The following is a 72,089-nucleotide window of genomic DNA, read 5'->3' on the forward strand; positions in this document are numbered from 1 at the left end:
AATGAATAATCATGGCAACTATATTTAATTATTCGTTCATGGGACATGGGCATTGCAGGCTGTGCCAGCATTTATTGCCCATCCCTAAGGGTAAACCACAGGGTTGAAGTCAGACCAGGTAAGGACAGTAGATTTCCTTCTCTGAAGGACATTAGTGAACCAGATGGGCTTTTATGACAATCGACAGTGGTCATCATTGGACTTTTGTAGTTCCAGATTTTTAGTGAATTCAAGCGGCAGTGGCAATTTGAACCAGGGTCCCCGGAGCATTACATGAGGTCTCCGGTTTACTAGTCCTGTGACAATACCATTACGCCACACCCTCCCCAATTGTTTCTTCAAAATATAAATGACAGCCAAGGAAGACTTGCTGAAAGACAAGACCTGGTTGACTAACCTGATTGAATTTTTAAATAAAATAATGAACCGTTTATTTTGGCTGATGTTGTGTTTATGGATTTTAAAAAGGTGTTGGATAAAGTACCAGAAAATTGACTTGTTGTTAAAATTGAAGTCCATTGGATTAAAGTGGGAATATAGATGCAAAACATTCTTAGAAATATAGGCCAGCATTATATGGAGCTTGGACTGGGGCGATCTCAACCCAACCTTGTGTGAAATCGGACGAGAAGATATCAGGCGTGTGCCCCGATGTCCTGGTGCCCTTGTACAATATTTCGGTTGGCAGGCACATGTGAGAGCTGGAAGCATGCCCACCGGCAGTTGAAAGGGCAATTAAGCTTATTAAGCATCTGATTGGTGCTAATTTTACATGGCCCGTGTGCTTCTGCCTGGCATGCGGGCTAATCGGCCAGGCGATGTTCACATCTTTTCACCATTCTTCATTCAGAGTGGGATAAAATGTCCAGGATGAAATAAAAGAAAATGTTTGAGGGTCGATTTGTTATGTGTTATGCTGCCAGTTTCCAGATTCTGCATGATCGGTAGAGGTTGCAATGGTGTTTTGGCACAAGTGTCATTGGAACAAGCCTGCAGCTCCCCGAGGCAGCTGTCAGCCTTCAGGGAGCTCATTGGAAACACTGTACCATCAGTTTGATCAGCTCCAGCCTTCTTCACGCCCTCCACTGCAGGGCTCAGCTTGTCAGAGCACGCATTTCACATTGGCTGACGGGTTGAGAAGTGGCCACCTGTGTGAAGGCCGATCCCTGCCGGAAACATGTTTCCCGCCCACTTCCGGGCCTGTAGAGTGCACGTGCAAACAATTCTGTCAAAAAATGACATGCAAAAAATTCAGGCCTCAGAAATGGCATCTGAGGAGGCCATTTGGCTCTTCATGTCTGTGCCAGCTGAAAATGGGCTATCTATCCAATTTCCACTCACCACCGCTTCGTCCAAATCCCCGCAGGTTATGGCACTTCATGCATACCCAAATATTTTTAAAAATACGATGAGGGTTTCTGCCTCTATCATGCTTTCAGGGCTTGAGTTCCAGACTTTCACATCACTCTGAGTGAAGAACACAGAAACCAGAAACGTGAATGTCTATTTTTCAGCTTGAAATTAAGTATGCAATAGTGTCCACTACAATGGGGTTGGAATTAGGACTACTTGTCTATTTTGAAACATATTAATGATCTGGGCCTGGATAGAACCGGCATCATTTCAAAGGTTCCAGATGGCTTAAATTAATGGCTTGTTTTCTGCTCTTTAATTATTCCAAAATATTTTTAATATGTCATACACCTTCTATCAACTTTCTGGATGACTCAAATTCCATGGCCTGGAATTGCTTTTTAATGATTATTTGCCCAAATTTTAAAAACTCTTTCATGGGATGTGGGCTTCGCTGGCTAGACCAGCATTTATTGCCCATTCCTAATTGCCCTTGAGGAGGTGGTGGTAAACTGCCTTCTTGAACCGTTGCAGTCCACATGGAGTAGGTACACCCACAGTGCTGTTAGGGAGGAATTTCAGGACTTTGACCCCGGGATAGATTGTCAGGTGTGTTAAAATTACGAAGGATTTTTGATAGAGTAAACAAGGAGAAATGGTTTGTGGTAGTAGAAGGGTCAGTAACCCAGACAGAGGTTGAAGGCAATTGATAAAACAACAACAGGCGACATGAAGAAAATCATATTACATGCTGACTGGTTGACATGACCTGGATTGCAAAGTCTTAAGGAGCGGTGGGAGTAAATTCAATAAAAATGAAAAAATATATGCAAAAGAGGGAATTGAAGACATTCTTGAATTGGGAACGTTTACCAGGTGACGAGAAAAGAACAGGGAAGGGGACTAATTGGGTGGCTATTCAATGAACTGGTGCAGAGACTGTGGGCTGAATGACCTCCTTCTGTGCTATATAATTCTATGATTCTACCAGTTTTTATTGTTAATGTAATTGTTGAAGGAATCTCCAACTCTCTTATTACTCTGCACAATTTTCAAGGAATCTCAGCATATTGGTTGCCAGGACCATTCTACTGGGCCTATACTTCTCTGTAAGAGAGTTATACTTTTCCCATAAGCCTATCATTTCCTTTCTGTCTAGTTTGTCCTTCATCAGCAGTCTGACACGTTGTATCATCTCCATTAATAGAGATTAATTATATTTCTGAGATTTCATTTTACATTTTATCATTGCTTACAACAGTGAGAAGTTTTGAGCGTTATCTTATTACAATCTTTCAGTATTGAAATGTCCTTACATAGTATTTATATAGAAGTATTTGTACAGCCAATAGGAGCTCTTGTGGCACTGTGGGTAGATGTCCCTGCCTCTGAGCCAGAAGTTCTTGGTTCGAATACCACCCCTGGACCTGATGGCCAAGGAAGGTGCATTCATAACGTGGCCAAACAGGTTGAGCGTCAACCTGCAAAATCCTGCCAACATGCCGATGGCAAGCGGGAAGAGTGGGAAAGACACCTGGCCATCCTTGCGTGATGCGGAGTGGCACCCTTCAAGCTCTAAGCCTCTGGCAACAGACTGGCCACCTGTTCCAGAAAACAAAAATCACTGAGGGAACAGATGAAAGTCTGCCTTGTGCACCATTAAATGCGGTAAGAAAAACAAGCAATTTATCCAGCAAAAACAAATTCAATAAAATAAATAAATAAAATCTTCACAGCATCCAAGGCTGCCAGATGCTTAGCAGAAATCAGAAGAAGATTTAAAGAATATAACATCAATGCTGTTAGTGCCAATTCAAAGCCTTTTTCTTAATCAATTTGGTAGAAATTACATTTTGATGTCTGCAGCTACTGTGTGTTACTTACAGATGGGATTGCTATTTTTGCTGTTAATTTTAATTTGCAATTCATATAGGGCACAATGTGTTTTCCACTGCGAATTCCCTTGTCTCTTTGTGTTTTGATCGAAAAAAGAAGTTGAATGATAAAGAAAGAATAGAAGAAGTAATAAAGCATTTTTAAAGTGCCCATTGCAACCTCGGATGTCCCAAGTTGCTTTGTGGTGAATAAAGAAAATCTTGGTTGGCCAGGCAGTGCCAGAGGTGCGCAGTCCAAACCCACACATCCTCCACAGCAAACTATACCGACAGAAGGAAGAGTGCAAGTGGAAGTATTACTTTACAAAACAGGTTATCACTGGGTTATGCCACATGTTGCAAATGCTCTGCAGTCTGTGTTGACCACAGGCACAACTCTGGCCTTTGCTCTTACTATTGCCCTTAACTTTTATTCTATGGGGCCTTCACTGAAGATATCACTAAATTATCTAATCAGTTGCCGTAGTTGCACTAAAGGTGTCAAATATATATTGCTCAGCGGAACAAGCAATTCGATCTCCTTCCTAATAGACAATCAATGGCAGTGTAATAGAGCACATTAACTTTACAGTGATAGATTCCCAAAGACCTAGGGAGTCACAGATTGCCCCACATTGTCCGACTTTCTCCTTTGCTTAACACCATTATTTAAAGCAAGAAGGAAGGATACCATTATCCTAATATAAGACTTGTTACTGAAGAAAGATGATTGAGGTAATAACAGAAAATGCTGAAAAAACACAGCAGGTCTAGCAGCATCTGTGGAGAGAGTGAATGTTTTGAGTCCGTATGACTCTTCTTCAGAGCCCTCTCTTTGGCTCAGCAGTATTTTGCTTTTAAGATGGATGAGGTTTTTGGAGGCCAATTATCCCAGCTGCAATAGTTCCTCGGTGTACTGTCCTAGGCCCAATCTAAGGCCCTTAGTCACTTATGTGGGTTAATTAGCCTCCACACGGGAGCGCTGGCTTCCAACACCCCCATCTTGGTGGCAGGAGGATAACGGATGCTTCTACTTGCTGCCTTCCCTCACCAGTTTAGACAAGCACCACCCCTACCCATTCCTCCGCCCTAACCCAGCCTGTCCCCAGTGGGATGATATGTAGATTTAGATTTATTGTCAATGTACCGAATGCAGTGAAAAGTATTGTTCTGCGTACAGTCCAGGCACATCGTCCATACATGAAAAACGTTTATCGTAGGCCTTATGATAAACACACAATGTAAATACATAAACATCAGGTGAAACATATGGGCCGGGATTCTCCGACCCCCGTCGGGTCGGAGAATCCCCGGGGGGGGAGGCGTGAATCCCGCCCCGATGCCGGCTGCCCTATTCTCCGGTGCCGTTTTTTGGGGGACGGCGGGATTTCCGTCACGCCGGTCGGGGGCCAGTGACAGCGTGTCCCCCCTGGCGATTCTCCGGGCCCCGATGGGCCAAGTGGCTGTCCAGATTTGGCCAGTCCTGCCGGCGTGAATTACTCACCTCACGCATGGTGGGACCTGGCAAGTAAGTGGGCGGGGGCGGTCCTCACGCGGTGGGGGGGGGGGGGCCCCACGGTGGCCTGACCCGCGATCATGGCCTACCGATCTGCGGACGGGCTTGTTCCGTGGGGGGACTTCTTTCCTCTGCGCCGGGCCCCTATAGGGCTCTGCCATATTGCCCGGGAGCCGGCGTGGAGAAGAGAAACCCCAGGCATGCGCGGAAATACGCTGGCTGGTCTGCGCATGCACGGAAATACGCTGGCCGGTCTGCGCATGCTCGGACCCGCGCCGGTCCTTCGCAGCCGGCTGGAGCGGCGCCAAACCCTCCAGCGTCAACCTAGCCCCCGAAAATTTGGAGAATTCCTCACTTTCGGGGGCTGTTGATGCCGGAGTGGTTGGTGCCGGTTTTCCCGTCGGCATGGGGACTTAGTGCCCTGAAGGGAGAATCCCGCCCTTGGAGTGTAGTACTACTCAGTAGAGAAGATGCATGTAGACATCAGCTCAGTCCATAAGAGGGTCATTCAGGAGTCTGGTAACAATGGGGAAGAAGCTGTTTTTGAATCTGTTAGTGCGTGTTCCCAGATTTTTGTAACTTCTGCCCGATGGAAGAGATTGGAAAAAAGAATAACCCGGGTGGGAGAGGTCTTTGATTATGCTGCCCGCTGAGTTAATACCGGAGTTACCTAATACTTATGTAACTATGATGTAATGACACATGACTAGAGAGATGTCAAACCTCGTGAAGAATTCCGAAGATGTACATAGAGCTGTAAGTAAATAATAGTAATTTTAACATGCTACAGTCTTGAGTAGCTTTATATGGAAAATAGACAAACCCTGAAGACGTCCAATCTAGGGCTCAAATACACAACAAAACATGGTGGCAATGGATAGCGAATAAAATACCCAGAAAAATGCCAAGAAAATATTACACACCTGACCATATGTACAGATCCTTAAAAGAAGGATGAATGGAGTGGACTGAACTGATTGTGGGTGCAGCAGATGTAAGCTGAGATGCAGATCCAGAGTCCAGAGAGCAGTGAATACAGATCAGAATCAATAAGGAACACCAGTGAAGCAGCAAAAAGTCCAGAGCTTTGTGCAAGCATGGAATCTGCCCTGCCACCTGGCTCAATCTTTCTGAAGCACTGAAGGCTTGCAATAAGCTCAGCACTGAGACAACTGGAAAAATACATGTTCCAGGTATAGAATTGCTTCTGCTTTGCACAAAAAGGAATGAAAAGTCAGTACTTTACTCTCTGCGGTTGGAGCTATTGCCGATGGCGCCATAGCGAGACGGGCAGTAGCGCTTCAAGCTATTATTACAAGGTCCTTCAGGCCTTTGCTTCATATTTCAGCATACACAAAATATTAATAATAGAACAGGCAAAATTTAATAAATGGAAGCAAAGGCCAGGTGATAGAATGGATTTCACCATCTACTATATTTGTGGAGGAGAGGGAGGATCCCTGATAATCTTCTCGTGGGGGAGGCATAACTGAGTCTTTGGACTGCTGCTCTCTCATCAACTGGTTGGAAGACATATTAAAGTAAGCAGCTGTTTGGAAGAAAGGCGAAGTAATATTAAAAGGGGAAGAGAGAAAATTAATTTCTGAAAATTCTCCAGAAGGCGTCAGAGTGAATTTTTTCTAATTGTGGTTGGATGATATTCATACAATTTACTGATCTCCCCAGAGACCTAAAATCTTTCTATTCTATTCTGCTTTGGTAATTAATTTTCGGCTGCAGAGATTCTCGTGATTACAAAGACGACATTATACTGTTTGAAATACAAGCTACATTAACATCCTAAAAACATGATTAATTTACTCCAAAAGGCCAATTTTATTTATTTTTTAAAGAGGTGGCAGTAAAATGTGAACTGAATAGGTTATATTTCGCACGTGAAAATCACTTTGAAGTGAAAACTAAAACTGACAGTTGCAATGTATATATTTAATTAAAAGAACCAATTCAAAATAAAGTTGGTGAACTGAATCATATTTTTAATGTAATTAGTATCTGAAGTAATTAGCAAGGGAAAAGTGACAAAAAATAATTGAGAACTGCATTCTAATTAAATTAACTATAAGGAGATCTTTTTGATGAGAACATGAGAGAGCCCAGAATGACAAAATGGGGGAGAACTGCAGCTACTGATCAAAAAATGCCCGTTTTTCATTTAGGAACAGGATCAGGAGAAAACCAATCAGCCCCTTGAGCTTCTCCCACTATTCAATTTGATCAAGTTTGATCTGTATCCTCCCGTGTCGGTTCTGCAACACTTGCCGAAACGAAACCACTGAAATTTTCCATTCACCTAATGACAAATTCCTTTTTATGGGGGAGAGTTCCAGATGTCCACAATACTTTTTGTGAAGAAGTACTTTTGACATCATCCTTGAACAGCCTAACTCTCAATGTAATTCTCCTTTATCTAGATTTCCACATGCGAGGTGTGGCACCCTGGACCACATGGAAATTATTTTTCTCTATTCTATCCTATTAATTCACTTGTTTCTCTGCAACACCTAAATTAGATCACTCCTGAATCTTCTGCATTAAGAGAATACAGTAAGAAGTCTTACAACACCAGGTTAAAGTCCAACAGGTTTGTTTGGAAGTACTAGCTTTCGGAGCACTGCTCCTTCATCAAGTGAGTGAAGAGGTGGGTTCCACAAGCACATATATAGACAAAGTCAATGATGCAAGATGATACTTTGAATGCGAGTCTTTGCAGGTAATTAAATCGTTACAGGTCCAGAGGGTGCGACTGGAGAGAGGGATAATCACAGGTTAAAAAGGTGTGAATTGTCTCAAGCCAGGACAGTTGGTAGGATTTTGCAAGCCCAGGCCAAATGGTGGGGGTGAATGTAATGAGACATGTGTACGGCCTCAACCGCGACCTTGGATTCATGTCTCGGATTTAATGGTACTTAGTGCTGGAAATGAGCCCCTACGAGCTTCTGGTCATTACTGGCTATCTTGACATCTGATTCGCTGGACTCGGGCCCCAGCATCTCACCGCTAACAAGGGGGAGCTGCTTTTAAATGCTCCCTCACCACTCACTCCCAGGCAACGCACAAGAATGGCAGCACGCAAACCTGCTCCATGCATTGGGGAAGTCGACATTGTCAAGCTTCTGGATGCAGTAGATGTGAGGTGGGACATCCTGTACCCCCAAGGAGGTAGGAGGACCAGCAGCAGGTTCACCAATACCACCTGCGAGGCAGTGGCAGTGGCTTCAGCATTAGCTGCATAACCAGGGAGGGCACCGTTTAATGTTGGAAGAAGGCCATTGACCTCCACTGAGCTGCAAGGGTAAGTTATCACCTCTGTCCTGGCATTGGTTCCATCTGCCACTCTTCAAATTCCCAAATCACTGGCTGACACCTAGTACCCTCCACACATCTGGTCTTCATGGCTGATCCTCAGCACCCCCTAGCACGCATTAACACAACCCCTCCATGTCAAGCTGCTGTGCCCACACATGCCACGTGCCGTAGAACCGTCCCCAATCTATTAAGCGTGCGGCTCACAAAGCGCACTCTTTGTCCCCGAAGATAAGTTGGCCCATAATAGGTGAGAAAGGGCCAAGTCTGACGGCAGAGTACCAGAGATTCGAGTTCTCGCCCCATATGAGGCATGGTCCCTGGAAATCGAGGGGTTGTCCGAGGAGAGAGCAGTCACTGACTGTGAGATTTGTCTGGCCGCAGAGGTGAGGATCCATTGCCCCTTCACCCAGATGACCTGTTTCAAGTGAGGTGGTCATGCCAGACAAAATGATTCTTCCCTCTCACTGTCCACATATCCATTCTCTTGCAGGATCTCCATCTGATGGGGTCGGGTCATTCAGAATAGTTCTCCCCCTTGCCACCCAGTCCTCAAACTATGACTCCTGGTGCTGGTCTCCCCCACCATCAGGAACATTCTTTCTGAATCTACCCTGTCTAATCCTATTAGGATTTTGTAAGTTTCTATGAGAAACCCCTCTCGCTCTTCTAAACTCCAATGAATATAATCCTAACCGACTTAATCTCGCCTCATATGGCAGTCCTGCCATCCCAGGAATCAGCCTGGTAAACCTTCGCTGCACTCCCTCCATAGCAACAACATCCTTCCTCAGATAAGGGCACCAAAGCTGCACACAATGCTCCAGCCGTGGCCTCACCAATGCACTGTACAATTGCAGTAAAACATCTCTATTCCTATACTGAAATCCTCTCGCTATGAAGGCCACCATACCATTCATCTTCTTTACAGCCTGCTGCACCTGTGGTGTTCTTTGTGTTGCTTATTTAGGATGGTTGGCGTAGTGTTCCACAAAGACCACAGTATAGCTTTTACTTAAACAAAGCTATGATTTTATTTGCACTACTAAACTGGGTTTCGACACTTAGTCCTTTTAGAATACAGAATTGATCAATAACATCTAACCACGCTCATCTACTGCTAATCTCACTAACTGGTGTAAACTATAATCTAACCTTCTCACACTAACTGCTCTTATGATCTTCACTAGTTGTCTCCTGCATACACTCCTCCCCTAAGGTCTAGCATCACTGCCTTATATAGTAGTATATGCAGCTCCCTCTACAGGCTATTCATGGTACGACAGTAACGTTTGTCATGCTGAAAGTTATGATAATACCACAGTGCCTGCGCGCTTACTTTCAGCGACTGATGCACAAGTACATCAAGGTCTCGCTGAGTATCTACCTCTCTCATTTTACACCCATTCAAATAATAATCTGCCTTCCTATTTTTCCTACCAAAGCAGATAACCTCACATTTATCCACATTATACTGCATCTGCCATGCATCTGCCCACTCACTCAGCCTACACAAAGCCTACTGAAGCACCTCTGCATCCTCCTCACAGCTCACCCTCCCACACAACTTTTATATTCTGCAAATTAGGAGCGGGTGTCATCCTGCTCCATGGGGTGCCAAGTCCACGAGTACATAGCAAAGGTGCCACACTGTCTCTTTGTTGAGACAGAGTCCCCTGCGGCAAGGACAATGTGTCCTTCCTGAGTGGCAATACACAGAAGTGAATGCAGTATTCTAAATGGAGTCTGTCGTGATACACTTGCACAGACTTCATTAGAAACACTAAAGGAGGGCAGCACGGTGATGCAGTGGATAGAACTGCTACCTCACGGTGCTGAGGTCCCAGGTTCGATCCAGGCTCTGGGTCACTGTCCGTGTGGAGTTTGCACATTCTCCCCATGTTTGCGTGGGTTTCACCCCCACAACCCAAAGACATGCAGGCGAGGCGGATTGGCTATGCTAAATTGCCCCTTAATTGGAAAAAATGAATTGGATACTCTAAATTTATTTAACAAAAGAACCACTAAAGGTATTTATTAATAAGAAAAACCGTTAAGAGGCCAGCAGCCACACACAGCCCTAGAGCAGCTCACCGGCTGCCCCAGTCCCTATATGACCTCTACATGTCTTCTGCCAATAGATAGACTCCACCTGAGGGGTAATTCCCACTCCCAGTCCTAATTGGTCTCCCAAGCCAGGTGGCCCTCTTCTGCTGTGTTGCCCTTAAAGGGAAAATCACAACAAATCACCCAAGGGTCCGAGCTTTATACAACAAAATGGATGGTTACTTTAAAGGGTAAATGGTCCACAATGTTAATATTAATTGTTGGCAGCAAGTAAAGGCTATCACATCATCCACTTTCCCCCTCCTATTAAATCCCCTCAGGGAAAACTGTGTAAATGTTCCTTGATACTGTCTCTGTTGGATACAGATTTGGTTCGGAATTCTTTAAAAACTCCTGAGTGCTGCCTTCAATTCCGATAGTTCATCAGCGTCGGCAATCCCTTGTGTCGAGGATGATTCTTCCTTTTGAAAGATTGGGTTAAAGTGAGGTGACATCAATGGATGTGGGTTAACAGAAGATTTTTGAGCTCTTTCTTAGCTTTACTGACTTTTCCACAGTGAGGACATTGGTTCTTGCTTGAGGTGGTGGCTGATTATTGACTCGAGCAGTTGTCCTCTGTTCCCCTTTTTCTTGTTGTGCTCTCTTAGTGGCTGCTCCTGTAATTGGAATGTCTTGCAACTGCTGATGACAATGTAATGCCATTTTGGTCGCAATTGGGCATCTGCTTTCCAGGGACTAGTTTTTCTAGATTGGTATCATCTGTGAGCTTGACAACTTTAATCAAGTTCCAAAGTACAAGACATTGGGTGTTGATCGGAAACAGTGAGGTTATTGCACCCAATGCACTACTTCCCTCCACCCCGAGCTCAAAAGTTCCTGTCATTTCTACCCTTCAGCCAATTTCGTATCCTTATCCGAGATTTAGTTTAGAGCCCCACAATTTTTAGCATACTGAATTACCTTTCATGTGAAACTTGATTAAAAACCTTTTGGAATTCAAGGTCTAGCAGCACTTTGAGCTAACCACGGTAATTAATTCTTGTATGCAAAGGTTTTCATGATTACAATGATGACATTATCCCATTTGAAATATGTGCTACATTAGCAACCCCAAAACATAATTAATTTACTCGGAAAGGTCAATTTCATTTTTAAATTAAGAGGTTGAGAGTGAAAGTGGTCTTTGATGGTCATATAAAATGGGTGACAATAAAAAGGAAGCCCCATTTATACCCTCCCCAATTATGAAAACTACTTTATGTTCCATCATACAATCAATCTCATCCGATGGCCAATTTAAGCCCTGCCAACTTTATCAACTGGCTTTGAAAGTCAAAATATGGCAGCTAATTCATCATACCTGTGTTACCACATGTTCATCTTTGGCCTGTTGCAATATTCTAGTAATGCCCAGTCCAAACTAAAAGAACAGCACCTCATCTTCTGAATGGGTACGTTACAGTCTTCCGGACTTAACATTGAGTTCAACAATTTCAGGCTGTGTACTCTCTCTTCCACCTTCACAGCATTTTTATTTCTATCAATTTATTTTCATTTCTCCCATTGATCTGTATTTCCCTCACCATTGTCCCCCTACTCTCTACCCCAACCCACTTGGGCCATCTGTTCCCTGTTTCTAATAAATATAGACATAGAACATACAGTGCAGAAGGAGGCCATTCGGCCCATCGAGTCTGCACTGATCCACTTAAGCCCTCACTTCCACCCTATCCCCATAACCCAATTACCCCATCTAACCTTTTTGGTCACTAAGGGCAATTTATCATGGCCAATCCATCTAACCTGCACATCTTTGGACTGTGGGAGGAAACCGGAGCACCCAGAGGAAACCACGCAGACACGGGGAGAGCGTGCAGACTCCGCACAGGTAGTGATCCAGCGGGGAATCGAACCTGGGCCCTGGCACTGTGAAGCCACAGTGCTATGAACTTGTGCTACCGTGCTGCCCAAGTTGCGCTTTGATACACTGCTTACCTTTGTTTTTCCATTAATACATTCTAATCTCTTTATGTGCCACCATCAGCACCCTTCTTAGCCTTAATCATCCCAATTTACATTCTCTTTGTCTTCCTGTCCACAACATCTTTGACTATCTCCATCTAACGCTGGCCCCCTATCCAGCCCCAATGCTTCCCCCCCCACTACAGTGTAAATCTGACCCTATTTCCAGTTCTCTCCAGCTTTGACAAAGAGTCATCAAGACTCACATTAGCTCCCTTCTCTCTCAACAGATGCTGCCAGACCTGCTGAGATTGTCTAGTATTTTCTGTTTTTCTTACCTATGTTATTACCTCCTCAAAAGCATTGACCAATTTGACAGGGCAGGAATTCCCCCATCTGAATCCATGCTGACTGCTGCTTATTGTGTTATTCTTGGACAGATAATCTTCAAGTTTACTTTGGACAACTGGTTGTGATATTTTAAGAGTACACAAAAAGCAGGACAAATCCAAGCTGGCTAATTACCTCCCCATCACTCTCTCGATCATCAGTAAAGTGATGGAAAGGGGTCATCAACAATGATAAAAAGTGTCACTTACTGAGCAATAACCTGCTCACGGACACTCAGTTTGGGTTCCATCAGGGCCGTTCAGCTCCTGATCTCATTACAACCTTGGTTCAAACATGGACAAAATAGTGGAACTCCAGAGGTGGGGTGAGAGTGACTGCCCTTGACATCAAGGCAGCATTTGAACGAGTGTTATAATAATAATCTTTATTGTCACAAGTAGGCTTACATTAACACTGCTATGAAGTTACAGTGAAAAGCCCCACGTCGCCAGATTCTGGCGCCTGTTCGGGTACACAGAGGGAGATTTCAGAATGTCCAAATTACCTACAGCACGTCTTTCGGATCTTGTGGGAGGAAACCGGAGCACCCGGAGAAAACAAATGCAGACACGGGGAGAACGTGCAGACTCCACACAGACAGTGACCCAAGCCGGGAATCAAACCTGGGACCCTGGAGCTGTGAAGCAACAGTCCGACCCATTCTGCTATCATGGTGCCTGTACCGTGTTGCATCAAAGAGCCCATCGAAACTGGAATCAATGGGAATCAGAGGAAAAACTCTCCACTGGAGCATGTACTTACACCTGATGGACCTAAATGGTTCAAGAAGACAGCCCATCACCACCTTCTCAAGGGCAATTAGGGATGGGCAATAAATGCTGGCCTACCCAGCGAAGCCCACACCCCTTGAATGAATTTTAAAAATTGAATTATGACTGCTGGGTCATTAGTTGCCTGTGTCTGTTGCGTCAGCATGTTGAAATCTAGGTCCTGCATTCGTCTGTTTTGAATGCACTGACAACTCGCAATATCTAGTCATCCCCTCACAATGACTGGCAACGACTGACAAATCCTCTCTTCCCTTTTTTATACCATCTATCCCTTGAGCTTTATTAGATTTGAGCAAGTTAAACCTGTCTAGAAATCACATTTCATTGTATCAATGCCATTAATTTTGCTTTTGTTAAGAACTACGTTTTTCTGGGTCTCCATGTAAATACTAATGTGGTGACTACCGAACAACACAGCTGCTGAGAAATCTGGCTATTCCTCTGGTCTCACCTCAAAAAGGGTATTTTTAAAAATAGCTCCGCCAATGTTCCTCACAAATCTCTTTATGCCGAAGCTCATTCATTCCCCAAACTAGGCACGGTTTCACCAGTTCGCATCTCCAGAACAAAAAGGCCTGGAAATTGAATGAAATTCATCCTCGGGTGCCACCATCATAATTCAGTGAAGCAGCGGGTAACAGCTACGCAGCCCGATGCAGCTTGCTTGTCAGGGCCTAATCATTTTCACTTCCAAGACTCAGAGGGTAAATCGAAAGTGTGAAGGGCCAAGGCGAGGTCGACAGCAAACTGCAGGTGCTCTTAACAACTGCACAAGTCAGAATAAATTTAAGAATCCATGTCCCAAATTGGTGCAGGAACTCTGTTTAAAATGAGGTCTGCTCTCATTCCGGTGACTCTCAGAATTGCTCAAGATTAAAACAATCCTGGCCAATTTAGCAGTGGACTGATCTCTCATGTGGACGGTGAGTGGACCTCTGCATTGCTGAATTCTCACACTTATTTTACACCCATTAAATTAGGCCTCATTATTCCTATTTGGTTTAAGTGCAGCCTGTCTCTCCTGGGTCAGCCTTGTTAATTCCTATAAGCTTTAATTCCACAGCCAACCAGATATCCATCCAACTTTTCATGAGGATATTAATTGACATAGTATTAGTTGCTTCCACAGGGAGTCTTTTTCACTTGTTCAGTTATACTCCTTTCTGATCTCACTGGAAGCTTTTAATTGTACACTTATATTCTCTTTTCGTGCATTCATTGTGGACATTCAGTAAACTCTGTCATATATGCACCCATGCACATCATGAGGTAAAAACAGGCAGTCACAGACACCCAGGTTAGCCAATCAACATACAGGAAAGAACACAACCAATCACCAGACAGAACACCAGAGGAGGGCTTCCAATTATAAAACACACGAGACATCAGCACTCCGCCTCTTTCCACTGGTGACAACTGTAGTAACAATCAGGGTGTATATATCAATCAGCACCTTCTACACGTGGATCAGAGCTAGCCTGGTCTAGTAAGTTAGAGTTAGTACACTTAGAGTAGTAGAATGTCAACCCACAGCCAGCTGTGTGCATTGTTACAGAAGTTCAATAAATCGTATTGAACCAATGTCTAAGTTTGGTGTATGCTTTACCGTTCATCTGCATCCTGTTGCAGTCCGTGTTACTCCAGGGTGAATAACACAACATGATACCAGGAGTCTACTTCATCGAAGTAATTTACCTTGAATAATTCAGTGATGACCAGCAAGTGCCTTCCAGCGGCATGGAAAAGATCCAGGCCCCTCCACAACTCCGGATCTCCGGAAATCTCGGTGCCAACTGGCGGGTCTTCAAGCAGAAATTCAGTCTATACATTGAGGCCTCTGGCCTCGAGGAAGCGTCCGTTGCCAGAAAAATCGCGCTGCTCCTATCGACTGCGGGGGACCAGGCCATCCAAATCTTCAATTCGCTCACTTTTGCCGACGGCGAGGACAAGACCAAGTTCCAGACCGTGATAGCCAAATTCGACAGTAACTGTGAAGTCGAAACGAACGAGAGCTTTAAGCGCGATGTCTCTAGCAACGCCTTCAGGGTAAGAATGAGCCTTTCCAATCCTTTTTAACTCATCTCCGCATATTAGCGCAATCCTGCAACTACGGTGATACCGCTGATTCCCTCGTCAGGGATCAGATCGTGTTTGGGGTCCACTCCGACACCCTGTGGGAGCAGCTCCTAAAAATAAAAAACATGACCCTGCCAGTAGCCATTGAGACGTGTAAAGTGCATGAACACGGGAAAAGTCGCTACACCCGCCTTAAATCGGCAGAACAGGACCAACTTGCCTCCCACGAGGCAGAGAGTGTACAGGCCATCGCTCGAATGCAGCGCCTTAGCATCGATGAAGGCAGCCATTTCACGTGCTTTTCCCGGGGGTCCCACGCATGCGCACCACGGATGGGAGAACGAAGCGGCCGAAGACCACACTGCGCAGGTGCGAGTAGCGGCTGACCACATTGCGCATGTGCGACGACGCACATAGCGTTACGACGTCAACGTCATGTCATGCCTGAACTGCGGCACCGCCCACTTAAAGTGGTAATGCCTGCAAGAGGCAGGCAATGTTTAAATTGTGGGAAGCCTGGCCATTACGCAGCCTTGTGCAGGTCTGCACCTCCGATCGTGGGCCAGCGATCCCAGTTCCAATGCAAACGAGTTTGAAGTGTGCAGCAAGGGCTGATGGATTTGGAACCTGGTAACAGCACGGATCCAGAGGACGACTGCCTGGAGTCCCCATATCTCGTTTTGCACTGAGTGCTGAATTTGGTGCATTTGAGTGCGATAGTGAGAGTTTGGGGACTGAGGGAGTGCTGAATTTGGTGCATTTGAGTGCGATAGTGAGAGTTTGGTGACTGAGGGAGTTAGGTGAGGAGGGAGTAAGGTGCTCCTTTCATTTTGTTTCCTACACTTTTCAAAGAGTGAGAAGCGAGCCAGGAGGTTACAGAGAGTGCAGCTGACTGGGAGCAGAGTCAGAGGGCGGAGATCCAGTTGGTCCACAGGGCAGCTATATTCTGTAAGGTAAGAGGGGAAGGAGGCTAGGACAGTTGCATGCTCCTCCTGTAGGATGTGGGTGGTGAGGGATACCACCGGTGTTCCCGCTGACTATACCTGCGGGAAGTGCACCCAACTCCAGCTCCTCAAAGACCGTGTTAGGGAACTGGAACTGAAGCTGGATGAATTTCGGATCATCCGGGAGGCAGAGGGGGTGATAGAGAAGCGTTACAGGGAGGTAACCGCGCCCAAGGTACAGGACAAGAATAGATGGGTTACAGTCAGGGGGAAAAAAACAAACAGGCAGACAGTGCAGGGAACCCTCGTGGCTGTTCACCTTCAAAACAAGTATACCATTTTGGATGCTGTTGGGGGGGATGACCTACCAGGGGAAGGCCCTAGCGGCCAGGTCTCTGGCACTGACTCTGGCTCTGGGGCTCAGAAGGGAAGGGGGGAGAATGGAAAAGCAATAGTTGTAGGGGATTCAATGGTTAGGGGAATCGATAGGAGATTCTGTGGTCGCGAGCGAGACTCCCGGAAGGTATGTTGCCTCCCGTGCAGGGCCAGGGATGTCTTCGATCGTGTCTTCAGGATCCTTAAGGGGGAGGGGGAGCAGCCAGAAGTCATGATGCACATTGGTACCAACGACGTAGGTAGGAAAAGGGGTGTGGAGGTAATAAATGTGTTTAGGGAGTTAGGCTGGAAGTTAAAAGCCAGGACAGACAGAGTTGTCATCTCTGGTTTGTTGCCGGTGCCACGTGATAGCGAGGCTAGGAATAGGGAGAGAGTGCAGCTGAACACGTGGCTGCAGGAATGGTGTAGGAGGGAGGGCTTCAGGTATTTGGATAATTGGAGCGCATTCTGGGGAAGGTGGGACCTGTAAAAGCAGGACGGGTTGCATCTGAACCAGAGGGGCACCAATATCCTGGGAGGGAGGTTTTCGAGTACTCTTCGGGAGGGTTTAAACTAATTTGGCAGGGGAATGGGAACCGGATTTGTAGTCCAGCAAGTAAGGTAGCCGATATTCAGGACGCCAAAGAGTGTAATGAGGCAGTGGGGAAGGGAACACTGACAAAGGAGAGTACTTGCAGACACGGAGATGGGTTGACGTGTGTATACTTCAACGCAAGAAGCATCAGGAATAAGGTGGGTGAACTTAAGGCATGGATCGGCACTTGGGACTACGATATGGTGGCCATCACAGAAACTTGGATATAAGAGGGGCAGAAATGGTTGTTGGAGGTCCCTGGTTATAGATGTTTCAATAAGTTTAGGGAGGGTGGTAAAAGAGGTGGGGGGGTGGCATTGTTAATTAGAGATAGTATAACAGCTGCAGAAAGGCAGTTCGAGGAGTATCAGCCTACTGAGGCAGTATGGGTTGAAGTCAGAAATAGGAAAGGAGCAGTCACCTTGTTAGGAGTTTTCTATAGGCCCCCCAATAGTAGCAGAGATGTGGAGGAACAGATTGGGAAACAGATTTTGGAAAGCGGCAGAAGTCACAGGGTAGTAGTCATGGGTGACTTTAACTTCCCAATCATTGAGTGGAAACTCTTTCGATCAAATAGTTTGGATGGGGTGGTGTTTGTGCAGTGTGTCCAGGAAGCTTTTCTAACACAGTATGTAGATTGTCCGACCAGAGGAGGGGCAATATTGGATTTAGTACTTGGTAATGAACCAGGGCAAGTGATAGATGTGTTAGTGGGGGAGCATTTTGGAGATAGTGACCACAATTCTGTGACTTTCACTTTAGTAATGGAGAGGGATAGGTGCGTGCAACAGGGCAAGGTTTACAATTGGGGGAAGGGTAAATACGATGTTGTCAGACAAGAATTGAAGTGCATAAGTTGGGAACATAGGCTGTCAGGGAAGGACACAAGTGAAATGTGGAACTTGTTCAAGGAACAGGTACTACATGTCCTTGATATGTATGTCCCTGTCAGGCAGGGAAGAGACGGTCGAGTGAGGGAACCATGGTTGACAAGAGAGGTTGAATGTCTTGTTAAGAGGAAAAAGGAGAGTTATGTAAGGCTGAGGAAACAAGGTTCAGACAGGGCGTTGGAGGGATACAAGATAACCAGGAGGGAGCTGAAGAAAGGGATTAGGAGAGCTAAGAGAGGGCATGAACAATCTTTGGCGGGGAGGATCAAGGAAAACCCCAAGGCCTTTTACACATATGTGAGAAATATGAGAATGACTAGAGCGAGGGTAGGTCCGATCAAGGACAGTCGCGAGAGATTGTGTATGGAGTCTGAAGAGATAGGAGAGGTCTTGAACGAGTACTTTTCTTCTGTATTTACAAATGAGAGGGGCCATATTGTTGGAGAGGACAGTGTGAAACAGACTGGTAAGCTCGAGGAAATACTTGTTAGGAAGGAAGATGTGTTGGGCATTTTGAAAAACGTGAGGATAGACAAGTCCCCCGGGCCTGACAGGATATATCCAAGGATTCTATGGGAAGCAAGAGATGAAATTGCAGAGCCGTTGGCAATGATCTTTTCGACCTCACTGTCAACAGGGGTGGTACCAGGGGATTGGAGAGTGGCGAATGTCGTGCCCGTGTTCAAAAAAGGGAATAGGGAAAACCCTGGGAATTACAGGCCAGTTAGTCTTACTTCGGTGGTAGGCAAAGTCATGGAAAGGGTACTGAAGGATAGGATTTCTGAGCAACTGGAAAGACACTGCTTGATTAGGGATAGTCAGCACGGATTTGTGAGGGGTAGGTCTTGCCTCACAAGTCTTATTGAATTCTTTGAGGAGGTGACCAAGCATGTGGCTGAAGGTAAAGCAGTGGATGTAGTGTACATGGATTTTAGTAAGGCAATTGATAAAGTTCCCCATTGTAGACTTCTGCAGAAAGTAAGGAGGCATGGGATAGTGGGAAATTTGGCCAGTTGGATAACGAACTGGCTAACCGATAGAAGTCAGAGAGTGGTGGTAGATGGCGAATATTCAGCCTGGATCCCAGTTACCAGTGGCGTACCGCAGGGATCAGTTCTGGGTCCTCTGCTGTTTGTGATTTTCATTAATGACTTGGATGAGGGAGTTGAAGGGTGGGTCAGTAAATTTGCAGATGATACGAAGATTGGTGGAGTTGTGGATAGTGAGGAGGGCTGTTGTCAGCTGCAAAGAGACATAGATAGGATGCAGAGCTGGGCTGAGAAGTGGCAGATGGGGTTTAACCCTGAAAAGTGTGAGGTTGTCCATTTTGGAAGGACAAATATGAATGTAGAATACAGGGTTAACAGTAGAGTTCTTGGCAATGTGGAGGAGCAGAGAGATCTTGGGGTCTATGTTCATACATCTTTGAAAGTTGCCACTCAAGTGGATAGAGCTGTGAAGAAGGCCTATGGTGTGCTCGCGTTCATTAACAGAGGGATTGAATTTAAGAGCCGAGAGGTGATGATGCAGATGTACAAAACTTTGGTAAGGGCACATTTGGAGTACTGTGTACAGTTCCTCATTTTAGGAAGGATGTGGAAGCTTTGGAAAAGGTGCAAAGGAGATTTACCAGGATGTTGCCTGGAATGGAGAGTAGGTCTTACGAGGAAAGGTTAAGGGTGCTCGGCCTTTTCTCATTAGAACGGAGAAGGATGAGGGGCGACTTGATAGAGGTGTATAAGATGATCAGGGGAATAGATAGAGTAGACAGTCAGAGACTTTTTCCCCGGGTGGAACAAACCATTACAAGGGGACATAAATTTAAGGTGAATGTTGGAAGATATAGGGGGGATGTCAGAGGTAGGTTCTTTACCCAGAGAGTAGTGGGGGCATGGAATGCACTGCCTGTGGAAGTAGTTGAGTCGGAAACATTAGGGACCTTCAAGCAGCTATTGGATAGGTACATGGATTATGGTAAAATGATATAGTGTAGATTTATTTGTCTTAAGGGCAGCACGGTAGCATTGTGGATAGCACAATTGCTTCACAGCTCCAGGGTCCCAGGTTCGATTCCGGCTTGGGTCACTGTCTGTGTGGAGTCTGCACATCCTCCCCGAGTCTGCGTGGGTTTCCTCCGGGTGCTCCGGTTTCCTCCCACAATACAAAGATGTGCAGGTTAGGTGGATTGGCCATGATAAATTGCCCTTCATGTCCAAAATTGCCCTTCGTGTTGGGTGGAGGTGTTGACTATGGGTAGGGTGCTCTTTCCAAGAGCTGGTGCAGACTCAATGGGCCAAATGGCCTCCTTCTGCACTGTAAATTCAATGATAATCTATGATTAATCTAGGACAAAGATTCGGCACATCATCGTGGGCCGAAGGGCCTGTTCTGTGTTGTATTTTTCTATGTTCTATGTTCTATGTGGGCATCATTGCCATGTATAACAAGGCCTCCTCAAATTCAGCAACACGCCTACCCATCCTCAACGTGGATTCTGCGGACGAATGGCGTGCTGTCGTACAAGTCAACCAATGCAGCATCCGGTTCAAGCTGGACACTAGTACTTCAGCCAATCTCATATCTCAAGCAGATCTTGCTCACATCCAAAGGCAGCCAAAAATTCTTCCGCCAGCCTGGCAGCTGCTTGATTATAATGGCAATGCCATTACTGCGTTAGGGTCTTGTCACCTGCATGTCTCCAACAAGGCCATCAAAGTAATTCTGCGATTCTAAATCGCCAAGCCTGACAAGGCTTCCCTGCTTGGTGCCCATGCATGCAAGCTACTCAATCTCGTCCAGCGCGTACATGCCATGTCCTCTGCCAATATGAATCTTCAGGCTGAAATTTATGAAATCCTGACACAATCCCCAGATGTGTTCAGTGGGATGGGCACACTGCCGTACCGCTACAAAATCTGACTCAGGCCTGATGCCACGCCTGTGATTCATGCACCACGCCGGGTGCCGGCTCCTCTGAAAGAACGTTTAAAGGCGCAGCTGCAGGAGCTCCAAGACCAGGGTATAATCTCTAAAGTGACGGAACCGACTGACTGGGTCAGCTCGAAGGTCTGTGTGAAGAAGCCCTCTGGAGAACTGCGCATAGATATAGATCCCAAGGATCTTAACCGAAACATAATGCGGGAACACTACCAGATCCCGAAGCGGGAGGAGTTAACCAGTGAAATGGCACATGCCATATTCTTCACGAAGCTAGATGCATCGCGTGGAGTCTGGCAGATACAACTGGACGAGTCCAGCAGGAAGCTCTGCACGTTTATTACCTTTCGGAAGGTACTGTTTGGCTTGTTTCCGCCTCTGAAATCTTTCACAGGATCATGGAACAGATGCTGGAGGGCATTGAGTGTTAGACGTTTTAGTTGCTGTGATATGAAGAGTCTAAAGTTCTGTTCCTTTTTCACAAACACTCATTTATTTCATTCCAACAGCCTTTGCACAAAACTCTCACTATACATCACCTGACAGAGGCCACCTGAAGCCCCTTTACATATCAGTGTCAATTAATGGATACTTAACATAAATGAGACAACTAATTGCAATGTCTCTTAACCCATTAATTAACAGTCTCCCCTTCCTTGGAGAAAAAAAAATAATTAGGTGAAAACAAAATTTCAAGAAACTCAAAAACATACACATGGGGCGGGATTCTCCAATATCGGCGCGATGTCCGCCGACCGGCGCCAAAAACGGCGCAAATCAGTCCGGCATCGCGCCGGCCCAAAGGTGCGGAAGTCTCCCCATCTTAAGGGGCCGAGCCCTCACTTTCAGGGCATGGCCCGTGCCGGACTGATTCCCGCCCCGCCAGCTGGCAGGAAAGGTCTTTGGTGCCCTACCAGCTGGTGCGAAACTGACTTTGCCAGGCGGCGTATGCGCGGGAGCATCAGTGGCCACTCACGGCATCCCCGCACATGCGCAGTGGAGGGGGTCTCTTCCGCCTCCGCCGTAGTGGAGACCATGGCGAAGGCAGAAGGGCAAGAGTGCCCCCACGGCACAGGCCTGCCCGCGGATCGATGGGCCCCGATCGGGGGCCAGGCCACCGTGGGGGCACCCCCTGGGGCCAGATCGCCCCGCGCCCCCCCCAGGACCCCGGAGCCCGCACGCGCCGCCTTGTCCCGCCGGTAAGGTAGGTGGTTTAATTTACGCCGGCGGGAAAGGCATTTTAGCGGCGGGACTTCGGCCCATCTGGGTCGCGATTCCCGCCCCCGCCGAATCTCTGGTGCCGGAGACGTCGGCAACCGGCGGAGATGGGGGGCGTCATACTCCGACCCCCCGCCGGGTTGGAGAATGGCCGTTGGCCGCCGTGAATCCCGCCCCCGCCAAAGTCTCCGGTACCGAAGATTGGGCGGGGGCGGGAATCGGGCCGCGCCGGTTGGCGGGACCCCCCGCTCAATTCTCCGGCCCGGATGGGCCGAAGTCCCGCCCAGAAATTGCCTGTCCCGCCGGCGTAAATCAAAGCTGGTATTTACCGGCGGGACCAGGCGGCGTGGGCCGGCTCCGGGGTCCTGGGGGGGGCGCGGGGCGATCTGACCCCGGGGGGTGCCCCCACGGTGGCCTGGCCCGTGATCGGGGCCCACCGATCCGCGGGCGGGCCTGTGCCGTGGGGGCACTCTTTCCCTTCTGCCTTCGCCACGGCCGCCACCATGGCGGAGGCGGAAGAGACTCTCCCCACTGCGCATGCGCGGGAAAAGGCATAATGGCAGCTGGAAATGTGATATCCGGTGGTGGGCAGTCAAGTTTGCGTAGTGCCCCACTGTTGCACCTGACAATGGATCTACGGTCGCTAACGTTCCCGCGCATGCGTCGCCCGGAGATGTCATTTCCACGCCTGTTGGCGGGGCACCAAAGGCGTTTTCCGCCAGCTGGCGGGGCGGAAATTAGTCCGGCGCGGGCCTAGCCCCTCAAGGTTGGGGCTGGGCCCCCCAAGATGCGGAGGATTCCGCAGCTTTGGGGCGGCGCGATGCCCGACTGATTTGCGCAGTTTAGGGCGCCGGTCGGCGGACATCGCGCCGAGACCGGAGAATTTCGCCCGAGATGTATGAAATATATGAGAGTTTCAAAGAAAGAGGAGCGCCCCTTTAAGGGGTGGCCCCTTTTAATTCATCCCTTAGTTCGTTTCATTTACTTCAATTTGTTGCATCTTCAAAAGAGTTGAAAGAAACATGAGGTATGGTGTGAATAGTCATTCAAATACTAAATCAGGTCAGAGAATTGTCAGTTCCGTACAGCTTCTTGACTCGGTGGCAATTATAGCCCAACTAGAGGCAACAATTTTCTCCCAACTTGATTTCCTGTTCATGAAATCATTGAGTAATATTGGGCAAATTGTAAATCCAGCACGTTTCTCAATCTATTACCCAATCCTTTTGGATTACCTGTTCAATGTATTAGATTAAAATTACCACCCTCCATTAGGAATAATTAATTTGCACTCCCACCCCCATGTATTCCCCAACACCCACCCCCCACCCCTCCCTCCCCGCCTCCACCTTTGCACCCAACCCCCAACATGAGAATGCATCAGCATTTCAGGAATGGGAAATTAAATGAGATAAATGATCAAGAAATATCAAAGTGAACTAACAATACTTAAAAAAACCCACATTTTATTAGGGTATTTGTAGTTTTTATAATAATAACGATAACAGCAATGTAAACATGGTACATAAAACAATTCCATCCCTATCCCATTCTTTGCACCCCCTAACAGTTAAACAATAGCATCGCTCCCCCCTTCCCTAGATTTCAGCCTCTGCTGACATTTTTATTTTCTCCGAGAAAGTTGACAAACGGCCGCCACCTCCGGACGAACCCTAACATTGACCCTCTCAGGGCGAACTTTATTTTCTCAAAGCCAGCCATGTCACTAACCCAGGTCTCTAATTTCGGGGGCTTCAAGTCCCTCCACATTAACAGTATCCGTCTCTGGGCTACCAGGCAAAGGCCAAAATGTCAGCCTTTCTGGCCCCCTGGACTCCCGGCTCCTCCGACAATCTAAAGATCGTCACCTCTGGACTCGGCACCACCCGTATTTTAAGTAATAATACTTTTTATAGAATACTTAACATTGTATAAGGTGAGTGTCTTTCCTACACAATGGGCTAAATGCGCCACTTTGCCATGCCGGAAACACGAACCGTGATTGGGTGGAGAATTGGGTGTCTGTCCAAAGTCGAGCTCTGCGCCCGGCGCCAAATCGGGAGCCATTGCCCAGTCTCTCCTTGGTGGCGATAATGAGATTTGTGGTCCCGCTGGCGGCAGCATGCAAAACCGCCATTTGCATGCTTTTAAATGTCATTAGCGCATTTGGCCCAGTATGCCCTAGGCCTCCACGCATTTCTGCCCCTCTCAGGTAGAAGTCACGCGGGCGAGGTTTATTACAGGTATTTACAAACTGGCACTGGGTGCCATGGCTGGTGAGGGTGAGAGAAAAGGTAAACAAAGTTTTAAAAACTGTTAAAAATTGTACCGATTGCTGGCGGAGTATCTGCCAGGAGCAGGGTTTTAGCGGGGAGTGGACTGCACACAGGTCTGTGGATTTGGGGTGTCCTCCTCGGGATCGGGGTGGCCTGGCTCAGGCCACCATTTCTGTAGTATTTGTTTTAAATGCACCAATTTGGTACAAGTTACAGGCCCCCTGGTTGCTTACTCTGCTGACTGGTCACTGTGTCCTGTAAATGTTCATAGAGCGTCTGGTCATTTGGGACCCCACCCAGGCCGCCCCTCTGGAAACCCTCAGACACCAGCTGACCCATCAGCAGGATTGGCGTGGTCAAGCTCAATCAGTGGCACACCAAATTTTGGCACTCTTCAGCTCACTCATCAGAAGCCCTGCCCCATTGCATGGGAAGCAGGGCGAGGACAGAGCTCACCTCAAACAAAGGGGACGTGTACCATGGCCTTTGACAGCCTCCCTGGCACACTGCCCCACTCAGGGAAGAGGCCTCACCAGTGACACTATCAGCTAGACCATTCCACAGGACCAACAGCTGTCTCCAAGCCCTGCCTGCCCACCGCTCCCCTGCTTTCATCCATCTTGCCCCCAGTCAGGTTGTCACAACCTGTATGTCACACCCAGGACCCACATCACACTGATTTTAAGCTCCCAGCAAACACGCACTTCCGTGCTTCACCATCATCGGTAGGACTTGCTCATTCATAAGCCTCTAACCATGGAGGCGATTGGTGGCACACTGTGACCCTCTCCACTGCACATCCAGGTTCCACCCCGCTGGCAGGATAACACATGCCCACCCAATGAGGACACCCAAAATAGACCCCACTGGGGATACAGGATCGGGGCCACTGAGCCTAACGCTGATATGGGTTGCGGCAGTCGCCAGTATCCCTGTTGACAGGGACGGGTGGTGAGGATAGAGACTTCCACTTACTGCCGGGGGCAAGGGTGCATTGTGGAAAGCCACATATCGGGAGAAATGGCGAAGGGGTGAGGGTGGATTTGGGGGAGACATGCGAACGGTGGAGCTGGTTTGCAAGACAGAATCACCATGTAGCCTGTTGGATCTGAATGGGCAAAGGAATACTCACCTTGCTAACATGCCTTCTCTTCCCTCCTCGGCCCCTTGGAGTATAGCCAGAAATGCTCACCATCTACCTGACCGCGGCTGCCATTGCAGACGCACAGAAGCTGGAGGCATAGGGACTGCTCGGGGAGGACCCTGCACAAGCGGAGCTAGCACCAGAAAAGCAGGGGCCAGCTAGTCAGGCTGGAGAGCCGGCCATCCAACAGGTTGAGATGGAAGTGTAAAGGAACCACCACATCAGACCATGCTTATACAGTTGCCTTCTTTCCTTCGAGGACCTGCAGGACCGCGTGTGCCGGTAAAGACTCAGGCTAACCAGGGAGATGATGCACCACCTGTGCCAAATGACGGAGTGCCTGGCACCACGGGAGTTTGGAGGAGGACTCCCACTCCTGATGGCCGTCAGGGTGATGGTTGGCATGAACTTTTATGCCTTTGTCGGGAACCTGTCTGAGATCCATGCCATACTGAATGCCCCATGCACCCAGGCAGAGGACTTTATAAACTTCAAGTCAACCAGGATTCCCGGGCAACAGGATTTGCAGCCATCGCTGGCATGCCCCATGTCCAGGGGGTGATTGATGGGATACCCCCTCTGAGCACTGGATCATCAAGGGGTGCCCTTCATCAATCGGAACAGGAACGCGAACCGCACGCAATTCAGTCCCGGTGTCACACTTAGGGCTGGATTCTCCGTCGGCGGGATGCTCCGTTTTGCTGGTAGCGCACTCATGACCGTGGGTTTCCTGACGGCGTGGGAGTACCCACAATGGGAAACCCCATTGGTCGGCTGCCGGGATGGTGAATGCACGGTTCAATTCCCGTACCAGCCTCCCCGAACAGGCGCCGGAATGTGGCGACTAGGGGCTTTTCACAGTAACTTCATTTGAAGCCTACTTGAGACAATAAGCAATTTTCATTTCAGTTCATTTCATGTCGCTGTCGGTGGTGACGCACCGCGCCAGAGAACCGCTGCGGAGGGAGGAGAATCCCAAAGGGAGAATTTCGGCCAACATCACACAACTAGGGCGTCATTCTCCGCCGGCGGGAGTCTCCGTTTTGCCGGCGCCCGGGGGTTTCCCGACGGCGTGGGGCTGCCCCACAATGGGAAACCCCATTGACCGGCCGGTGTTACGGAGACTCCCGCCGGCCGGTCGGGGCAGAAATGTGGCGGGGCGGGTAGGAGAATTTCGCCCCTAATGTGCATTCATTACAAATCAAGGCACAAAGTCTTGCTCCATTCTAGGCTGTAATTTCTCTTCCTTCCCTATTGAAAGCTATCTATTTTTATTTTCCTTCTGTACACAGTTCATCAAGTTCTCATGGGGCTGTGGCTAGCAGCCCTGCCTTTGAGCGAGAAGCTCCAGATATAAATCCCACTACAGGGGCGAGATTCTCCGAGCCCCCGCCTGGTCGGAGAATCGCCGGGGGCTGGCGTGAATCCCGCCCCCGCCGGTTGCCGAAGTCTCCGGCACCAGAGATTCGGCGGGGGCGGGAATCGTGCCGCGCCGGTTGGCGGGCCCCCCCGCTCGATTCTCCGGCCCGGATGGGCCGAAGTCCCGCCGCTAAAATGCCTGTCCCGCCGGCGTAAATTAAACCACCTACCTTACCGGCGAGACAAGGCGGCGCGGGCGGGCTCCGGCGTCTTGGGGGGGGGCGTGGGGCAATCTGGCCCCGGGGGGTGCCCCCACGGTGGCCTGGCCCGCAATCCGTGGGCGGGCCTGTGCCGTGGGGGCACTCTTTCCCTTCCGCCTCCGCCACGGTCTCCACCATGGCGGAGGCAGAAGAGACTCCCTCCACTGGGCATGCGTGGGAAGCTGTCAGCGGCCGCTGACGCTCCCGCGCATGCGCTGCCCGGAGATGTCATTTCCGCGCCAGCTGGCAGGCCACCAAAGGCCTTTTCCGCCAGCTGGCGGGGCGGAAATTCGTCCGGCGCCGACCTAGCCCCTCAATGTTGGGGCTCGGCCCCCAAAGATGCGGAGCATTCTGCACCTTTGGGGCGGCGCGATGCCCGTCTGATTTGCGCTGTTTTGGGCGCCAGATGGCGGACATTGCGCCGTTTCCGGAGAATTTCGCCCCAGAACTTGATGGTCAAGGAAGGTGCTTTCATAATGGGGCAGCACGGTAGCAGAGTAGTTAACACTGTTGCTTCACAGCACCAGGGACCCAGGTTCTATTCCTGGCTTGAATCATTGTTTGTGCGGAGTCTGTATGTTCTCCCTGTGTCTGCACGGGTTTCCTCCAGGTGCTCCGGTTTCCTCCCTCAATTCCCAAAAGGCATGCTTGTTAGGTGAATTGGACACTCTGAATTCTCCCTCAGTTGATCTAAACAGGCGCCGGAGTGTGGCGACTAGGGGCTTTTCACAGTAACTTCACTGCAGTGTTAATGTAAGCCGACTTGTGACACTATTAAAGATTGGATTATTATAATTATAATGTGGCCAAATAGATCTCGACTTGTAAATTATCCCAAAATATATCAGGGATCGGTGGCAAGACCGGAGATCCTCTTAGTCAGCCACGTAATGAAAAGGAATCGGAACTTTTACCATTATCGTCCATAGCTCCAGGCTACAATATGCATGTAAAGGTATATCTTGCCACGTGATCTTCGGTTGGGTCAGTTGATTTGATGGCTAGTGTGGATCAGATTGTTGCCAATAACACGCGGTTCAATCTCTTTTCCGGCTGGTGTGGATTCAGGATTTGTCTCCTTGCCCCACCTATGGTGGGGATCATGGCATTGTGGGTCGCACCTGCCAACAGGCAAAGAACTCAAGAAGAAGCAGAGACTCGGCATAAAAGGAACCTATGAATGATTTGGATGAAGGGATAGTTGTTAATTTGCTGATGATACAAAGATAGGTGGGAAAGTAAGTTGTGAAGAGGACATGAGGAGGCTACAGAAAGATAGAGATAGGTTAAGTGAGTGGGCAAAGATCTGACAAATGGGTTATAGTGTGGGGAAATTTGAAATTTTCTTTGTTAGCAAGAAGAATAAAAAAGAAGCATGTTATCAAAATGATGAGAGTTTGAAGAGCTCTGAGGCCAGAAGGATCCAAGGGCATTAACCCCAAAAGGCTAGTCTGCAGGTGCAGCAAGTAATTAAAAAAGCTAATACAATATTATCATTTCTTGGGGGGAGAAATGAATACAAAGGTAGGGAGGTTATGCCACAGTTGTACAGGACGTTGATGAGAGCACATCTGGAGTACTTATTTAAGGAAAAATGTAAACGTGTTGGATGCAGTTCAGAGAAGGTTTACCAGACTAATATCCGGAACGTGTGGGTTGACTTGTGAGGAAAGCTTGGAGAGGCTAGGCCTGTGTCAGCTTGATTTTAGAAGAGTTTGAGGTGGCTTGATTGAAATATACAAGGCAGGATTCTCTGATTGCCTACGTCGAAATAGCGTTCGGCAATTGTTCTGAGAATCCGTTTTTACTCCAAAATTGGGGCAGCGCCGTTTTTCTGATGCTCCGCCCCCGCAAAAACATTGTCATTGCTGAGTACACTGCATACCATTGGGTCGGCCTCAGGACGTCAGCTGAGGCCCTCCCCTGATGCTCCGCCCCCGATGGGCTGCCTTCCCTACGGTGTGGGACTCGTGTGCTCACAGTTTTCAGGGACCTTGCATGGCGGCTGCGGACTGTGTCCAGCTCCGCCAAAGTCAGGGTGGCGGTGGGAGGAGCCATTCCGCTGGCCACGGGTGGCTTCGGTGGTGGCTGGGGGTCATGGTGGGGGGTGGTCTGGGGGTGACGAGGGGGGCGACAAGGGGCATTATCTGGCAGGCCAGGTCCATGCGCGGCTGGCGTCATGTTGCATGCGCGGCCACGGACCCGGCAATTCCCCTTCCGTATCTGCAGGTACAGCTGGGGGGCTTTACGTGGTGCAGCTGCAAGCCCCCCATCGGGCGGAGCGTCGGTGCAGGGGTGGCGCCGACTTTTTAGTCGTAAGATTAGAGATGTTGGGCGAGATTCTCCGACCCCCCGTCGGGTCGGAGAATCGCCGGGGGCTGGCGTGAATCCCGCCCCCGCCGGTTGCCGAATTCTCCGGCACCGGATATTCGGCGGGGGCGGGAATCGCAGCGCGCCGGTTGGCGGACCACCCCCCCCCCCCCCCGCGATTCTCCAGCCCTGATGGGCCTAAGTCCCGCTGCTAAAATGCCTGTCCTGCCGGCGTAGATTAAACCACCTACCTTACTGGCGCAGGCGGGCTCCGGGGTCCTGGGGGGGGGGGGGGCGCGGGGCGATCTGGCCCCGGGGGGTGCCCCACGGTGGCCTGGCCCACGATCGGGGCCCACCGATCCGCGGGCGGGCCTGTGCCGTGGGGGCACTCTTTTCCTTCCGCCTTCGCCACGGTCTCCACCATGGTGGAGGCGGAAGAGACTCCCTCCACTGCGCATGCGCGGGAATGCCGTCAGCGGCCGCCAACGCTCCCGCGCATGCGCCGCCCGGAGATGTCATTTCTGTGCCAGCTGGCGGGGCGCCAAAGGCCTTTTCCGCTAGCTGGCGGGGCAGAAATAAGTCCGGCGCGGGCCTAGCCCCTTAAGGTTGAGTTGACTTCGTCAGTATTCACTCAGGAAAAAGATAATGTTGTGGAGGAGAATGCTGAGCCCCAGGCTAATAGAATAGATGGCATTGAGGTACGTAGGGAAGAGGTGTTGGCAATTCTGGACAGGCTGAAAATAGATAAGTCCCCGGGACCTGATGGGATTTATCCTAGGATTCTCTGGGAGGCCAGGGAAGAGATTGCTGGACCTTTGGCTTTGATTTTTATGTCATCATTGGCTACAGGAATAGTGCCAGAGGACTGGAGGACAGCAAATGTGGTCCCTTTGTTCAAAAAGGGGAGCAGAGACAACCCCGGCAACTATAGACCAGTGAGCCTCACGTCTGTAGTGGGTAAAGTCTTGGAGGGGATTATAAGAGACAAGATTTATAATCATCTAGATAGGAATAATATGATCAGGGATAGTCAGCATGGCTTTGTGAAGGGTAGGTCATGCCTCACAAACCTTATTGAGTTCTTTGAGAAGGTGACTGAACAGGTAGATGAGGGTAGAGCAGTTGATGTGGTGTATATGGATTTCAGCAAAGCGTTTGATAAGGTTCCCCACGGTAGGCTATTGCAAAAAATACGGAGGCTGGGGATTGAGGGTGATTTAGAGATGTGGATCAGAAATTGGCTAGCTGAAAGAAGACAGAGGGTGGTGGTTGATGGGAAATGTTCAGAATGGAGTACAGTCACAAGTGGAGTACCACAAGGATCTGTTCTGGGGCCGTTGCTTTTTGTCATTTTTATCAATGACCTAGAGGAAGGCGCAGAAGGATGGGTGAGTAAATTTGCAGACGATACTAAAGTCGGTGTTGTCGATAGTGTGGAAGGAAGTAGCAGGTTACAGAGGGATATAGATAAGCTGCAGAGCTGGGCTGAGAGGTGGCAAATGGAGTTTAATGTAGAGACGTGTGAGGTGATTCACTTTGGAAGGAATAACAGGAATGCGGAATATTTGGCTAATGGTAAAGTTCTTGAAAGTGTGGATGAGCAGAGGGATCTAGGTGTCCATGTACATAGATCCCTGAAAGTTGCCACCCAGGTTGATAGGGTTGTGAAGAAGGCCTATGGAGTGTTGGCCTTTATTGGTAGAGGGATTGAGTTCCGGAGTCGGGAGGTCATGTTGCAGCTGTACAGAACTCTGGTACAGCCGCATTTGGAGTATTGCGTACAGTTCTGGTCACCGCATTATAGGAAGGACGTGGAGGCTTTGGAGCGGGTGCAGAGGAGATTTACCAGGATGTTGCCTGGTATGGAGGGAAAATCTTATGAGGAAAGGCTGATGGACTTGAGGTTGTTTTCGTTGGAGAGAAGAAGGTTAAGAGGAGACTTAATAGAGGCATACAAAATGATCAGGGGGTTGGATAGGGTGGACAGTGAGAGCCTTCTCCCGCGGATGGATATGGCTGGCACGAGGGGACATAACTTTAAACTGAGGGGTAATAGATATAGGACAGAGGTCAGAGGTAGGTTCTTTACGCAAAGAGTAGTGAGGCCGTGGAATGCCCTACCTGCAACAGTAGTGAACTCGCCAACATTGAGGGCATTTAAAAGTTTATTGGATAAACATATGGATGATAATGGCATAGTGTAGGTTAGATGGCTTTTGTTTCGGTGCAACATCGTGGGCCGAAGGGCCTGTACTGCGCTGTATTGTTCTGTGTTCTATGTTCTATGTTCTATGTTGGGGCTCGGACCCCCAAGATGTGGAGCATTCCGCACCTTTGGGGCGGCGCGATGCCTGACTGATTTGCGCCGTTTTGGGCGCCAGTCGGCGGACATCGCGCCGATACCGGAGAATTTCGCCCATGCTCCGGACATAGCCTCAAAATCGGAGAATCCAACCCAGTGTGTGCAATTCTCCCAACTGTTTGAGTGGGTCGGCGCAATCCAGGGGCAAAATTCTCCCCCAACGGCGCGATGTCCGCCGGCTGGCGCCAAAAACGGCGCCAATCAGACGGGCATCGCGCCAGCCCAAAGGTGCGGAATGCTTCGCATCTTTGGGGGCTGAGCCCCAACATTGAGGGGCTAGGCCGGCGCCGGAGGGATTTCCGCCCCGCCAGCTGGCGGAAATGGCGTTTGTTGCCCCGCCAGCTGGCGCGGAAATGCGGCACATGCGCGGGAGCGTCAGCGGCCGCCGACAGTTTCCCGCGCATGCGCAGTGGGGAGAGTCTCTTCCTCCTCCGCCATGGTGGAGGCCGTGGCGGAGGCGGATGGGAAAGAGTGCCCCCATGGCACAGGCCCGCCCGCGGATCGGTGGGCCCCGATCGCGGGCCAGGCCACCGTGGGGGCACCCCCCAGGGTCAGATCGCCCCGCGCCCCCCCCCAGGACCCCGGAGCCCACCCACGCCGCCTGGTCCCGCCGGTAAATACCAGCTTTGATTTACGGGAATCAAAGTCGGGCGGGATTTCGGCCCATGCGGGCCGGAGAATTGAGCGGGGGGTCCCGCCAACCAGCGCGGCCCGATTCTCGCCCCCGCCCAATCTCCGGTATCGGAGACTTCGGCGGGGGCGGGATTCACGGCGGCCAACGGCCATTCTCCGACCCGGCGGGGGGTCGGAGAATGACGCCCCTGGTCACAATCAACCCAGACTCAGTGTAAAAAATGATCCCCCACATGAATCACACTGAGCCTGTGGCCCCAGGCGTCTGATGCGCCCAATTCGGGGTTCAACTCCTCGCTGCTAACAAAGGAAGCTGCATTTAAAAGCTTTCTCTGCACTCATTCCCAGTCAAGCCAGGGGGATGGCAGTGCGGAAATCTGCTCCTCACTTTCTGGAGAGAGACCTGCACAGGTTTCTGGATGCCATGGAGGAGAGACAGGTTACACTGTACCCTGTGAGTAGCAGATCCCTCAGTAACATCATTAATCCGGCCCTGGGATGTGGTGGCAGCTGCAGTCAGTGCCAATAGAGAGACATGTCCCAGAGACTGATAGACATTGCTGAGACATCCCACAACTTGGTCCATTCACAGAGGAATGGAGGTCAGGCCCCATGGTGCAGCCCAATGGTGGACCTCCAGGACTGGCAGCTCTAGGTGTCTCAGGGGCTTCTGGAGCTCACTCCAGCTGCCCCTCCATCCCATGGAGTAACCCAGGGATTCACGAACATCCAGAGATAGGGGAAACACCGTAGCCCATCTCAGGGCCTTCCATCAAGGAGATGCAGGTATTCTCCAGGCCTTCTGATTCCCCCTCTACTGCCAACGGTGCATTTCAGGGGCAGCGAGTTGCACGACACCAGTTACACCTGGGCCTTCCAGGTCCAGGCATTCCAGTGGACACCTGCCCAGGATTACAGGCTACATGGTGCGTAAGACAGCAGACCGCCTCACCTCTGGGGCGTCATTCTCCGACCCCCCAGCGTGTCGGAGAATGGCCGTTGGCCGCCGTGAATCCCGCCCCCGCTGGTTGCCGAAGTCTCCGGTACCGGATATTCGGCGGGGGCGGGAATCGGGCCGCGCCGGTTGGCGGCGTGGCGGAGACCGTGGCGGAAGGGAAAGAGTGCGGGGCAAGGCGGCGTGGGCGGGCTCCGGGGTCCTGGGGGGGGCGCGGGGCGATCTGGCTCCGGGGGGTGCCCCCACGGTGGCCTGGCCCGCAATCGGGGCCCACCGATCCGCGGGCGAGCCTGTGCCGTGGGGGCACTCTTTCCCTTCTGCCTCCGCCACGGTCTCCACCATGGCGGAGGCGGAAGAGACTCCCTCCACTGCGCATGCGCGGGAAACTGTCAGCGGCCGCTGACGCTCCCGCGCATGCGCCGCCCCGAGATGTCATTTCCGCGCCAGCTGGCGGGGCAACAAGGGGCGTTTCTGCCAGCTGGCGGGGCGGAAATTCCTCCGGCATCAGCCTAGCCCCTCAATGTTGGGGCTCGGCCCCCAAAGATGCAGAGCATCCCGCACCTTTGGGGCGGCGCGATGCCCGTCTGATTGGCACCGTTTTGGGCGCCAGTCGGCGGACATCGCGCCATTTCGGGAGAATTTTGCCCCTGACGTGCATTCTGGGGAGACACCTCGACGTATGTCACGATATCCTGGGCTGGTGCATGGTTAATCCCAGCTCTACTTGATCCGGGTCACAACACAGATGATATTAAAGTTACTTAAATATCCGCAGGTCTGACAGCATCTGTGGAGAGAGAAGGGAGCTAACATCTTGGGCGAGATTCTCCTACCCCCCGCCGGGTCGGAGAATCGCCGGGGGCTGGCGTGAATCCCGCCCCCGCCGGTTGCCGAAGTCTCCGGCACCGGAGATTCGGCGGGGGCGGGAATCGCGCCGCGCCGGTTGGCAGGGCCCCCCCGCGCGATCTCCGGCCCGGATGGACCGAAGTCCCGCCGCTAAAATGCCTGTCCCGCCGGCGTAGATTAAACCACCTATCTTACCGCCGGGACAAGGCAGCGCGGGCGGGCTCTGGGGTCCAGGTGGGGGGGTGCGGGGCGATCTGGCTCCAGGGGGTGCCCCCACGGTGGCATGGCCCGCGATTGGGGCCCACCGATCCGCGGGCGAGCCTGTGCCGTGGGGGCACTCTTTCCCTTCCGCCACGGTCTCCACCATGGCGGAGACAGAAGAGACTCCCTCCACTGCGCATGCGTGGGAATGCCGTCAGTGGGCGCTAACGCTCCCGCGCATGCGCCGCCCGGAGATGTCATTTCCGCGCCAGCTGGCGGGGCACCAAAGGCCTTTTCCGCCAGCTGGCGGGAAATTCGGCCGGCGCCGACCTAGCCCCTTAAGGTTGGGGCTCGGCCCCCAAAGATGCGGAGCATTCCGCACCTTTGGGGCGGCGCGATGCCCGACTGATTTGCGCCATTTTGGGCGCCAGTCGGCGGACATCGCGCCGTTTCCAGAGAATTTCGCCCCTGGAGTCTGGATGACACTTTGTCAAAGCTTTGATAAAGAGTCACCCAGCCTCGAAACATTAGCTCCCTTCTCTCTCCACAGATGCTGTCAGCCCTGCCGAGAAAGTCCAGTATTTTCTGTTTTTGTTTCAGATTCCAACATCCGTAGTAATTTGCCTTTATTTACTTAAGAACCGGCACCAGGGGCGTCATTCTCCGCCGGCGGGAGTCTCCGTTTTGCCGGCGCCCGGGGGTTTCCCGACGGCGTGGGGCTGCCCCACGATGGGAAACCCCATTGACCGGCCGGTGTAACGGAGCATCCCGCCGGCGGGTCGGGGCAGAAATGTGGCGGGGCGAGATGGAGAATTTCGCTCCAGAGGTGGGATTCTCCCGGTGGGATTGTCCCACCCCCCCGCTGGGATTCTCCCACCCCCCGCTGGGTCTGAAAATCCCCTGGGGGGCGGCGTGAATCCCTCCCCGGTGCTCCGACGCCGGCTGCCGTATTCTCCGCCGCCGGTTTTTGGGCGGGGATCATGCCGTGGCGGTCGGGGGCCGTTGGCAGCGGCCCCCCTGGCAATACTCCAGGCCCCGATGGGCCAAGCGGCCGTTGGTTACTGGCCAGTCTCGCCGGCGTGAATTGGACATGGTCCCACATGGCGGGACCTGGCTGGTAGGCCAGCTGGTGTGGTCCTCGGGGTGATCCGGCCCTGGGGGCGGGGGCCATGGTGGCCTGGCCCGCGATCGGGGCCCACCGATCTGCGGGCAGGCCTGTGCTGTGGGGGAACTTCTTCCTTCCGTGCCAGCCTCTGTAGGGTTCCGCCATGACCGGTGCGGAGAAGACAACCCCCTGCGCATGCGCCAGGACACGCCGGCCGGTCTGCGCTTGCGTGGGACCACGGCGGACCTTCGGCGCCAGTTGGCGCAGCGCCAACCCCTCCAGCGTCGGCCTAGTCCCCAGATGTACGGAAAATTCCGCAACTTCCGATCGGCCCGACACCGGAGTGGTTTGCGTCGCTTTTTACTCCGGCGTCAGGCCATTGCGGGGATTCGGGAGAATCCCGCTTCCGGTTTATAAGTTTTAACACAAATAACCTTTCATTATTTAACACAGATCCGTATTAAATAGGCAACGATACAACTGGTTAAACACTATCCCAATTCCAATGCCTACCCCCTACCCGCCCTCCCTCCCGCCTTCTAGCTCGCCCCACTCTATGCAGACAACATAGCAGAAAAGGGTGATGGAGAGGGAAGAAAATAATGCGAAAAAATAAAAGATGGGGACCATTAGCCCTGACCACAGTGGGTATCTTTTGCCCCCCTAAAGCCAGCCCGCCAGCCTGGGGTGGTCCTCGAAGTCCCCAGGGATCTGCAAGTGCTCCAGGATGTAGCTGTCATGAACGCTCTCAGGGTAGCGGTCACACAAGTGCATAACCCTGAGGCGGTGGTTGCATAGGATCTGTACATTCAGGGAGTGGAACACCTTTCTGTTAATAAAGGGTACTGACTGATGCCATGGTGCTCTCAAGGTAACATGCGTGCCATCGATAGCCTCTTGGCATCATGGCAAATCCTACAGCCCAGCCATCTTGGTGGGACTGGTTCAGGTCGAAGTGGATGTAGTTTGATGTATGGACATCCAGAATATCCATTACATTCCAGTCGCTGCTGTGGGTTGATGACTGTGAGATGCTGCACATGTCCCTGCTCGAGCCCTAATGGCATAGAAGTTGAAGGCAGCCGTGTGTCCCGTCTACAAGGTGCCGCACTGTCTGCCTGGTGTTGCACTGTCCCGCTGGTCAGGCGGTGTTCTGTGGCACATAATGCTCGACAGCCGATTTAAGGACCATTGAGTCCTATACACCCTAGTCAAAGTCAGTGTACTCTCCTGGCCTGTCCTCAATCTAATGGATGGCCGGGTCTTGAGCCTGAGTGGGCTCCCTGTTGCTTCAGCCTGCATTGGCCTTGGCACCGTGGCTGATATTTGGCTGCCTTGACAGCTGGAGCGAGCTGAGAGCATCGGGAACTGTTTGGCGCCTGGCGCAAATCCTGTTTCAGGCCTCTTCCGGATTCTCCCGATGAAGCGGGGTTTGCGCTGGGCACAACACAGCCGAAGAATTGCCCCCAAGAGTCTTTGTTCTTTTTTAAGGCAGATCCTTGGTAAATAAGGGGGTGATAGGTTATTGTGATTAGGCAGGATGATGCAAATTTGAGGTTACTATCAGATCAGCCATGATCTTATTAAATGGCGGAGCAGGCTCGAGGGGCTGAATAGCCTACTCCTGCTCCTTGTTCGTATGTTTGTAAGAAGAACGCAGATTTGTGGACTAATATAACAGTGCTCATTGATTTGGTTATATTGTGGCTTTTGGGACAAATATGATATGCATTTGTTAATCTGTGGATTCACAGATATGCAGACTGGCACCATGGACTCCGAGGGGAGCAAGGTATCTGTTGATTCCAGGAATAAAGCAGTGCTTCCGATCCTGGACAGCCTGCCGAATGTCAAGTTCCCTCTTCACAATGCCAAAAAGCTCATCGAGAAAAGAACATGCTCAGCAAATAGTGCCCTGTAAGGGAAAATCTGTTACTTTATTTATTTTGCCCTGGCTGAACCAGAGGTCAATTTAAAATGTCATGCTTCCAAAATCTAGCAAAGCATGAGATAACAGCCCGTGTTGATTATATAAGTCAAGGTTTCGTTTTATGATTCTGATGCTTAACTGCTAAAATGGAGCTCTATTTAGCTCTTTAAAGCCAATGCTGAGACTTTGTGTTGAAGTGATTGAAATAGGAGCATCTTCAGGTCAGTTTGAGGTTAATTGTGAAGGGAAGTTTCTTGAAATTGGTAAATGCTTGCAAGTCCCTGACTGAAAAGTGGAGGAGACATTGAGTGAGAGCTCGTGTAAAATAACCCCAAAAAGCATTAGGAAATGAACGGCTTGTTTTCTGTTGCTCAATTATTCAAAAATATTTTTTACGCTCTACACTCCAGAAGGCTCCAATTCCAGAACATGAAATTGATTTTTAATCATTATTTGTCCAATTTTGCATTCTTCTTTCATGGGATCTGCGTGTCGCTGGCCAGGACAGCATTTCCCATTCCTAATTGCCTTTGAGAAAGTGGTGTTGAACGGCCATCTATGACGGAGGTTGAGGGGGGGCCTGATTGAGGTCTACAAAATTATGAGAGGTATGGATAGGGTGGATAGCAACAAACTTTTTCCAAGAGTGGGGCTGTCAATTACAAGGGGTCACGATTTTAAGGTGAGACGGGGAAAGTTTAAGGGAGATGTGCGTGGAAAGTCTTTTACGCAGAGGGTGGTGGGTGCCTGGAGGTTATGTTGGCACAGTTGTTCAATAGAATCTCATTATGAATGCTTGGCTTTGTTCAAACCCACTAGTTGGATTTAACTCAGCAGGTGTTGATGATACAGTTATCAAGGGGAATGGGGGTGTGGTTATATTGACAGATTTATGAGATGCTAAGAGGATTCTGTTTTTTTTAATGTATTTTGAAGTCCTGTTTGGTTATTAAGACTGATTTATGGTCTGCACAAAGGCTTCCCAATGCTATTACAGGGCTTACGAGTTTGGCACATAATATATATTGGGTGAAGGGGTATGAGGAGCGAGGGGGAGTTAGGGGGTGAGGAACAGGATCAGGGGAAGGGTTATGGAGCTTCTCAAGCATCTCCAAAACAAGGAAGACACCCTAGTGAATGGTGGAGGGCCTTTTAAACTGACTTCCTTCTGTATAGCCTGCCTCTGCCTTGGACCAGCTGCGCCATATGTCAGTCCCAACTCTGATCCATTCCTGATTCCCCACCATGAAGAAAGTGTGGGCAGGCACTACTAATTCATAGGTAGGATTGTGACATCAGGAAATTCCACTTCTACAATGAAAGTCTGGCTAATTGTTCCTTTCAGATAGCTATCGAATTAGTTCCACTCTCCTGCTCTTTTTCTCCTCGTGGTGAAAACATAATGTGATGTGTAAAATGTGAGGAATACTTGCTGGATGAAAAGTGCTTTCTGAAAAAAAATACTGCATGGGTTTTTCCCCATTCCTTTGTAGATCTTCTAGTCTGAGGAAACTATTATGAGAGGGTAACCTTGCTAATTGCCAAACAGCTCTTGAGGCCCTTAGAAACTTTAAATTATCAAAAACTTTCATTTATCCTCTGTAATTTAAGATATACCAGACGATTAAGCAATGAAGTAAGTTTTTAAGTAAGCTTTATTGTCACAAGTCGGCTTACATTAACACTGCAATGACGTTACTGTGAAAAGCCCCTGGTCACCACATTCCGGCGCGTGTTCGGGTACACGGAGGGAGAATCCAGAATGTCCAAATTACCTAACAGCACGTCTTTTGGGACTTGTGGGAGGAAAACGGAGCACCCGGAGGAAACCCACGCAGACATGGAGAGATTGTGCAGACTCCACACAGACAATGACCCAAGCTGGGAATCGAACCTGGGACCCTGGAGCTGTGAAGCAACATTGCTACCCTCTGTGCTACCGTGCTGAAGTAATTGTTAATGAGCTTGTTTGTCAAGAAATCAACAAGTCATCAAGGAAACGAGTGAATTGATCAGGTTGGTGGACAAGATTAAACTGATGAGACTTCCAAATTAAAGGAATCATGGGTGGGATTCTCCGATCCCCCGCCGGGTCAGAGAATCGGCGGGGAGCGGCGTGAATCCCGCCCCCGCCGGCTGCCTAATTCTCCGGCGCCAGGGATTTGGCGGGGGCGGGAATCGCGATGGGCCAAGTGGCCGCCCGTTTTAGGCCGGTCCCGCCGGCGTAAATTACACCAGGTACTTACAGGCTGGACCTGGCTCCACGGGTGTCCTCCGGGGTCCTTGGGGAGGGCGCGGGGGGATCTGGCCCTGGGGGGTGCCCCCACGGTGGCCTGGCCCTCGATCGGGGCCCACCGATCAGCGGGCGGGCCTGTGCCGTGGGGGCACTCTATTCCTCCGCGTCGGCCGCCGTAATGATCCACGATGGCCGACGCGGAGATGAACCCCCCCTGTGTATGCACTGGGATGACGCCAGCACACACTGGCGCTCCCGCGCATGCGCCAACTCACGCCGGCGGGCGGAGGCCCTTCGATGCCGGTTGGCGTGGCGCCAAGCCCCGCAAACCACTCCGGAGCCGGCTTGGCCCCTGAAGGTGCAGAGGATTCAGCACCTTCGGGGCGGCCCGATGCCGGAGTGGTTCACGCCACCTCTTCGCGCTGGAGTTGCCCGCCCCGCCGATTCCCGTAGAATCCCACCCCAAATCTGTGCGCGAGTAGAATTTTGACATTTGAAATTCAATACAGATACATGGAGGCTAATGCAGCTTAGAGTGAAAATATGAGCAAGAACCATGCAGTATAATGATGTCGAACTAGCCAAGAGTGTAGTTGAATGATATCTAGAGGTGCTTATGGAATCGACACTTAACATATCCAGTCACTGTGAAGGGAAATAAATAGAAAGCTGAATTTTATCTGTTGATCAGTAGATTATAAATTGAAGCCGTTAACTCTAAGATAATACATAGTAGAGCACTCTGCTGGTACCACATTTTGAATGCAGTGTTTGGTTTTCTGTTCAATAGTAATATTCAAAGAAGTGCAACAGAGAAAACCAATCTAATGTCAGCAGAATAAACCCCAAGGCCACACTGGGGGAAAACACCAACTCTTCAACTTTGACAGGGGCTAACTGAAGGTGACATAATGCAGGTGCATGGAAAATGTCATCTGAACATTGCCACAAGGTAACTTTGACAATAAGGAGGGGCCTATAGCTTTAGGCCCCTGACAACCCACAAAATTCATTTCAGCAATCAATACTTGAATGAAATTTCAAGTAGCGTAATGGTGGCAAAAATATTTAATTCATTTAAGAGAGAGTTGAATGCTGTAGTTAGGATCTGTAGACATTTTTAGGTGGATTGACTGAATGGCTTTCCTCACCTGTATCTAGCTTGTGAATGATTTTCATTACCCAGTAGGGTTGATTTTTAACCCGGAATGGGATTAGTGCAGTAGTGGAGAGATTTAGCTAGGCTTCATGCTGGGATAGCTTAACCCTCTGCCTTCAATTAAGTGCTTCCTGATGGCCAAGCCTGCGAGAATGCCCGGCAGCTTCCCATTAACAAGGGGGAGCTGCTCATAAACGATCCCTCTGAACTCACTCCCAGGCAGCATACGCCCATGGCACCACGTAGACCTGCTCCACGCTTTGGGGATACTGACCTGGTCAGGGTGCTGGACCCTGTGGCGGTGGGACGGGACACCCATTTCCCCCGAGGGGGTCGGAGGACAAGCTACAGGGCCGCCAGTGCCACCTGGGAGGCAGTAGCAGTGGCCTTCAGTGTGGGCAGCATGACCAGGAGGACCGCTGTCCACTGCCGGAACAAGACCAAAGGCCTCCATTGAACCACAAGGTAAGTTAACACCGGCCTCCTGGCATCAGTCCCGCCTGCCATTCCCCTGACCTCCGACACCACCCTCCCCCACCCTCAAGAAGTCGGCGGCTGCCACCTTGCACTCCACCTCCCACTGCATATCACTGCACTTGTGCCCCAGCTCACCCTGCCACCCACCATGACGAACCCTCCATGCCCAGGACTAGTTCCCCCACATATCAACTGCCATATACAGCCGCCGATGCATCAAGTGTGCATTCCACAATGCTCCCTCTACACCTCCGCAGGAGAAGCTGGCCCAAAACAGGCGGGAAAGGGCCCAGGTGGGTGGCTGTGTTCGGGACATCAGAGTTCTCATCTATGCGGAACAGGCCCTGGAAATCACAGAAAAGAAAGCAGTCACCAACAGCGAGGCTAGCCTCTGCCACAGAGGTTAGGATCCATTACCCCTTCACCCAGAAGATTTGACAAAATGATCCTTCACTCTCACTGACTACATGTCCATTCTCTCACAGGATTTCCATCTGTTGGGACTGGGCCATCTGGGGTCGGGGTCGCCGGGCAGACATGGATGCACTTGTGGGCAGTAGCTTGGGAAATGCCTTACAAGTCCCCACACGAGCCCTGGAATGAACCCGTTGCATGAAAGTTCAGGGCTGCAGTGGCCTTCACAACCACCGGGAATGGGTGTCCTCCTCCTCCATGAGGTTAGTATAGATTAGTATTTGATGGTTGGCCTATATTTGTGCTGTTCATTCTATGACAAAGAATAGTTTATACTTAAAACAGTCTTTCAGGTAGGATCAGGATCCAACATACAAAGTAATAGCACATTGACTTTGCGTGGACATTCTTGCCACCTACGCAAGTGAGCAGGTTAAAATTGTAGATGACAAGATTCTGGCAGCTTCAGGCAGGTAACGTGGACATTTTAACCTACACTTCAGATTTTCAATGTGGGTGATGGAGGGGTGAACAAAGAAAATTACAGCACAGGAACAGGCTCTTCGGCCCTCCCAGCCTGCGCCGATCCAGATCCTTTATCTAAACCTGTCGCCTATTTTCCAAGGATCTACTTCCCTCTGTTCCCTGCCCGGTCATATATCTGGATAGATGCATCTTAAATGATGCTACTGTGCCTGCCTCTACCACCTCCGCTGGCAAAACGTTCCAGGCACCCACCACCCTCTGCGTAAAAAACTTTCCACGCACATCTCCCTTAAACGTTTCCCCTCTCACCTTGAAATCATGACCTCTTGTCATTGACACTCCCACTCTTGGCAAAAGCTTGTTGCTATCCACCCTGTCCATACCTCTTATAATTTTGTAGGCCTCAATCAGGTCCCCCTCAACCTCCGTCTTTCCAACGAAAACAATCCTAATCTACTCAACCTTTCTTCATAGCTAGCACCCTCCATACCAGGCAACATCCTGGTGAACCTCCTCTGCACCCTCTCTAATGTGGCGACCAGAACTGCACGCAGTATTCCAAATGTGGCCTAACCAAAGTCCTATACAACTGTAACATGACCTGCCGACTCTTGTACTCAATACCCTGTCCGATGAAGGCAAGCATGCTGTATGCCTTCTTGACCACTCTATCGACCTGCATTGCCATCTTCAGGGTACAATGGACCTGAACTCCCAGATCTCTCTGTATATAAATTTTCCCCAGGACTCTTCCATTGACCGTATAGTCCGCTCTTGAATTAGATCTTCCAAAATGCATCACCTCGCATTTGCCTGGATTGAACTCCATCTGCCATTTCTCTGCCCAACTCTCCAATCTATCTATATTTTGCTGTATGCTCTGACAGTCCTCCTCGCTATCTGCAACTCCACCAATCTTAGTATCATCTGCAAACTTGCTAATCAGACCATTTATACCTTCGTCCAGATCATTTATGGTATATCACAAACAAAATGGTCCGAGCACGGATCCCTGTGGAACACCACTAGTCACCTTTCTCCATTTTGAGACATTCCCTTCCACCACTACTCTCTGTCTCCTGTTGCCCAGCCAGTTCTTTATCCATCTAGCTAGTACACCCTGAACCCCATACGACTTCACTTTTTCCATCAACCTGTCATGGGAAACTTTATCAAACGCCTTACTGAAGTCCATGTATATGATACCTACAGCCCTTCCCTCATCAATTAACTTTGTCACTTCCTCAAAGAATTCTATTAGGTTTGTAAGACATGACCTTCCCTGCACAAAACCATGCTGCCCATCACTGATAAGCCTATTTTCTTCCAAATGTGAATAGATCCTATCCCTCAGTATCTTCTCCAACAGTTTGCCTACCACTGACGTCAAGCTCACAGGTCTATAATTCCCTGGATTATCCCTGCTACCCTTCTTAAACAAAGGGACAACATTAGTAATTATCCAGTCCTCCGGGACCTCACCCGTGCTCAAGGATGCTGCAAAGATATCTGTTAAGGCCCCAGCTATTTCGTCCCTCGCTTCCCTCAGTAACCTGGGATAGATCCCATCCGGACCTGGGGACTTGTCCACCTTAATGCCTTTTAGAATACCCAAAACTTCCCCCTTCGTTATGCCGACTTGACCTCGAGTATTTAAACATCCATCCCTAGCCTCAACATCCGTCATGTCCCTCTCCTTGGTGAATACCGATGCAAAGTACTCATTAAGAATCTCACCCATTTCCTCTGACTCCACGCATAAATTCCCTCTTTTGTTTTTGAGTGGGCCAATCCTTTCTCTCGTTACCCTCTTGCTCCTTATATACGAATAAAAGGCTTTTGGGATTTTCCTTAACCCTGTTAGCCATAGATATTTCATGACCCCTTTTAGCCCTCTTTATTGTGCGTTTGAGATTTGTCCTACTTTCCCGATATTCCTCCAAAGCTTCATCAGTTTTATGCCGCCTAGATCTTATTTATGCTTCCTTTTTCATTTTAGCTAGTCTCACAATTCCACCCATCATCCATGGTTCCCTAATCTTGCCATTTCTATCCCTCATTTTCACAGGGACATGTCTGTCCTGCACTCTAATCAACGTTTCCTTAAAAGACTCCCACATTTCAAATGCGGATTTACCCTTAAACAGCTGCTCCCAATCCACATTCCCTAGCTCCTGCTGAATTTTGTTATTACTGGCCTTTCCCCAATTTAGCACACTTCCTTTAGGACCACTCTGTCTTTGTCCATGAGTATTCTAAAATTTAAAGAATTGTGATCGCTATTCCCAAACTAATCACCGACTGAAACTTCAAACACCTGGCCGGGATCATTCCCCAATACCAGGTCCAGTATGGCCCCTTCCCGAGTTGGACTATTTACATATTTACATACTGCTCTAAAACACTCTCCTGGATGCTCCTTACAAATTCTGCTCCATCTACGCCTCCAACACTACATGAGTCCCATTCAATGTTGGGGAAGTTAAAATCTACCATCACGACCACCCTATTGCTCCTACATTTTTCTATAATCTGTCCACATATTTGTACCTTTATTTCATGCTCACTTTTGGGAGGCCTGTAGTAAAGTCCCAACAATGTTACTGCACCCTTCCTATTTCTTAGCTCTACCCATATTGCCTCAGCGCTCGAATCCTCCATCGTGCCCTCCTTAATCACAGCTGTGATATCATCTCTGACCAGTAATGCAACTCCTCCACCCCTTTTACCTCTCTCTATCCTCATGAAGCATCTATACTCTGGGATATTTAGTTGCCAGTCTTGCCCTTCCCTCAAACAAGTCTCAGTAATACCAATAACATCATTGTTGTGTTGGGCGCTCTGTACATGAGAACTAAGCTATTTACATGGGAAGGTGCCTGGTGCAGACAAACAGTATGCAACAAGAATAACGAGATGAATACTATATACAAACCATGTAAACGATCAACGGAAGAACAGAACAATTCAGAAAGTCTATAAGTCCACAAAGTTCACAAATTAAGTCTCTGAGGTGGGCGATGAATTCTGGTTGACCGCCTCAAGGGTGGGCCGGGAGCCGCCGGCTGAGGAGCGGGCTGGACTGCGTCAGAGTGAGGAGGATGCAGAGTGACCGGGATCTCTGCATAGTCCATGGCAGGGTCAGCAGGAGGGCGAGGCGACAGTGGAGGATTACGTAGCGAGTGTGGAACGAGACGAAGGGCGCATTGATTGCGGCGCAGAATGGAGCCATCCGGTAGACGAACCAGGAACGATTGGGGGGCCACCTGCCGAAGGACAACAGCGGATGCAGACCAGCCACTATCCGGAAGATGGATGCGGACGTTGTCATCTGGAGCCAGAGCAGGGAGATCAGCTGCACGGGAGTCATGAACCGCCTTGTGCTGTGCACGAGACAGCTGCATCCGGCGAAGGACCGGAACATGGTCGAGGTCTATGACATGAATGGACGGCACCGTCGTCCTCATGAGTAAGTGGGCTGGCGACAGGCCAGTGGACAGTGGGGTGGAGCGATAGGCCAGCAAGGTGAGGTAGAAATCGGACCCAGCATCGGAAGCTTTGCAGAGGAGCCGTTTGACTATGTGGACGCCCTTCTCCGCTTTGCCGTTGGATTGGGGGGACAGGGGACTGGATGCCACATGTGCAAAATTGTACCGCCTGGCAAAGTTGGACCATTCCTGGCTTGCGAAGCAGGGGCCATTGTCCGACATAACCGTGAGTGGGATGCCGTGTCGAGTAAAGGTGTCCTTACAGGCACGGATGACTGCAGACGATGTGATATCGTGCAACCGTATCAACTCCGGGTAATTTGAAAAGTAGTCCACGATCAGGACATAGTCTCTTCCCAGCGCTTGGAACAGGTCGATGCCCACCTTGGTCCAAGGTGACGTGACCAACTCATGGGGCTGCAGGGTCTCACGTGGTTGGGCCGGCTGGAAGCGCTGACAAGTAGGGCATTTGAGCACTGTGTTGGCTATGTCTTCATTAATGCCGGGCCAGTACAATGCCTCTCGGGCCCATCGGCGGCACTTTTCCACGCCAAGATGGCCCTCGTGTAGCTGTTCCAGGACGAGCTGGCGCATGCTATGCGGGATGACAATGCGGTCCAGTTTCAGAAGAACCCCGTCTACTACCACCAGATCATCTCTGACATTATAGAATTGAGGGCATTGGCCCTTGAGCCACCCGTCATTAGGTGGCGCATGACACGCTGTAGCATGGGATCAGCCGCCGTCTCGCGGCGAATTTGGACGAGGCGTTCATCCGAGGCAGGTAGATTGGAGGCCGCGAATGCCACATGGGCGTCAAGCTGGCAGACAAATCCCGCTGGGTCACATGGCGTGTTGACTGCCCTGGAGTGAGCGTCAGCAATGATGAGGTCTTTGCCTGGGGTGTATACCAGCTGGAAGTCATATCGCCGGAGCATGAGAAGAATACGCTGGAGGCGAGCCGTCATGTCGTTCAAGTCTTTGTGTATTATATTGACCAGCGGGCGATGGTCGGTCTCGACGGTGAATTGAGGAAGTCCGTACACGTAATCATGAAATTTAACCACATGGTCAGATGGCTGATTTGTTATGTTGTCAGTGTAACATAAGCGGCTCTCTTGTGGTGCACTTGACGAAGGAAGGTTCAGACGTGGAGATAACTTCAACACGTTTATTAAACTATTTACACTTCTATTACTCGGGTTCGACACTACTGCTAATCCTTCTATAGCTACCCAGACTGACTAACCAGCTGCTGCAATCCATGTGGTGGGTGTCTCAACCTTATGTCTGTTCTCACTGACTGTCTCCACGGAAAGAGGCAGATCATGGGCGAAATTCTCCGTTATCGGCGGAAACTCCGCCGATCGGCGCAAAAAACGGCGCAAATCCCACTTGCGTCACGTCATAAAAATGGGCCGATAGTCTGCGGCCCGAAATGGGCTAGCAGCGACGTAACGGGATCCGCGCTTGCGCAGTGGTTCACGCCGTGCAGCGTCATACGCGCTGCACGGCGTGACGGCTCATAAGGCCGCGCAGCTCCCCCCACCCGACCGGAACAGCCGACCGCAACACCCGACTTGATGGCTGGCCGTCGCTCAGCCCCGAGGTTCGAGTCACGCGATGTGGAGGCGCTCCTGGATGCGGTGGAGCAGAGGAGGGACGCCCTGTATCCCGGGCACGGCCGCAGAGTTGCCCCACGCCACAGCCGACGTCTGTGGAGGGAGGTGGCAGAGGCCGTCACCGCTGTGGCCCTAACACCACGGACAGGCACCCAGTGCCACAAGAAGGTGAACGACCTCGTCAGAGCAGGCAGGGTGAGCGTCCCCCATATCCCCCATATCCCCTCTCCCCCAAATCCCCCCCTCCCCCATATCCCCCCTCCCCCATATCCCCCCCTCCCCCATATCCCCCATATCCCCCCTCCCCCATATCCCCCCTCCCCCATATCCCCCCTCCCCCATATCCCCCCCTCCCCCATATCCCCCATATCCCCCCTCCCCCATATCCCCCCCTCCCCCATATCCCCCATATCCCCCCTCCCCCATATCCCCCATATTCCCCCCTCCCCCATATCCCCCCTCCCCCATATCCCCCCTCCCCCATATCCCCCCTCCCCCATATCCCCCATATCCCCCCTCCCCCATATCCCCCCTCCCCCATATCCCCCCTCCCCCATATCCCCCATATTCCCCCTCCCCCATATCCCCCCCTCCCCCATATCCCCCCTCCCCCATATCCCCCATATCCCCCCTCCCCCATATCCCCCCTCCCCCATATCCCCCCCTCCCCCATATCCCCCATATCCCCCCTCCCCCATATCCCCCATATTCCCCCCTCCCCCATATCCCCCCTCCCCCATATCCCCCCTCCCCCATATCCCCCATATCCCCCCTCCCCCATATCCCCCCTCCCCCATATCCCCCATATTCCCCCCTCCCCATATCCCCCCTCCCCATATCCCCCCTCCCCCATATCCCCCCTCCCCCATATCCCCCATATCCCCCCTCCCCCATATCCCCCCTCCCCCATATCCCCCCTCCCCCATATCCCCCATATTCCCCCTCCCCCATATCCCCCCTCCCCCATATCCCCCCTCCCCCATATCCCCCCTCCCCCATATCCCCCATATCCCCCCTCCCCCATATCCCCCATATTCCCCCTCCCCCATATCCCCCATATCCCCCCTCCCCCATATCCCCCATATCCCCCCTCCCCCATATCCCCCATATCCCCCCTCCCCCATATCCCCCATATCCCCCTTCCCCCATATCCCCCCTCCCCCATATCCCCCATATCCCCAAGTGAATCCAGCCCTAACCTTAACCGCTGCAATGCACGCGCAACCGATGGCGTGCATTCATATACCTGCCTAACACTGTTGCCTTTTACCCCTGCCACCACCCCCCCCCCCCAGGAGAAGCGCGCACACAACAATAGGGAGCATGTGAGGACTGGAGGAGGGCCCGCTGATGAGAGGCCACTGACCGTACACGAGGAAAGGGCCCTGGAACTGGCTGGCGGACCTGAGGACCGGGAGGTTGCTGATGCAGAGGTCGGGGCCCCACGAGCAAGTGAGCCACCAACAGCCCGTCCCCATATCCCCCCTCCCCTATATCCCCCTCTCCCGTATCACCTGATCACTGCCTGATGTCTAACCATGCATGCTTCATTGTGTATCGCAGGACCAAACGTCCAGGCACCCATCCCCGCAGATGCAGACCGCCCGCAGGATGCCCCTCGGAGACCACGGGAGACGGAGAGACCCGCACCCTCCAGCATGCGACGCCCGCAGGATGCCCCTCGGAGACCACGGGAGACGGAGAGACCCGAACCCTCCAGCATGCGACGCCCGCAGGATGCCCCTCGGAGACCACGGGAGACGGAGAGACCCGAACCCTCCAGCATGCGACGCCCGCAGGATGCCCCTCGGAGACCACGGGAGACGGAGAGACCCGAACCCTCCAGCATGCGACGCCAGCAGGATGCCCCTCGGAGACCACGGGAGACGGAGAGACCCGCACCCTCCAGCATGCGACGCCCGCAGGATGCCCCTCGGAGACCACGGGAGACGGAGAGACCCGAACCCTCCAGCATGCGACGCCCGCAGGATGCCCCTCGGAGACCACGGGAGACGGAGAGACCTGGAGCAACAGGGAGACGACACCCCCGTCACGTGCGGGAGCGACCACCCAGCGATGAGGGGGGCAGCCACAGGCCCCCGTCACATCCGAGCCAGGACACCACTACCCAGGACACCACTATCCAGGACACCCCTACCCGGGACACCACTACCCAGGACACCCCTACCCGGGACACCACTACCCGGGACAGCACTACCCGGGACAGCACTACCCAGGACACCCCTACCCGGGAAGACGAAATACCGGACAGTGACTCAGAGTGGATGGGTGGAGACGAACCCCCACCCCAAAGTGCCATGGACTCAGAGTGGGACGAAGAGCACGACACAACGCCACTGCTGTCACCAACACCCTCCACCATCGCAGAAACACTCACCACGGTTGGGCACTTTAGTGATGAGGCGTCTGGTACACTCACTGGTGCGCACAACACAGCCGTCCCGGTACAGCAGGTGGAGGTAGGAGCAGCAGAGGGACCGGGCGCTCGGAGGGCAGCCCAGGCCAAGCGAACATCTGCCGCCCAGATGGATCCCGGGTTCCTGCAGTTACCACACCCACACATAGATCCGATGCAACCACCGACACGGAGACGAGCGAATAGGGTGACGGGTGGCTTGCGGCGGCTGCGGTCGCAGGTGGAGGAGTCCACCCGCGTCCAGGAGCTGGGAGTGGTCCCGGTCATGCGTGCCACCCAGGCTGACACCGCACGGGTGGCGTCCGCGGTGGAGGCAATGGGTGCGACGGTGTCAGACATGGGGAACGGTTTGCGAGGCCTGGGGCCTTCCGTGCAGGCGGCGTCTGTGGCCCAGGAAATGGCTGCCCTCTCACAGGAGGCCATGAGCGAGTGCCAGCGCCAGATGGCAGAGGCGCTCAACGCCATAGCCCAGTCTCAGGAGGCCATGGCCCAGTCTCAGCAGGCCATAGCCCAGTCTCTGCAGGCCATGGCCCAGTCTCTGCAGGCCATGGCCCAGTCTCAGCAGGCCATCGCTGAGGGCATCGGCGCCAGTGGCCATGTACGAGCTGGCGTCGCACTGTCGCAGACAGGGTTCGACAACCCCCTGGGCTCCATGGCTGCAAACCTGCAGACCCCTGTCGATACCAGCACGGGCCTCCAGGACTGGCAGCGCCAGATGTCGGGGGCGCGTCGGATGGCCAGTCCGTTCGCATCCCCCACCCATGTAGAGGCCTGGGGGCCATCGGGCACCCCGAGGGAGGAGGAGGTGGTGTGGTCCGTCCCGGCTCCCTCTGTAGGGGAGGTCCCGGTACACCGCGACACCTCGGACTCCCCCCCTTCCGTCCCAGGTGCATCGGGTGGGCAACGGGCAGGACAGGCTGGCAGCTCGCCATCCCAGTCGCCCGGGCCGCAGCCTGGCCCATCTAGGCCAGGACGCCCCAGGAAACGGCCGCCAAAGGGATCCAGTGTCAGAGGGCAGGAATCACAGGAGTCCACCTCCAGTTCTGCTGTACCGTCTGGGGAACCACGTAGACGTAGTCAAAGGGCCCGTAAGGCCAAACAATTAGACACTGAGTAAGTTGGCACGGGTGCAGGGCACAGATGAGTTTTAGGCGCTAGGGCACGTGCATGAACTCCGTTGGTTATTAAAGTCAATGTTACACCTACCGAAGCTGCCTTTGTGCTCTGTCCAAAGTGTGCGGGGGTGTCATGTACGTTGAGCGCAAGTGTGTGTGTGAGGGGTGGTCTTACCTCAGCCCCAGGTGAGTCTGCCCCCTTCCCCCTGGGCCGCCATCAACATCCCCCGGGCAGAGGACGGGACCGTGCGCTGCAGTGTCACAGCCGCATGCAGGGATGGTCCGGGTGGATGGTGGTACTGTGGCCATGGGTCAGACATAGTCCAACGATGTAGAGCCAGGAGCTCATCGGAGGCGGGTTGTCATCATTCTCCATGGCCTGCGATAGACACGCGTCCACCCGCAACTGGGTGAGCCCGGCCCGTTGTGCCGCCGGTGGATCGGCAATTGTGAGTGGGGGGGTGGTGTGCATGCGGGTGGGGTGTGTGGGGTTGGGGAGGGGGGTGAGGGTGCTGGGTGGGTGGATGGGTGGGGGGTGTGGATGGTCGGCTGTTGTCATGGTGTGCGGTCTGTGGCCATACTACCCGATTCCCACGCCCATCTAGTCAGTGAAGCGGGCGTCTATCAGTCTGTCCCGTGCCCGCTGGGCCAGCCGGTAACGGTGGACAGCCACCCGTCTGTGTCTACCCCGTCTGCCCTGACCATTGCCCCCATCCCCCTCATCTGGGGAGGACTGGGCCTCTTCCTGCTGCTCCTCCACTCCGCCCTCCTCTGCCTGCGGCACATCGCCCCTCTGCTGGGCTATGTTGTGCAGGACGCAGCACACCACAATGATGCGGCCGACCCTATCTGACCGATACTGGAGGGCGCCCCCAGAGAGGTCCAGGCACCTGAAACGCATCTTCAGCACGCCAAAGCACCTCTCGATCACTCCCCTTGTCGCTACATGGGCATCATTGTAGCGGTTCTCCGCCTCATTGCGTGGCCTCCGTATAGGCGTCATCAGCCACGATCGCAATGGGTAGCCCCTGTCGCCCAGCAACCAGCCCCTCAGCCGGGGATGGCGTCCCTCGTACATGCCGGGGATGGATGACCGCGACAACACGAATGAGTCGTGTACACTGCCTGGGTGACGGGCGCAGACGTGCAGGATCATCATGCGGTGGTCGCAGACCACCTGTACGTTCATCGAATAGGTCCCCTTCCTATTAGTGAACACGGCCCTGTTATCTGCAGGTGGCCGCACGGCGACGTGCATCCCATCGATCGCGCCCTGGACCATGGGGAACCCGGCAATGGCAGAGAAGCCCACGGCCCGGACATCTTGGCTGGCCCGGTCCACGGGGAAGCGGATGTAGCGGTGCGCCATGGCATAAAGGGCATCTGTCACTGCCCGGATGCACCGATGCACCGATGTCTGCGATATGCCGGACAGGTCCCCACTCGGTGCCTGGAATGACCCCGTTGCATAAAAGTTCAGGGCCACCGTAACCTTGACGGACACGGGGAGAGGGTGTCCCCCACCAGTGCCACGCGGTGACAGGTGTGCCAGCAGGTGGCAGATGTGTGCCACGGTTTCCCGGCTCATCCGGAGTCTCCTCCTGCATTCCCGGTCCGTGAGGTCCTGGTATGACTGCCGGGGCCGGTACACACGGGGCGCCCTCGGGTGCCTCCGTTGCCGTGGGGCCGCGACGTCCTCCTCCCCCTCCTCGTCCTGTCGGTCAGGTGACCCTCCAGCCTGGGCGGCTGCCGCCTGCCCCTCTGCGGCAGCCTGCGCCGCCTCTCTGGCACGCTCCTCCTCCTCTTCCTCCTCCTCCTCCTCCTCCTCATCCAGGGCAACATAGACATGAGCGGCTGCCACCACGGCGGCCAACATCGCTGGATGATCTGAAAACATGATGACCTGGTGGGGGGGAGGGGAACGACGACATGTCATCATTGCCCATATCCCCTCCTCCCCCTAGCCAGGTGGCATGGACCGCATGGGTCCAACTGTTGGAGGCTGGCACCTGGCCAGGTGGACCAACTCATTTGCCCTCCCATCACCCACCCCGGCACGGACCCCCCCCCCCCCCCAACCTCCACCCCGGCACGGACCCCCTCCCCAACCCCCAACCTCCACCCCGGCACGGACCCCCTCCCCAACCTCCACCCCGGCACGGACCCCCTCGCCAACCTCCACCCCGGCACGGACCCCCTCCCCAACCCCCAACCTCCACCCCGGCATGGACCCCCCCCCAACCTCCACCCCGGCACGGACCCCCCCCCCAACCTCCACCCCGGCACGGACCCCCTCCCCAACCCCCAACCTCCACCCCGGCACGGACCCCCTCCCCAACCCCCAACCTCCACCCCAGCACGGGCCCCCCCCCCCCAACCTCCACCCCGGCACGGACCCCCTCCCCAACCCCCAACCTCCACCCCAGCACGGACCCCCTCCCCAACCCCCAACCTCCACCCCAGCACGGACCCCCCCCAACCTCCACCCCGGCACGGACCCCCTCCCCAACCCCCAACCTCCACCCCAGCACGGACCCCCCCCCCCCAACCTCCACCCCAGCACGGACCCCCCCCCCCCCAACCTCCACCCCGGCATGGACCCCCTCCACAACCCCCAACCTCCACCCCGGCACGGACCCCCTCCCGGCACTCCCCCGGAGCCCAGCCTACTCTAACCACCCCCCCCCCCCCCCCGCCGCACACACACACAAGCCGAGACACACCTCTCCTCAGGCAATCAGTCTGCGGCCACGCCATTTCCTGCCCAGAGCCAACCCCCCAGGCCGTCACTCACCTCCTCGCTGGTCGGCGTGAGCCTGGAGCACCGGGTCACGCCGATGAAAAGGAGGTTTGATTGACGTCGACGTGAACGGTCATCACGTCGACGGGACTTCGGCCCATCCGGAAGGGAGAATATCGGCAGGCCGAAAATCAGCTGCCTTGCGCAGACCCGTGACATTCTCCGCGGCAGCGGCGCCATTAACGCCCCGCCGACTTTTCTCCCTTTGGAGACTTCGGCGGGGGCGGGGGCGGGATTCACGGCGGCCAACGGCCATTCTCCGACCCGGCGGGGGGTCGGAGAATGACGCCCCATGTGTGTGGTGTCCTTTATATATGGGTTGGTGTAATGCCCCCCTGTGGTCGTATCACCTCCTTGTGTATCGTGAATGTCTATTGGTCATTTCCTATTTACTTGATCTATTGGTTGAGTGTGTGTGTGTGATGTCTTTGGTGCTCCATCTAGTGTCTAGCTAGCCTACATGCATCACATTGATACATATCACCACATCCCCTCTTTTTTATCTGTTCATATTTTCTGTACACTTTAAGAAAATTGAACAAAGAACAGGTAGATAAGGTAAGGTCTATACAAGGCATGGGAACAGTGATTAAACAATAAGTCCAAATCATTCGTGTGAGTCCATAAACCATCAATCATCATGGTCAAATGTCTCTCTTGGTTATGAAAGGCATCAACGTCCTTGTGCCACAGGAACCAAGAAATGGTCAAATCACTTTGCTGTCTGATTTGGAGTCCCTTTCTTTTTCGATGTTTGTGACGATGCTGTCGGATGGCATCTTGTAGCTGATAAGGTGTTGATGTTGAAGAGGTACCATCAACAGTATCATTCGAGGTCATGGATGTGCCATATGTTGAACTTGGATAAGACTGTACATACTGGTTCTGGCCACATGCTGTGCAGGAAGGGTGATCCTGCTGAGAACCGTTGAAGCTTGTCGAATTGGAAACAGAATTGCTGCTGGCATAAATACCTGGTGATGGTGTGAAACTAGAACCTTGCATCTGATAGGAATATGCCGTCTGGCCAGGCTGGGGTGCAGCAAATCCTGGGCTGTAACTAATGCATCCAGTCTGCAGTGCAGATTGCACTTGCGGTAGTCCTCCTTCGGTCTTGATTCCATTAGTGGGCAATCCGTAGTGCTGGCTTGTTTGAGAATATGCTGCATAGACTGCTGGCTGCTGCATGCCTGAATACTGGGTTTGTGCAGCATGAGCTGTCATTGGCTGCACTGCTGGTGTGGAAAAAATGTATGGATATAGCCGTGGTGAATATTGGTGTATTACTCTTGGACTGTAGCCGCTGCTTGTTATTACTGACCCAGTGTAATTGTTAAGTGATCCATCTCCTGTCATTGTGGCATCTGCTGTCACCCTTAGCGTGCCATCACTGAGGTTGCGGCACTCCCTGTCTGGAGTAAAGTCCGGCTTACGTGAATCAGAGTCGGCGTTTGGTTGCTCCCCATCTGGAGTCTGGTCTGTTTTAACTGAGTCAGTGTTGGTTTGTCGATGCTCCCTGTCCGGAGTCTTAGCAGGTTCACTGGAGTCAGCTGAGATTTCTTGAAGCTGCACGTCTCGAGTTGGAACATGCAGGAATGCATTGACTTGTGGAGAGGTTCGAGCGAATGAGGGTGGAAGTATCGTGGTGTCACTGGAGTCACCAGTAGTCTCACAGTGATCGTCGAGTGCCTCTGTACACACTAGCTGAGGTTTGTCACTTTGCACATCTGGCATGGGAAGTGGGATGCTGTCGTCACTCGTCTCACATACCGTGGATAGATCCTCAGTAGCTGCTTGTTGTTCACTTGGGTTGGGTAAATTGTCAGAGTCTTCATCTGGTGGTGCAAACAATGTGGGTGGACTGTCATTGTCTTGCTGTTGTCCTTCATTTGGGCTTGGGCTGTCATCGTCACTTTGTTCGTCACTGTAGCATGATAGACTGTCATGGTCGTCCTGCTGTGCACTGGAGCGTGGTAGACTTTCATCGTCTTCTTGCTGTTTACTTGAGCATGGCAGACTTGCATCGTCTGCCGCTAGTTGGTCAGAGGAGGTTGCTAGACCCTCATGGTCTTGTTCCTGCACGGACTGCGCGTCGGAGTCATGCGTTGCTTCTATCGTGGAGGCTGTCCACGAACTCGCTGCGGAGGCTTGTGCCACTGGAGTCACATCTTGTGTGTGCAAGAACTGGGGTGTGGAGTCTTGCGTGTCTTCTTTCGTAGAGTTGGGTATCCTGAACAGTGCGTGGACCACGCTCTGTGTGGCAGCAGGCCGCTCTCTGTGGGCGTGTACCACTCTCTGTCTCTTTGTTTCAGGCTGCAGCATCATCCTGCACTCACAAGTTGGGATGTCATATCTGCTGGGCTGAAGATCCTCAAATCCGAAGAACGAATCCACGTCTGCGTCGGATTCAATGCGGGGGTCGCTGATGTGCAACACGTCTAGTTGCGGTTCGGATTTGGTACTGGGGTAGCCTTCCAAGGTGAAAGGTTCGTCCGAGTTGTAGTCTTCTCGGACCATATCATCACTGTTTGCGTCGGAGCTGGCATTGGGCTCGCGAGGTCCAGAGAAAATGTAAAGGTCGGTATCGAAGTATTCAAGGTCGGAATCATCGGTTTGGACGTAGGTAACTGCTTGTTGCAGGGTTCTTCGGAGGTTAATATCATTTCCTGGTTCAATTTGAGGCATTGTGCTGTCATTCCAGGTGAAGGAAGGTTAGTTTTACAGCTTTAAAAGATTTTTTCTTTGATTTGGGACGTTTCCCCCTTTAAATGGGCGTGGTCCGGGGCCTCTGATGTCATGACGCATGTGACACAACGCGTAGGAAGCTATTGGGCATGCGCAGATCGCTGTTCCTTTGCTTTGGGCCATTTTTGCAATTGCGCATGCGCGGCTTCTCGCGTATGCGCAAACGGACCTTCCCGTTCTGTGCGCTTCTTGCGCAACTGCGCAAGTGCAGGCACTTTCAAAAGATGGCCGCCGATCAAAATCGTTCTCTGCTCCGGGATTTCGGCCTTGAGGTGAGTATTGGCGCTTCTCTTACCTTTTCTTGCTGGTTGGAGTGTGTTTTCCTCACAGTATTTGCCGAATTTGTCCAGGACTGCCTGGAAGTCGCTCCTGTTTTGCCCCTTGGAGAACTTGAATTTTTAAAAGATTTCTCCTGCTCTGGCATCGGCGATGGTGAGGAGAAGCTCTCTTTTTTCAGGATTGGCCACTTCTTCTAGTTCGGCTGCCACCAGGAAGATTTCAAACTTTTGCCGGAACGCCCGCCAGTTTTCGCGGAGATCACCGTGGCACTGGAGCTGCTGCGGGACCCGGATCTTGAACATCTTGCCTGGGTATTGTAGCGCACAAAGACTCCATGAGACGAATAGAGTGAAGTCGATGAGGCTTTATTAAGCGTGTCTGTTCCCCAGCAGCTCGACAGTAAACTGGCCTGCGGGGGAAGACACCGGCTTCTTATACTTCGCCTTCAGGGCGGAGCTTGAGGTCAACGGCCAACCAGGACCCAGGATCTGTCAGCCAATGACATTAGGGCTTCCAGTCCCACATGACCCCCAATACATACTACCACAGGTATCATTGCTGTTTGTCACTCTATGCTGAGGTTATGGCTATCTGGATTGAAACAGTTCACCTCTGGTGCCATGATTTGTTATGTTGTCGGTGTAACATAAGCGGCTTCCTTGTGGTTCACTTGACAAAGGAAGGTTCAGACATGAAGATAACTTCAACATGTTTATTAAACTATTTACACTTCTATTACTCAGGCTCGACACAACTGCTAATCCTTCTATAGCTACCCAGACTGACTAACCCGCTGCTGCAATCCACGTGGTGGGTGTCATATTGGATCAACCCTGTGTCTGTTCTCACTTACTGTCTCCACTGGAAAGAGGCAGATCATGTGTGTGGTGTCCTTTATATATGGGTTGGTGTAATGCCCCCCTGTGGTCGTATCACCTCCTTGTGTATCATGAATGGCTATTGGTCATTTCCTATCTACTTGATCTATTGGTTGAGTGTGTGTGTGTGATGTCTTTGGTGCTCCCTCTAACGTCTAGCTAGCCTACATGCATTCACATTGATGCACATCACCACAAAAGCCCAGGCACTCCTTTTCTATCTGTGCGTAGCACTGTTCCATGGGGGTCATGGTGCGGGACGCATATGCAACGGGGGCCCATCATGAGGCCTCATCGCATTGCAGGAGCACTGCCCCAATGCCGGATTGGCTGGCATCGGTTGAAAATTTGGTCTCTTTTGCTGGATCAAAGAAAGCTAAGACCGGGGCCATGGTGAGTTTGGTTTTGAGTTCTCTCCATTCGCGCTCGTGGTCAGGGAGCCACTGGACCAGGTTCCTGAGAGCCGTGGTATGAGAGGCGAGGTTAGGGATGAACTTCCCTAAAAGTTGACCATGCCCAGAAATCGGAGGACCGCCTTCTTGTCCTCTGGCGTTTTCATGGCTGTGATAGCAGCCACCTTGTCCGCATCTGGCCCACACCCAATTGGGAGATGTGGTCCCCGAGGAACTTGAGTTCCGTCTGACCAAAAGAGCATTTGGCCTTGTTGAGGCGTAGGCCCTGCTCACGTATGCGTTTCAATACGCGGGGTGGTGGACCAAATCATTATGTCGTCGACGTAGACGCGAACACCTTCAATACCTTCCATCATTTGTTCCATGATCCTATGGAACACTTCTGAAGCAGATATGATCCCAAACGGCATCCTGTTGTAACAATATCTGCCAAAGAGGGTATTGAATATACACAGTTTCCTGCTGGATTGGTCGAGCTGGATTTGCCAGAATCCTTTTGAGGCGTCGAGTTTGGTGAAGAGCTTGGTGTGAGCCATCTCGCATGTGATCTCTTCGCGCTTGGGAATTGGATAATGCTCCCTCATGATATTGCGATTTAGGTCCTTTGGATCAATGCAAATTCTCAATTCGCCGGAAGGCATTTTTACACAGACCATGGAACTGACCCAGTCGGTTGGTTCCGTGACTCTGGAGATCACTCCTTGGTCCTGGAGGTCCTGCAGCTGCTGCTTGAGGCAGTCCTTAAGGGGTGCTGGGACCCTGCGAGGTGCGTGCACCACAGGCGTGGCATTCTGTTTCAATAAGATCTTGTGGGTATATGGGAGCGTGCCCATGCCTTCGAAGACGTCGTGTTGCTGGTTGATGATGGCGTCGAGTTGTGCCCTGAAGTCAGTGTCCTGAAAGGCAGACGTGTCATCAGGAGAGAGAGAGTGAACTCTCTGAACTAGGTTCAACAGCTTGCATGCCTGTGCGCCAAGCAGGGAGGCTTTCGAGGAGCCCACAATTTCAAAAGGAAGGATGGCTTTGCATGACCTGTGCATCACTTCAAGTTGGCACGAGCCGCTAGCAGCAATGACATTGCCATTGTAATCCAATAGCTGGCAGGTTGATGGAAGGATGGCTGGCTTGACACAAAGGCTTTGCAAGTCAGACCAATGAGATTGGCGGAGGCACCAGTGTCCAGGCGGAATCGTATTTGGGACCGGTTGACCGTCAGGGTGGCACACCACTCACCGTCTGGATTGATGCTGTATACTGACAGCGGCTGGTGTCTTTGCTTTGGGGACACCCTGTTCTTTGTCACGATACCGACTCGAAAAGGCGCCTTCGGGTCCTCGGTTTCACTGCTGTGTGGGAGGTCCGCATAGGACTCGGTGACCGTGGGTTGAATTCCCAGACATTCCTGCGAGGCTGGCTGAAGCGATATGAATTGGCAGGTTGAGCTGCTTGGCAGAAGGCAGCATAATGGTCAAGTCTGCCACATCTTAGGCGTTCACGAGATTTGGCAGGGCATTGCCGTTTTAAATGGGCGGAGCCACAGTTACCGCGCATCGCGGCATCAGCACGTTCACTGCGCCACCGCACATGCGCGGCACGGTCATGCGTGGTGCGCGCCTGCGCATTATGTTCTTCGACGTCGCCGTCCCCTCGTTTGGTGCGCACAAGCGCAGGAGTCAGCTAAAAGCGCGCGAAATGGCCGCCCTCATCCAGGCTGAGTCCCTAGAGTTGCTCAATTGGTTGGACCCGTTCCGCCTCATGGAGACCTTGCCGCGCCATTTCAGCCGCTTGGATGTGGGAATACCGACTAGTGGCGTTTTTGTGTAGGACACAGGTCTCAATGGAGGTCGCTAGGGTGAGCTGCTTTACTTTGAGGAGCTGTTGTCTTAGGGGGTCCGACTGAACACCGAAAACGATCTGGTCGCGTATCATGGAGTCGGAGGTGGGCCCGTAGCTGCAAGACTGCGCAAGGATGCGAAGGTGCGTGAGAAAGGATTGTAAAGGTTCATCCTTACCCTGTAAACGCTATTGGAACACGTAGCGCTCAAAACTTTCATTCACCTCTACACTGCAGTGAGTGTCAAACTTGAGGAGGACCGTCTTGAACTTTGTTTTATCTTCATCATCCGCAAAGGTGAGAGAATTGAAAATGTGGATGGCATGGTCTCCGGCCGTGGAGAGGAGGAGACCGATCTTCCTGGTATCCGAGGCGTCCTCCCTGTCTGTGGCCTCAAGGAAGAGCTGGAAGCGCTGTTTGAATATCTTCCAGTTGGCCTCTAGGTTGGCGGCGGCGGGCAGATGTTGTCCATGTTACAGGATGACGGAATTCTGATGTAAGGCAGATCGCTTACAGGTAGGTCTAAGAAGTGCTAATATCCCTCAACTCCTGGTATCATATTGTGTTGGGCGCTCTGAATCCGTGGAACACAGACAGGTCACCAACACTTGAAATAGTGCAACACTATTTTATTGAATCATTAACTGTTTAACATACTCTCACTGTGGGTTAACACGATACTAGCTTTAACTAAAGACCTTTGCCTTGTCCTAATCAGTCAATGCACTCAGCACATGGTGAATGTCTGTGCTGCAGGCTGTGAGCTCTGTCCTACGAGCTAGCTGCAGCTCGAATGAGTGGAATTCTGATGCCCCCTGTCTTTATAGTGCGTGTGCTCTAACCGGTGATTGGCTGTGGTGTTGTGTGTGTTGATTGGTCCCACTGTGTGTCCATCAGTGTGTGTCTGCACCATGATATACTGGTGTATATTATGACAATCATATTCCCAGGTACTAATCCAAGCCCTAAGTTCATCTGCCTTACCTGCTACACTTCTCACATTGAAACAAATGCACCTCAGACCACCTGTCCCTTTGCGTTCATCATCTCTTCCCTGTCCACTCTTCCACTTAGTCACATTGAGTTTATTATCTAGTACCTTACTGGCTTTAGTTGCTGCCTCTTTACTGACCTCTAACTTCCTAATCTGGGGCGTCATTCTCCGACCCCCCGCCGGGTTGGAGAATCGCCGGGGGCTGCCGTGAATCCCGCTCCCGCCGGTTGCCGAAGTCTCTGGCACCGGATATTCGGCGGGGGCGGGAATCGTGCCGCGCCGGTTGGTGGGCCCCCCCCCCCCCCCCCCCGCTGGATTCTCCGGCCCGGATGGGCCGAAGTCCCGCCGATAAATTGCCTGTCCCGCCTGCGTAAATTAAAGTACCTATTTACTGGCGGGACAAGGCGGCGTGGGCGGGCTCCGGGGTCCTGGGGGGGGCGCGGGGCGATCTGGCCCCAGGGGGTGCCCCCACGGTGGCCTGGCCCGCGATCGGGGACCACCGATCCGCGGGCGGGGCTGTGTCGTGGGGGCACTTTTTCCCTTCCGCCTCCGCCACGGTCTCCACCATGGAGGAGGCGGAAGAGACTCCCTCCACTGCGCATGCGTGGGAAACTTTCAGCGGCCGCTGATGCTCCTGCGCATGCGCCGCCCCGACATGTCATTTCCGCGCCAGCTGGCGGGGCAACAAAGGCCGTTTCCGCCAGCTGGCGGGGAGGAAATTCCTCCGGCATCGGCCTAGCCCCTCAATGTTGGGGCTCGGCCCCCAAAGATGCGGAGCATTCCGCACCTTTGGGGCGGCGCGATGCCCGTCTGATTGGCACCGTTTTGGGCGCCAGTCGGCGGACATCACGCCGTTTCGGGAGAATTTCGCCCCTGGTTCCCATCCACCTGCCACATTAGTTTAAAATCTCCCCAACAGTGTTAGCAAAAGCATCCCCTAGGACATTGGTTCCAGTCCTGCCCAGGTGTAGACCCTGCCCAGGTGTAGACCATCCAATTTGTAATTGTCCCACCGCCCCCAGAACCAGTTCCAGTGACCCAAAAATCTGACCCCCCCCCCCCCCCCCCGCCTGCACCATCTCTGAAGCCACGTATTCATTCTCTCTATTCTTGAATTCCTACTCTGACTGTCTCGTGGCACTGGTAGCAATCCTGAGATTACTACCTTTGAGGTCCGACTTTTTAACTTATCTCCTAACTCCCTAAATTCTGATTGTAGGACCTCATCCCATTTTCTACCTATATCGTTGGTGACTATGTGCACCACGACAACTGGCTGTTCACCCTCCCCCTTCAGTATGTCCTGCAGCCGATCTGTGACATCCCTGACTCGTGCACCCAGGAGGCAACATACCATTCAGGAGTCTCGTTTTCGACCACAGAAACGCCTGTCTACTCCCCTTACAATTGAATCCCCTAGGACTATAGCCCTGCCTATCTTTTTCCCGCCCTTCTGTGCAGCAGAGCCAGCCATGGTGCCATGAGCCTGGCTACTACTGCCTTCCCCTGGTGAGTCATCTCCCCCAACAGTATCCAAAACGGTATACCTGCTTTGGAGGGAGATGACCACAGGGGACACCTGCACTGCCTTCCTGCTCTTTCTCTGCCTTTTGGTCACCCATTCCCTGTCTCCCTCACCAATCCTAATCTGCGGTGTAACCAACTCACTGAACGTGCTATCCATGACCTCCTCAGCATCGCGGATGCTCCAAAGTGAGTCCATCCGCAGCTCCAGAGACGTCATGCGGTCTAACAGGAGCTGCAGCTGGACACACTTCCCGCACATGAAGGAGTCAGGGGCATCGGCCGCATCCCTGAACTCCCACATTGAGCACGAGGAGGATAACACGGATCCCCTGCCATTTTTACACTTTAACTTAACTGTTAACAAATATATCAAATAATGAATAAGTGAAAGGAATAAAGATTTTACTTACCAATCACAATACTTACCAACACACGAAGAGTTAAATTTCTCCCAGCTACTGCTAATTGGAGCACTTTCCTTACCAGCCAATCAGATCACTGCTTTGCTGTGATGTCACTCTTCAAGGTAAGTTTTTAAAGTTTTTAAAGAGGAAAACTTACCTTCCTGACAGACCCCTGGTCTGAAGGCCGCTTCTCCGGCAGCTGTGTCCCCGCCGCTCTCCTCGCGCTCTTTTATCCTGTGTCCCCGCCGCTCTCCTCGCGATCTTTCACTGAGTCTCCGCCGCTCTCCTTGCGCTTTCACTGCAGGCTGTGACGTCACGGTTCAACTTCTTTCTACTTCTACCTGCCCTCGAGTCTCCCTCTTCATCTTTACTCGGCTGGGATCCTTACAGTAAGTGTCTTTTTGTTTTTGGTTAGAGGAGGAGGTAGGGAGGGAAACACTGAAGAAGTGTTTGGGGTTTAACTGTCACTTGACAACAGCTCCTCCACAAACCACCTTCAAAATACGGTGACCACAATGCACTGATGCAAATTTTTTTTTTTTCAAAAAAATATACTTTATTCATAAAAATTTATCATAAGCATTACAGAAACATTTCAAATTGTCTTGACTGTACATTTCCGGCAGGGCTACATGTTGCCTTGACTTTCTTTCATTCAATTTTGATATTGTCATACACATCACTCTTTACATTACAATTCCTTCTTAAATATTTACAGTGTCATGTTTGTTTTTGTACATTGGAGTGTTGGTTGCCCAGACCGAGGGGGGTTTACACTGTTACCCGCCCCTCGGTGTACATTTGCTGGGAAGACCTGACACAGTGGTCTTTCCCCATTGCGCCTTGGCGGCAGCTGCCCCAAGCTTGAGTGCGTCCCTCAGCACGTAGTCCTGGACCTTGGAATGTGCCAGTCTGCAACACTCGGTCGAGGACAATTCTTTGCACTGGAAGATCAGCAAGTTTCGGGCAGACCAAAGAGCGTCTTTCACCGAGTTGATGACCTTCCAGCAGCAGTTGATATTTGTCTCGGTGTGTGTCCCTGGAAACAGTCCGTAGAGCACAGAGTCCTGTGTCACTGATCTGTTTGGGATAAACCTTGACAAATACCACTGCATCTCTTTCCAGACCTTCTTTGCAAAGGTACATTCCACAAGGAGGTGTATGACCGTCTCATTTCCCCCACAGCCACTCCGAGGGCAGCGTGCATTGGCGCAGAGCCTTCGGGTGTGCATGAAGAATCTGACAGGGAGGGCCCTTCTCACCACCAGCCAAGCTAGGTCTTGGTGCTTGTTTGAAAGTTCTGGTGATGAGGCGTTCTGCCAGATGACTCTGGCAGTCTGCTCAGGGAACCATCCAACGTCCTCCACGGTCTCCTTTTCCCTGAGGGCCTCCAGGACATTACGTGCTGACCACTGCTTCATTGCCTAGTGGTCAAAGGTGTTTTCCTTCAAAAACTTTTCCACGAAGGACAGATGGTACGGTACGGTCCAACTACTTGGAGCGTTCCTCGGCAATGAGGCCAGGCCCATCCTTCGTAACACCGGGGACAGGTAGAACCTCAGTATGTTGTGACACTTGGTGTTTGCATACTGGGGGTCCACGCACAGCTTGATGCAGCTGGACACAAAGGTAGCCAACAGGATGAGGGAGGCGTTGGGTACATTCCGCCCTCCCTTCTCCAGAGGTTTGTACATGGTGTCCCTTCGGACACGGTCCATCTTGGATCGCCAGATAAATTTGAAGGGTGACTGCTGTGGCGTAGGGTCGGGTTATGGGCCAGACCTGCGCCACGTACAGTAGCACCGAGAGTACCTCACACCTGATGACCAGGGTTTTGCCCGCAATGGAGAGGGAGCGTTGCTCCCACCAGCCCAGTTTCTGTCTTACCTTTCCTATGCGCTCCTCCCAGTTTTTGGTACACGCCCCAGCAGCTCCGAACCATATCCCCAGCACCTTCAGGTAATCTGACCTGACAGTGAAGGGGACAAAGGACCGGTCGGCCCAGTTCCCAAAGAACATGGCCTCGCTCTTGCCCCGGTTTACCTTGGCTCCCGAGGCCAGTTCAAACTGGTCGCAGGTGGTCAAGAGCCTGCGTACAGACGCAGGATCCGAGCAGAAGACGGCAACGTCGTCCATGTACAGGGAGGCCTTGACTTGCATGCCTCCACTGCCTGGGATCGTCACTCCTCTTATACCCGGATCCCTCCTGATGGACTCGGCAAAAGGTTCTATGCAGCACACAAAAAGGGCAGAGGAGAGAGGGCAGCCCTGCCTGACTCTGGATTTGATCTGGAACTTTTCTTATTCCCACCCATTGATTGAGACTGCGCTATAGATGTTTGTGTAGAGCAGTTTGATCCAATTTCGAATTCCCTCCCCAAACCCCATTTTGGAGAGCACAGCCATCATGTAGGTGTGCGATATTCTGTCAAAAGCCTTCTCCTGGTCAAGGCTGATGAGGCAAGTGTCCACCCCCCTGTCCTGCACGTAGGCGATCGTATCCCTGAGTAGCGCGAGGCTATCAGAGATCTTCCTGCCGGGTACTGCACAGGTCTGGTCAGGGTGGATCACCGACTCCAGAGCAGTCCTGACCCGATTGGCGATGACCTTGGCTAGAATTTTGTAGTCCACATTCAACAGTGAAATGGGTCGCCAATTTCGAATTTCTTCCCTTTCCCCCTTCTGCTTGTAGATGAGGGTGATGATGCCTTTCCTCATGGACTCTGACATGCTGCCTTCCAGAAGCATACTCTCGTACACTTCCAGCAGGTCTGGGCCCATCCAGTCCCACAGAGCCGAATACAACTCAACCGGTAAGCCGTCGCTTCCGGGAGTTTTACTCGTCTCGAAGGACTTGACGGCCTTTGTCAGCTCGTCCAGAGTTAGTGGTTTGTCCAGGTTTTCCAGCTCGCTGTCGCCTATGACCTCCGTGATAGTCGACAGGAAAGTCTGGGAAACAGTGCTATCTGTTGGCTTCAGGTCATACAGTCCGGCATAAAAGGATTGGCTGATCCTCAGGATGTCAGACTGCGATGACTTTTCAGAGCCACCTTCTTCCTTGAGGCTGCTGATCACAGAGGTCTCTCTGTGCACCTTTTGGAAGAAGAAGCGTGAGCACTTTTCGTCCTGCTCCACGGAGCTGACTCTGGAACGGAAGATAACCTTGGAGGCCTCCGAGGTGTAGAGCGAGGCTTGCTGGCTCTTCACCTCTTGGAGGTCCTCCTTGACATCCACCCCCATCGACTGCAGCTGGAGCAAGCAAATTTGCCCCACAACAGCAAATCAGCAGCTCTGCTCTACTGCGCTCTGCTGGATGCTTGTCTTGACTTGAACACCTAGGGTGTCATGCTCAGGTACACTTTCTGGATGCAGTGACCGCAATGCACTGATGCAAATTTTCCCCGCAACAGCCAATCAGCATCTCCGCTCTACTGCCCTCTGCTGGATGCTTGTCTTGACTTGAACACCTAGGGTGTCTTGCTCAGGTACACTTTCTGGATGCAGTGACCACAATGTACTGATGCAAATTTTCCCTGCAACAGCCAATCAGCAGCTCCGCTCTACTGCCCTCTGGTGGGGAGTGGTGGCTTGGAGGGGTAGGATACGGTTGGCGGTGGTGTTGTTTAAAATCACTCTTCTGCCAGACTAATGTTAGCTCTGTCCGTTAGACATAGAAGTCATGTACGAGTTCACCATTCAGCTAAATCCCAGTAAGCATATTGCCACTGAACAAATTACCTCATGTTTTGTACTATGCCTGTCTCAATCTGAGCACCCCTAAAATGATCCCAAGTCCAAAGATGTGCAGGTTAGGTGGATTGCCGTGCTAAATTACTCCTTCGTGTTCAAAGATGTGTGTCGGTTAGGTTAAAGGGTTGTTGGGACAGGGCGGGGCAGTGTGCTTGGTGGATTGCTCTTTCAGAGGGTCAGTGCAGACTCGAGGGGTCGAATGGCTTCTTTCTGCGCTGTAGGGATTCCATGTTGATGGAAATTGTTGCAAACGGGAGAATTCTCATGATATGCTGAGACATGTTGTTTGGCCAAAAAAAAAAAGAAAGAATTGCCTTCATATGTCAGCTTCCACATCTCAGCTACATCTCCAATCTCAAGTTCGGCAATATTGAATTTCTTTGAGTGCCATCAACTGTTGATGTGTAGCCAACTTTACTCTCCATCAAATTATATTGTACTATACTGTATACTGGAATTGCTTGATGCTGATGTTGGGTGCCAGAATTTGTTTTTAAAAGTTTCTACTTCCTGCATTACTCACATTGATGAGAACAGCTTAAAAAAAAGGAATACAATCATATTAGTGAGTAAGACTCGAGCCTTGTCAGTTGAAGTGCCAAGGAGTTAAAGTCAGTGATGGAGAGGGAACAGCTGTTCAATGTCCTGATGATCAGACAAACTCTCAGGAACATATTGTCTGCAACAAGACAATTACAGCCATGCATGACATATATTTATGATCATGTCATGGGGTGTCATCATGATAACCATTATGATTCAAATTAATTACTTTTGTTGGAAAAACCTGTGCCATCTGTGATGGATATTAACAAAACCATCGAGTTGGGTACCACACAGATAACAAAGGCAGAAACAAGCGCAATTAAGAAAAGGAAGCATTTTTTTGAGTTCGCAACACATTTCTAATTAAAATGGGCAGTTTAAATATCATTGGGAACCTCAATTAAAAAGATGGAAGGTTTACTTAACACGCAATCTTTTGACAACCGATGTGGGTTAAAAGCATCAAATCAAAAAAATAAATAAATCCACTAATAATTTTGGTTGTGTGCTGCATTGGCACGAAGGTTAGGTGTCAACCTTTGCTCAGTAGCAGCAGACTGACATCGAAGTCAACTGGTTGTAAACTGGAACCCCGTGTGAAAAACTTCAGCGTATAATCTCAGGGTCCAGTATAGTATTGGCTGGAGGGCTGAACTGTTGGGTCTGCTTTTCAGATAAAAGGTTAAACCTAAGCCCCATCTGTTGTCTCGGTGGAAATAAAAGCTCCCATGGCAATATTTTGAAGAGCAGGGGAATTCTCCCCAGTTTCCTGAACAATGGTTTATGCTTCAACATTTTTAAAATTCGTTTGTGAGATGTGGGCCATTTCAGAGGGAATTTAAGAGTCAATCACATTGCTGTGGATCTGGGGTCACATGTAGGCCAGACCAGGTATGGATGACAGATTTCTATCCCTAAAAAGGGCATTAGTGAACCAGATGGATTTTTACAACAATTGACAATGGTTTTGATGTGTTGGGTGTTCTGGATCCGTGGAACACATACAGGCCACCAACACTTAAAATAGTGCAACACTATTTTATTAAGTTAGAAACTGTTGAACATACTTTCACTGTGGGCTAACACGATGTTAGATTAAAATAAAGACCTATGCCTGTCTGAACCAGTCTATGCACTCAGCACATGGTGAGGACCTGTGCTGGAAGCTGTAAGCTCTGTCCTTGTAGGAGGCTGCATCCCGAATGAGCGGGAACTCTGATGCCCCCTGTCTTTATAGTGAGTGTGCTCTAACTGGTGATTGGCTGCAGTGTTGTGTGTGTTGATTGGTCTTGCTGTGTGTCCATCAGTGTGTGTCTGCACCATGATATACTGGTGTATATCATGACATCAACCCTTTTAGAAAAGAATGTATGGGTGTGGCAATAAATAATGTATGGTGAGAATGTTCCTAACTACGTGTGGGGTGCGAAGACATGTTTACAGGACTACGTACATGAGAACTAAGCTATTTACATGGGAAGGTGCCTGGTGCAGAGAAGCAGTATGCAACAAGAATAACGAGATCAACACTACATACAAACCAGGTAAACGATCAAACAAAGCAACAAAACAATTCAGAGAGTCTATAAGTCCGCAAAGTTCATAAATTAAGTCTCTGAGGTGGGCAACGAATTCTGGTTGACCGTACGCGTGGCACACCACTCATCGTCTGGATCGATGCTGTATACCGATAGAGGCTGAATTCTTTGCTTCGGGGACACCCTGTTTTTTGTAACGATACCAATTCGAATAGGTGTCTTCGGGTCCACGGTGTCAATATCGGGTAGTAGGTCCACATTGGACTCGGTGACCATGGGTTGAATGGCCCGGACATTCCTGCGAGGCTGGCTGGAGCGACGAGAGTTGGCAGGCTGAGCTGATCTGCATAAAGCAGCATAGTGTCCAAGTTTGCCACATCTCAGGCATTGTCGGGATTTGGCAGGGCATTGCCGCTTTAAGTGGGCGGAGCCACAGTTGCTGCACATTGTAGCGTCAGTACGTTCGCTGAGACACCGCGCATGCACAGTGCGGCCGTACGTGGTGCGTGCCTGCGCAGTACATTCGTCGACGTCGCCGTCCCCTCGTTCGGTGCGCACAAGCGCGGGAGTCCGCGAAAAGTGTGCGAAATGGCCGCCCTCATCCAGGCTGAGGCCCTGGAGTTGCTCGATTGCTTGGACCCGTTCTGCCTCGTGGGGACCTTGCCGTGCCGTTTCAGCTGCTTGGATGTGGGAATACCGACTAGTGGTGTGTTTGTGTAGCATGCAGGTCTCGATGGCCGTCGCTAGGGTGAGCTGCTGTACCTTGGGGAGCTGCTGGCGTAGGGGGTCCGACTGAACACCGAAAACGATCTGGTCGCATATCATGGAGTCGGAGGTGGGACTGTATTTACAGGACTGTGCAAATATGCGGAGGTGGATGAGAAAGAACTGGAAAGGTTCATCTTTACCCTGTAAACGATGTTGGAATACATAGCGCTCGAAACTTTCATTCACCCCTATGTTGCAGTGAGTGTCAAACTTGAGGAGGACCGTCTTGAATTTTGATTTATCTTCATCATCAGCAAAGGTGAGAGAATTGAAAATGTGGATGGCATGTCCCCGGCCTTGGATAGGAAGAGACCGATCTTCTTGGTGTCCGAGGCATCTTCCCGGTCTGTGGCTTCAAGGTAGAGCTGGAAGCGTTGTTTGAATATCTTCCAGTTGGCCCCCGGGTTACCGGTGATGCGGAGCGGCGGCGGCGGCGGGCGGACGCTGCCCATTTTGCAGGATGGCTGTATGCTGGTGGAAGGCAGATCACTTGCAGGTAGGTCGAAGAAGTTCTAATATCCCTCAACTCGTGGTATCATGATGTGTTGAGTGTTCTGGATCCGTGGAACACATACAGGCCACCAACACTTAAAATAGTGCAACACTATTTTATTAAGCTAGAAACTGTTGAACATACTTTCACTGTGGATTAACGCGATATTAGATTGAACTAAAGACCTATGTCTTGTCCTTACCAGTCTATGCACTCAGCACATGGTGAAGATCTGTTCTGCAAGCTGTAAGCTCTGTCCTATTCGGAGGCTGCATCTGAATGAGCGGGAACTCTGATGCCCTCTGTCTTTATAGTGAGTGTGCTCTAACTGGTGATTGGCTGCGGTGTTGTGTGTGTTGATTGGTCCCGCTGTGTGTCCATCAGTGCGTGTGTATCTGCACCATGATATACTGGTGTATATCATGACAGGTTTCATGGTCATCATTAGGCTTTTTAATTCTAGATTTTTGTTGAATTCAAATTTCATCATCTGTCATGGTGGGATTCAAACCCGGACCCCCAGAGCATTACCCTGGAGCTCTGGATTATTAGTTCAGTTGCAATACCACTGCGCCACTGCCTAATGTAAGGCTTGACAGGTTAGGCTTGTATTCACTGGAGTTCAGAAGAGCAAGACACGACTTGATTGAAACCGTTAAGATCCTGAGTGGTATTGACAGGGTGGGTGTGAAGAGGATGTTTCCTCTTGTCGGAGAATCTAGAATGGGGATCACTGTTTAAAAATTAGCGGTGGCTCATTTAAGACAGAGATGAGGAGAAATTCTTTCTCTCAGAGGGTTATGAGTCTTTGGATCTCTCTTCCTCAAAAGGTAGTGGAAAAAATAGTCTTTGAATATTTTTAAGGCAGCGATTGATAGATTCTTGGTGAACAAGGGAGTGAAAAGTTATCGGAGTTATGCTGGAAGGTGGGGTTGAGGTTCCAGTCAAATCAGCCATGATCTTACTGAATGGTGGGGCAGTTTCGAAAGGGCCGAGTGGCTACTCCTGCTCCTAATTCATGTGTTCAAAGAACAAACAAAGAACAAAGAAAAGTACAGCACAGGAACAGGCCCTTTGGCCCTCCAAGCCCGTGCCGACCATGCTGCCCGTCTAAACTAAAATCTTCAACACTTCCAGGGTCCGTATCCCTCTATTCCCATCCTATTCATGTATTTGTCAGGATGCCCCTTAAATGTCACTATCGTCCCTGCTTCCACCACCCCCCCCGACAGCGAGTTCCAGGCACCCACTACCGTCTGTATAAAAAACTTGCCTTGTACATCTCCTTTAAACCTTACCCCTTGCACCTTAAACCTATGCCCCCTAGTAATTGACCCCTCTACTCCGGGGAAAAGTCTCTGACTATCCACTCTGTCTATGCCCTATGCCCCTCCTAATTTTGTAGACCTCTATCAGGTCGCCCCTCAACCTCCTTCGTTCTAGTGAGAACAAACAAAGTTTATTCAACCTCTCCTCATAGCTAATGCCCTCCATACCAGGCAACATTCTGGTAAATCTCTTCTGCACCCCCTCTAAAGCCTCCACATCCTTCTGGTAGTGTGGTGACCAGAATTGAACACTATACTCCAAGTGTGGCCTAACTAAGGTTCTATACAGCTGCAACATGACTTGCCAATTTTTATACTTAATGCCCCGGCCAATGAAGGCAAGCATGCCGTATGCCTTCTTGACTACCTTCTCCACCTGTGTTGCCCCTTTCAGTGACCTGTGGCCCTGTACACCTAGATCTCTCTGACTGTCAATACTCTTGAGGGTTCTACCATTCATTGTATATTCCCTACCTGTATTAGACCTTCCAAAATGCATTACCTCACATTTGTCCAGACTAAGCTCCATCTGCCATCTCTCCGCCCAAGTCTCCAGACAATCTAAATCCTGCTGTATCCTCTGACAGTCCTCATCACTGTCCACAATTCCACCAACCTTTGTGTCGTCCGCAAACTTACTAATCAGACCAGTTACATTTTCCTCC

Source organism: Scyliorhinus torazame, chromosome 11, assembly GCF_047496885.1.
Source record: "Scyliorhinus torazame isolate Kashiwa2021f chromosome 11, sScyTor2.1, whole genome shotgun sequence".
Lineage (NCBI taxonomy): Eukaryota > Metazoa > Chordata > Chondrichthyes > Carcharhiniformes > Scyliorhinidae > Scyliorhinus > Scyliorhinus torazame.